The sequence below is a fragment of the Eumetopias jubatus genome, unplaced genomic scaffold (assembly GCF_037043125.1).
Source record: "Eumetopias jubatus isolate StellerSeaLion01/CBP00866 unplaced genomic scaffold, mEumJub1_p1.0 scaffold_5, whole genome shotgun sequence".
NCBI classification, from domain to species: domain Eukaryota; kingdom Metazoa; phylum Chordata; class Mammalia; order Carnivora; family Otariidae; genus Eumetopias; species Eumetopias jubatus.
In genome coordinates, this window is record NW_028274811.1 from 29,391,536 (window position 1) to 29,461,747 (window position 70,212).

Consider the following 70,212-nt stretch of genomic DNA (forward strand, 5'->3'; position numbering starts at 1 on the left):
AGAACTGCACCCAGTCTCTACATGTTCAGAGTTAAGATGTTATCTTTATTCTGCCCCAGAGCTCAGAAGCAGGAGGTGCCATCCTGACATGCCTTCTCAATTTCTTCTCTGTGGAAAGGAATAGAAATCTTATAGGTCAACAAGTTTGGGGTAGATTCCAATTTGTGAAACTTTTATAGATGACCTCATTTATTTATATACATGGAGAAGAGTTTCCAAAAGGCAGGAAGGAGCAGTAAAATATATACATGAACGATCCACCATACTGTTGAGAAATACAACTGAATGCCTGTGTTATTCCAATGTTACATTTCCCTGGCCTCTCTTTGTTTCCTTCCTTTGATCTATTCCGGACATCCCCATTGACCAAACCCAACCAGAAGCTAGAGGGCAAGAGAGTCTGGGCAATGTGGCTTATAGAGGTTATAGATCTGGGATCACAGCCCAAAGTAGAGAAAAGTAGAGAATGGATCCCATGGCGAACAGGGGCTCAGAGAATAGCTAGGTTAAATAATAGAAGAAAATTAAAAATCCTTCAAAAGTCCACCAACCCGGGGGGCACTTCGGCGGCTCAGTCAGTTAACTGTGCCTCTGGCTCAGGTCGTGATCTCAGGGTCCTGGGATTGAGCCCTATGTTGGGCTCCCCGCTCAGCCGGGAGCCTGCTTCTCCCTCTCCCTCTGCCTCTCCCCCTGCCCATTCTCTCTCTCTCTCTTTCTTCTTTCAAATAAATAAATAAATAAAATCTTTTTAAAAAATCCACCATCCAGAGGTAACCTTGATTAACACTTTGGTAAGTTTGCAATGACTTTGTAATATGCATGACTTTTATACAGTTGAGATCTACTACATAGTTGTTTTTTAAAGCATAGTTAACCAGGGAACAGTTAGAGGTCCAAATCAAAAACTATTTAGGGAAAGGTTTGATGACAGATAATCATTGCATTTGAGTGGTTTTTTTAACTCTACTAGTATATACACACACACAGACATACATACATATACAAAATGACCCAAGTCATTAAATGGGAGAATTTTTTTTCCCAGTTTGTTTTTCAAATGCAGAAAACTATTGCTCAGGCTTATTGAAATTCAAATGCTCTTTTTTCTTATACTGTGCAACTATTCTTTTGTGGGCAAAATTAAGATTTTTTTCATTAATTTTTAAATCACAGTATCCTGAGTATGTGATCAGGGATGGCAAAGAGTGACACATTTATCCCTGTGTTCCATTTTGTTTCCCCAAGACCAGCATTCCTCATTGATCCCTCCTTCTTTCCCATGGAGTGCCCATGTGGCTCAGGATGCTACCCAACACAGCAATCCTTAGTACAGTAAGTCTCATAAACTGGGGCCTATTGATGTCCTTTAAGTTTAGCAATCATTAAGACTAGCAGTATACTGCCTGATAGTTTCTGTGGCCATCAACCAGAGCAGAAGTTTCCTCCTAAAAATTAAAGTGAGGGAGATGACACCAAAAAATTCATTTCTTGGTCTCAGCAGAACTGCAGAGGCAGGAAAACACTAGGGGAAAATATGAAGAGGTGAGGCAAAAGTTGCAGAATTCTCTGGTAGAGCAACCCAACAACTGGATTATGAGGTTGGGATCTCCATAAAAGAAAAAGTGCATATCCAGAATTCCCTCTTCTCACATTCCTGGAGTTTATGATCTCAGTCAATAGTGGAAGTCTATTTTGCATGCTTGCATACCTAAGAATGTCTGTCTATTGCCCTTACTCTGAAGGCTGCAAAATTATTGGGTCCCAACTCTTTCCCTTCAAAATCCTCTGAAGGCTGCTCCACAGAGAATGGTGAAGGGAGTCTGAAGCCAGCCAATTTTTATATTCTTTGTAAGAAGTTGTGGTTTTCTTCCTTGATGCTTATCATGTAAAAGTAAATTATTCTTAAAATTCAAATATTTTATTAGAATGCATTTTAAGTGAAGCCCCTCTGTGAGGGGTCCTGAAGGCCATCTGTCACTAGGTTTGGAAATTCACCAAAATGACTCACAAAACTCTACATGAAGTGTCCTCATGGGTAAGATTCATTACAGCAAAGTCATGGAAATATGCCACTAGCTTATAAGGGAAAAAGCACAAGCGAGTCTGGCAGAATACAGGTGCAGGCTTCTTTTTACTCTCTCCCTCCTGTGAGGGGTCACACAGAGCTCACGCTTCCCGTGGCAAGGAAAACAGAACAACATATGTGTGATGTGTCTGCCCAGGGAAGCCTATTAGAGACTCCATTCTCAAGTTTTTATTGGTGTCTGATCATATAGGCATTCTACTTAGCGTGGACCAAAATTCCAGACTCCCAGAAGGAGAGCAGGTGTTCAGCATAAACCACAGTATTTATAAAAAAAACAATTTAGGCACCGTGAGCCACTCCTACCAGTTAGGCAAAGTTTTCTGTCAGGTGTAGGGAAGTATTGACCAGCCAAATTCCCAGACACCAGCCGGCAAGGCTCCCTAAGGGTTGCACTTTCAGGCCTGCTTTATGAACTCTCTTCTGCACAGCCCTCTTTAAGTTTATTTTTCCTTCAAATGTGATGAGCCCCTTCAAGTTGCATACTAAGTAAAGTTTTCTTCAATTATATCTTTCATTGCTTTCATTCCGGTTGTGTAAGTTTCTTCCTTAGGATGTTCTAGAATTTTTTTTTTAAGATTTATTTATTTATTTTAGAGATGGGGGAGAGAGTGTGTGTGCAAGCTGGAGGAGGGGTAGAGGGAGAGGGAGAGTCCTCAAGCAGACTGTGCTGAGCTTGGATCCCGACATGGGGCTCAATCCCAAGACTCTGAGATCACGACCGCAGCCAAAATCAGGAGTCAGACACTTAACCAATTGAGCCACCCAGGTGCCCCATTGGTTGTTTCATACTTCTTGGATTTGGTAAAATAGTGAAGGCGACACAAGCTCTCCTCTTCTTCCTTGTCATTTCCATCAATTTGCCCTTCTCCTCTGAGTTTCATGCTTGTCCTCCATGTTATTCATTCACTTTAGTATGGCATCAGCCCTGCTTCTTGTGCACTGAATGAGGGTTGACTGGTTGTTGTTTTTTTTTTTTTTTTTTCTGCTCTTACATTAGAAACATTTAAGCTGCAAACCTGGGTGCCTTTTTTCAAATGTTCTTTTCTTATCATTGTTTCTCCCCCTCTGCTCATCCTCCACAGTGATAGGTCTGTCTAGATCAATTATTTCCATGAGAGAAGTTCATGGCGGCTTATGCTTATTGCTGCCTCTGTCATCGTGGGGTGTCTGTCAAAAGCCCTGTCCGGTAGTCGAGTCATAGATTGTGGTTCCTAGTGACCAGCAGGTTTGCCTTGATTGAACATCCATTAACTGAAATCCTTCTTCTCCTACCCCACTGGAGAGCTATCTGACACTGGGAAGAAATGGGGATCGTGGAAAGAACGGTGCCCTGGCATGCCTGCCTCCAGGTTGTGTCATCTGTAGGCTGTGACTTTTGTGTCATGTCTGTGATGACTCCCCTCCTGGCTACTGTGGAGCCTCGTTCCTCTCCATCCACATTTCCCAGGACACGAGGAGAGGGGTGCCCGTGGATGCAGAGAACACTCTGGACAGTGTCCTGATGTTTTGGATAGGTCAGCCCTGTGGTTCTGGTTTTTAGGGACTGACTCCCTGGCTCACAGAATGGGAGGTCCTGAAATGGCATTTTTTTAAAAGAAGATTTTATTTATTTATTTGACAGAGAGAGAGCACAAGCAAGGGGAGCAGCAGAGGGAGTGGGGCTCGATCCAGGACTCTGGGATCATGACTTGAGCCAAAGGCAGATGCTTAACCGACTGAGCCACTCAGGCACCCCTGAAATGGCATTTTTAATCCAGTTTCTTGCCTGGCATTTGGTTGAATATTGACCCTAATTCACACAATGATGTTTTTACTGTTTCCAGTGTCATCTTAGGTATTTTCATGAGAAGCTGGGAAGGGATCAGGAGGGAGCTATTAACCGAGAATCATTTAAAAACTCAAGTTCTAAGGAACCTTCTAATTAAGGGGCTATCGGGGCTCACAAAGAATAAAGCACTGTAAGTAGCCAGTGGAGATTAGAGTCTCATGAAGGAGCTAGAACAGATACACATGGAAAATCAGCCACAACCCAGACGGTGTGTTTTGACGGGTGCACTGGGAGTGCAGTGAGCCAGGGCTCAGGCACTCTGGCTTCTGGGTGCCACCTCCAGCCCGGATGTGCTGTGTGACCTCAGACAAGGCAGGGTACCCTTCTGGAACTCTCTTGTCTTGTTTACAGATGAGGGGATTGGTCTAGAGAGTTTCCAATATGCCTCCAGCTCCAATGTTCATCCTCTTTTTCAGCTGCTGTGATTCAGTGGGCATTCTGTAGAAAGGAGGGATGGGCTGTCCTTGGGCTGATGGACCACCTCTAAGGGCCAAAGAAGCAGAAGCTACAGACATCTTCTGGAGTCCAGCCCCCATGCTGGGAGTGCCCCGCAGCCCACCAGGAGTGTTCAGCTCTAGCCTCTCCTGCTTGTCTCCTTGTCTGCTAGATTTCCTTACACAAAAATGGCCCGTAAATGATATGAGTGTGCAGTTTACAAAGATCTTGTCTATTTGAATCATCCTGCCTGTGTGCATGTGTGTGTTCAGTGTAGCAGAAAATGGATGTCAGGCCACTTTTGAAAAGTGAGCAGTCCATTCTCCCTTTTATGACCAATCCATAATTAGCCATCAAGAGTTGGGCATTGCTTCATTCTGACAGTGAGCCATGACCCTTTTGTCAGGCCGTGTTTAGACAAGGGATCTCAGGCTCAAGTGAGTAACCTCTGATACATTAGGGTGTGCAAAGACCTCAGGACCTGTCCTGGAGCCTCCTCTGCTCCAGGTAGATTTCCTTCCTGTAGTCAGAATTCTGTATTCTCTATGAGTGTCTGACAGGCTGAGGTGAATCAGCACCCATGGTAAGGAGCGGGGGGCTGGGGAGCCTATTGTCTGAGGAGGCTGGTCTTAGGGGTGACCCCCCCGCCACCACGTTGGGACAGTGGGATGAAGACCTGGGGCCTCAGGGACTGTCCTCCCCATGGGGACATTGCTGGCTGGCTGTCCCCTGAGCAGGAGGCCCAGGTTCTCTCCACCATGTCTCCTGTGAGATCTCCTTAGCCCCAGCCAGGAATGGAGGGGCCATTAACTAATTTAGCAGATTAGAAAACACCACCAAAACCAGATATTCAGGTTAACGTGAAATTTACTTGTGGGGCATAAATAATAAAATTGGTTGTTGACATGCAAACAGAACAGATAATAAGAAGCTGTCCTAGTATTTGTTGTATTTCTTCGAGGACTAACAGCTCACACTGGTACCTCTCACCTATACCCATATTTGAGGGAGAGACAAGAGTGGGGAGAATTGTTCTTATAATTCATAGCCTCAAGATGTTGCAAGAGAGGGAAATGCATACATCCCAAAGGCTGGCTCCTTCTCTGTGGCTTTCCCTGACTTGGCTGCCTGAAGGGCTTGCACCCAACGGAAAGATCGTGGCCTTCTCTTTGTTTCCACAGCTGAATCACAGCATTTTTCATACTGTCTCGTGTTTGTCCGTGGGTCTGTCTATCTGTCCATCAGTCTGTGCTCCTGCAGGTTGAGAACCGTATGCACTTCTCATCTCAGACGGAACCTATGCAGAGTGAGTGCTCAGCAGTGACTGGCGAAGCCGAATAAATAAATCAGCTCCAGACTTCGCTAAGGAGCTGAGAGGACAACATTCCTAGGAAGACAAGCTGTGTCTGTCCACCCAACCAGCCTGTGTGCATTCAGTTTCTGTAACCGATTCATATTTACTGAGCATCTACTATGTGCCAGGTAGATCCCGAGGATATAGCAGTGAACAAGACAAATAAGATTCCTGCCCACAAGGGGTTTAACTATAATGAGGAGACAGATAATAAACAATCAACAAAACAAATCAAATAGCAGCAGTAGTTAAAGGAATGAAAATAGGATGACAGAGAGTGCTAGGGGTCAGGGAAGATTTGTGTCCTTTAAAGTGAGATCTGAAGACAAAGAGAAGTAAGGCAGAGGAAAAAGCATTCCAGAGGGAGGAGACAGCTAGTGCAAAGGCCCTGAGGCAAAACTAAACTGGGCATGTTAAAGAAACAGGAAGAAGTCCAGATGGCTGAGGAGTGCAGTGTGGAAGTGGGGAGTGGGTGGCGTGGGATTAAAGAAACGAGTGGGCTGGGGCCAGATGGCACGGATCAGTCTGCGTGCATTGTGAAGCCGCTAGGTGCTTGGAGCTGGGAGGAGGAGGGTGGCACAAATCTGTTCATGGAGGTATTTTGAGAACACCTCGTGATAAAACCAGGGTCTCATCCTTCCATGGGGATGACCCTTCACGCTCTCATGCTTCTTTTAAAGGGAGGGAGATGACTTCCGCTGCACTTTTGCTCTAACTTTGCTTGCTTTACCCCTCCGGTGCATGTTGGGACCTGTAGAGGAAGTGGACTGGCTCCCCTGAGGATGGAAACCACAACTTCGGGCTTGAAAGCGCTGAAGGCCTCTTTTAGTTGTAAATGACAGAGACACCATGCGAAGTAGCTAAAGTCAGAAAGGGAATTTGTTGACTGCCAAGACTGAGAAGCATAGTGGTTGAACTCACCTGAAGGGCTCAGCGTCAGCAGGACTGTCTTTGTCGCTTGGCTTTCCTCACTCTGTTTCTTTGTATTGACTTTATTTTCTCTTACTCTAGCAGAGCTTCCTCCCAAATGCCCTTAGTCCTGCAAAGTGGAGTCTCTGTCCTGGGCCCATGCCTCAGGGGGCCCCATGCTTTGGAGTAACTTCCTTGAAATTACTGGAGCTGGAGGGATCAGTCCCATCTGTATGAGCTCTGGTCCTCTTTTCTTCCCTTTAGGGCCTCTGAGCCTCTTTCACCTACATGGAGTCCATCAGATGCTCTGAGGAACTCGAGGACTCACATCCATGGGGTTATCCTGGGGCCCTATGGACAGGGTCCAATTCCAGGATGATGGTCTGATGAGTAGGAGTCCACTCTCCCAGAGCAGCCTGGTGTTTCTTTCACAGGATCTCACAAAATGGCCACCAGAATGGCACTGACCTGCTGATTTGGGATGACTTTGACTCTCCTGTGACATGGGATGGGTTCAGATCTCCAGGCTCCCCAGACTCTGGGGCTGTGCCCACCTGTGAAGGCCTGAGCATCAGTCTGTCCTGTTCATCTCCTAGCTGCAGTGAGCCTATAGTGTGTGACACCCAAGGGCAGCAGGCTGGTGGCAGGCATCCTTTACCCTGTTCCCTGCTACTGCACCACCCACACCACACCTGCATGTCAGGCTCTCTGCCACATGGCCATGCCCATCTCCCGCAAGGGATTTGAGACCACCGCTCCACAACCCCAGTGCGCTATCAAACCGAAGCTCTCTCTTGCGGCTGACCGACGTGCTGACTTTGTGGCCTCCTGTGTGGGTTGGGACCCAGGCCAGACAAGGGACAGGACTTTTTTGTGCAGATCAAGATAAAAATACAGCTCTGGCTTCTGCCCTCAACCTCCCGCATCTTTCTACCCTACATTTTCCTTTACCTCTCTTCCATTTATGATTGGATATGAAACCTTGATAAAGCCAGGACCAATAGTCCGGTTTCAAGAAAGAGACTATCTATCCAAATGAATCTCAAAGCTGCTCAAGTTTTTTCATTTTTACTTTTTGAAAATTCTGAAGGGGATCTAAGTACATGCTTCATGGCAGTTCTGTTCATTTACACCTGACAGTTCACAGCTGCTCCAGCACAGATTTCTTCAAAATCCTTACCCTTGCCAAAGCGCCTAACCCCCCACAGCCCATGTGGCCTTTCTTCTTTACTTTTACTCCGCCTCTTCGTATTTCATTACCAGATCTGCGCTGTCCAGCATGGTGGCCGCTGTCCACGTGTGGCCATTACGCACCTAGAGTATGGCTGGGCTGAATGGAGATGGGCAATAGGTGTAAAATACACACTGGATTTCAAAAACATAGTATGAAATTAAAAAAGGAAATTTAGGGGCACCTGGGTGGCTCATTTGGTTAAGCATCTGGTTCTTGATCTCAGCTCAGGTCTTGATCTCGAGGTTGTGAGTTCAAGCCCCGCACTGGGCTCCACATTGGGCATGGAGCCTACTTAAAAAAGGAAAAAATAAGGAAATTTAAAATATCTGACTGATTTTTTATATTCATTATATGTTGAAATAATGTTTTAAATATATTGGGTTAAATAAAACATGTACTTAAAATTAATGTTACTTGTTTACTTTTGCTCTTTTAATATGGCTACTAGAAAATTTAAAATGACATATGTAACTCATGTTATATTTCTGGTGCACAGTGCTGAGTCAGATCAACAAAGACTTCGCAATTTTCTCCTCCTCCTGCTTCTTCCTCATTCCTTCCTGGTTCTTTCTTCCTTGCCCTGATATCCTGATTTGAAAACACAAAATTTCCAGGAAGTGGTCCGGCAGAAACGAAGCTCTCCTCAGATGGGGATATCAGAGGGCAAAGGCTCTAGATATAAATACGTCAATCATTTCTGTCTCCTTCCACATATGTTAAATCATGTTTGCATTCAAATAGACATTTTAGGAAATCACTGACTTCACTGTCTATTGAAATTGCCATCATAAAGTTTACCACACAGAAAACAACATTGAATGGAGGAAAGACATGAAACACAAGTCCACATTTTACCCTAGAGCTTAAATTATTTCATTCGCAACGGAACTCCTCGCTAGTGTCTGTTCTTCCCAGGCCCTGCCACGATTCCCTACTTCTTAGTGACACATTCATATAAGACAATTAGCTCTTTTTATTTAAAATTGGCAGGCAACACTTTCCTATTTTGTTTTCCTTCACTTGGATAAATGTCTCATTTCCAGTCCATCATCACCAATAACTTCAGAACCAATTTAGTCTTCACTGCAGGAGTCTGTCCCGAACCATGGAAAGTCATGCCACTGTGACTCATACCTCACATAAAATAGGTCTGAGTGTTTGGGGAAAGAGCCAAAAGTATTGCTTGATCTAATCTTATAATAAGAGATAGAAAGGAGTTATGAACACAATAAGAAGATTAGTTCTAAGCTTTGAAATATTTTTTATTCGATAATCTTTTAAATCTTTTTTTTTTTAAGTGAAAAGCAGTGCACGATGACAGCTAACAGGAAATGTCTCCTAATGTCTAAGTGTTCACATATGTGAGAACATTGAATGTGGGCTGAATACATGCATTTGAAACAAATCATGGCTGAAGAACAAGAGAAGATCTTTCACCTGATGATTATTCTCCCTAGGTGAATAAGGGCATCATTTACTCTCTCTGGTTACAGCCAACAATTTAAAAGCTAACTATTTATTGTTATCGGCCTGTGGTTTTGTAACTCAAGAGACGAACTTGGAAAATGATTTCCTGGAGTCTCCCAAGGACCTGGGGGCAGGAATCCCGCCAAAGATATGCTTATCTTTGCCCGTGAAGAGCACACACATATAATTTTAGGATTTACTAGTTAGTATTCACTCTGGTTTTGTCTATTTAATATTTCAGACAATTGCTTGTTCATGTTCACTGAGGAAGAGGAAGAACATGTTGCGTAATTAAACGGAATCTGGAGAATTAATGCTGATATTTGGTAAGCCGTTTCCTCTTCTTACTACAAGTGTCTAATTCATGCTTTTCCCAGTAACTAGCAAAATTGCAGTTCTCATCAGAAATTCTGAGGTCGAAATAGAAATCTCTGAGGGCGAAATAGAAATCTCTGAGGGCTTGGTTGACTTTGAGGTGGCATTTTTCTCAAAGAGTTTTTGGAAGCGAGGGGCCGTTTAGAATTTAGAGCTTCGACGGTGGTGCTGTTATCTGTGACGAGACGAATGTACAGGCAGGTGCAAAAGAAAGCCTGTCGGTGTTTGGCGCAGAGAGCTCAAGTGTTTCCTACCCTGGGCTGCAGTTTCTGTGTGAGAGTGAGGCCTTGCAGTGGGGCGTGCTGGAAACATCCATGGAGATACGGACACTTAACCTTGTCAGTACAAATGCTGATCTCAGAGGAGAAATGAACTTTGAATGTGATCCACACTGATGCTTATCAGAACCCTGTCTAAAAAATAGGCTGGCAGAGCCTTACAGAAAGTAGGTACCAAATCACAAACTTGAAAATATACCGACACCCCCGTGTTCATTACAGCATTATTTATAATAGCCAAGATATGGAAGCAGCCTAATGTGCCATTGATGGATGAGTGGATAAAGGAAAAGGGGAGGTGTACACACACACACACACACACACACACACACACACACACACACAATGGAATATTAGAAAAAAATTGTCAGAAAAAAAGAAGGAAATCCTGCCATTTGTCAGAACATGGATGGACCTTGACGGTGTTATGCAAAATGAAACAAGTTGACAGAGGAAGACAAATACTGTATGATTTCATCTATATGTGGAATCCTAAAAAAAACAGATTGGTGGTTGCCAGACTGGGGGCGGGGGAGTGGAAGATAGGTGTAGTGGGCAAAATGGGTAAAGGGGGTAGAAAGTTACAAACCTCCCCTTAGAAAGTCCTGAGGGTGTAAGTACAACATTGTGACTACAGTTAATACTGAATTGCAAATTGGAAGGTTGCTAAGAGAGTAGATCTTAAAAGTTCTCATCAGAAGAGAAAAATAACTGTAAACTATGTATGGTGATGCATGTTGACTAGACTTACTAGGGTAATCATTTTCGGAGATGTATCAAATCATTATGTTGTACAAATAAAACTAATGCAAGGTTATATGTCAATTATACCTCAATTTAAAAAAAAAAAAAGCTGGGTGGGTGCCTGACAAGGGCAAAAGGTGAAAGTGAAGAAGGCTTCCCAACACTAAAGGAGCTTGGGCCTCAGGTCCCTGGGGAGGAAGACACAGGTCAGCCCTGCTTAAAGGCACCTGATGGTGGGGGGAGCCCTCCTCCCTGCATTTTGTTTCTAGACATTAAGTATCTGGTTCATTGCCTGAGCAAATCACTGAATGATTTTCATAGCATGAAGGGAAAACAGAGAAGGAGTCCAAGCCTAAATGCTAGTGCACGGATCTGCATTAAAAAACAACATTTATTATGGATTTGAACTGAGGCCAGGCTCAGGCTGCTAGAGGGAGCTGGAAGGAGAGATTGGAGAATGCGTCCTTTGAAGTTGGTGGTCAGGTTTCTGCTGGCGGTGGTAGTGAACCTATCTTATCCCACCAAAGAGTAAGGCTATTATTTAGAAGGGAGGGGGCCCACATTTGAAGTTCTGTATTAACATTACTACAAATGATAGAAGACTTTGTATTTCCAGACAGCTTTTATGTTGCAGAGACCAAAGCAACTTGCCTGATGTGGGTTTTGCCCACTCCCCTTAGAGGAATAATTTTAAAAGAGCTTTAATTTAATGAAACAAATTGCCATGCCAAATAGTCCCCAGTGGGGGTGGAGACGGTCTGCAGGACTGAAGGGTTCTCAGGCCCTGCCTGAATTTTCCAGCCCTTGATTGGGCTCAGGTCATGATCTCGGGGTCGTGAGATCGAGCCCCGTGTCCAGCTCGGCACTGAGTGTGGAGCCTGCTTGGGATTCTCTCCTTCTCCCTTGCCCCTCCCTGCTCATGCTCTAAATAAATAAATAAATAATATAAAATAAATATAAATAAATAAATAATACATAAATAAATAATAAATAAATAAATAATGAAGCACACATACCCCCAGGGCTAGAGGAAGACCTCCCAGGGGTTGTGTGGGCATGCACAGGTTTTACCAGATTCTGTTTGCTCAGCTTCCCAAGTGTGCTCTCCCACAACAGATCTGCCTGAGTTTACCCTCCTCCATGCAGACCTGCCTAGCCCTCCTCCCTCTCCCTCCCAGTCTCTTCCCTCACACTTTGCAAAGGCAAGATTTCCCTCTCATCGGGCTTGCCATGGGGCATTGAGGCCGGATACAAAGTCCCCCCGGATACCTACCGAAGGGCAACTAGAAAATGCAGGTTCTCAAGATTAAAGCAAGAAGTAGTGAAGATACTGTGCATGGCTTCATGGACACAGAGCCTTCTCTGTCTCTGCTAGACTCAGAACCTGTAAAGGAGATGGTTCTCAGAAGGGCCCGTAGCAATGTGTTTATTTGAATTAAAAAAGTGAAATCAGGGGAGCCTGGGTGGCTTAGTCCATTAAGTGTCTGCCTTCGGCTCAGGTCATGGTCTCAGGGTCCTGGGATGGAGCCCAGCATCGGGCCCCCTGCTCGGCGGGGAGTCCGCTTCTCCCTCTCCCTCTGCTCCTCCCCCACCTCAGGTGCATGCTCTCTCTTTAAAAAAAAAAAATGAAATGACACTTTTCTGTCCAAAAGTAAGCCAACTTTGATTAATATTGACAATGAGGGCTGACTTTGCAATTAGATCATATAAAAATTTTAAATAATAGTAATAACAATAGCAAACACTTGTTTAACAGTATGGACCAGTGCTTATTCCAAACACCTTATTACGTGAGTTAGCTTATTTTCATTCTCCCAACAGCCCTATAATTAGGTACTACTTTTATTCCCAATTTATAGAGAGTCCTGACTTAGAAGAGGTTAAGTAACTAGCCCGAGGTCACATGGCTGGTAAGGGGTAGAGTTGATAGGAAGCAGACATTTTTTATAAATTGCATGAACTAAATCTATAGTTCCAATCTTTTGACAAAAATATAATGGGATGTCCATATTCAAAATACGGTACTCTGGCATCTTTGGCAGTTGTTTAAATATACAATTAAAATCTTTAAATATCACCTTTAAAATTTGGCTCAGTGGCCATGCAGCATTGGCCCCATCCCACCTTTGTGAGGTTCAGTCCCTCATCTGCAAAAACGGAACAGCCGTCTCTGCTCAGCAGGGTTGTTGAAAGAGCAAATGAGAGAGCCCAAGAAGTGGCCCGGCCTGCAGCCAGTTCTGGATGAATGGCAGATATTATTAACATGGCTGGCATCTGGAAAACCATCTTGGCATGTGGTGGGAGCTCCCTGAATATAAGCGCCCTTCCGCCTTATTAATGATTCCCAGATTTTACTCCCATGGAACAGAACACCCCGTGGGGGTGGTAGCCTGATGCAGTGAGGTTCCGTGCCTCCTGTTGTCTTCCCTGTCCCAGCTTCCTCAAAGAAGACATCACAGTGCACCTCCTCCACCATGCCTCCTCTGAGTAAAGAAGCCACACAATGACGTCTCTTTTCTTTGATCATTTGACTGGCTCACACCAGGTCTCCATGAAGAGATCTGTGAATCGGTGAACGAATTCTGGGAATAGGGTAGTGAGTGAGGCAGGCACTTCTTTGCCTTCACCAAACTTGCAGTCTAGATATCACCAGACAATTGCAACACTGAAATATGCCATTGTAGGAGAAGAAATAGGAGCCAGTGCAAGCCCAGAGAAGGGACATTAAGGAAGGGAAGGCTTCCAGGAGGAAGTATCATCTAAGCTAAAATCAAATGGACAAGTAGAAGCCAGATGGCAGGAGCAGTGTGTCCATTGTCCTGGAGGTAAGGAAGAGTGTGCTGAGCTTTGAGAATAGGAAAGACTTGGTAAACTTGACCACAGAGATGAGGATTTCCCAGTCCTAAGCTTGATTTGCCTTTTGTTGGCCCTCCCAGATCATGGTATGCTTCTAGAAAACACAAAGAATTTTCTACATCTTTTGTATTTACCCCCATATTTGCTCATTTCTTGCCTCTTGGAGCTCATCTCATGCATCCCTGGGTCTGGGCAGCACTGCATGGAACCCAGTTGAGCCAGGGCCAGGAAAGGGGCTAACAGAACCCCATCTGCTGGCCCCTAAGACATGAGTCCCCAGGAAGCCATGCTCTAAAATATTTTATGCATTGTTCCCAAATCTGGATTATGTAAGGAGCTTTTCACCTGCAAGTGGCATACACACCCAGTAGCCCTGGGACTGGGGCTTTGGGCCTGTAGGATGGAGGAAATGTGTGGCTTGTCTCAGCCTGCCTTTCCATTCCAAGACCAGAGAAGGGCACAGAGTCAGCCGCAGGGGCGGGAGAGCAGGATTGTCCATTTACGCTCTCGCTCTGTGACCAAAGGTCAGATCCTGTCACCAGCAGACAGACGCAGCCTTGTTGCTTCCCCAAACTGGCCCTGGCCACCCCCTCGCCCTCACACTTTCTGCGGCTTTCTGTTCCAGTTTGCAAAATGAACTCCTGCAAATGAAACAAGAAGCAAGCTCTGCTCCCTGCAAGGCAAAACCAACTGAGATCAGATGTCCTTTGAGGCATGAAAGCAAAGATTTTCTGTGATTTTTCAGAGCATTCCCAGTTGCGAGATTTTCTTGGAAATCCACAAGTAAAGTGCTACTTGTATTCTAGAAACAATGAAATTCATTCTTACGGTTGGCTCTGGGGTGGTCAATGATATGACCACACAGGCAAATAGACTCCCTAGCTGTCTGCTAGAGAAGGCCACATTGATGTCCAACTAATTTATATGTTTCCAGTTTGAAAAATTCAGAGTTTATTTTCCCGGTGATTGTGATGAGCAGGTTGGCTGGCAAATAAAAATCAGTAGAAGGAGACTTCCCCAAAAGTCAGAAGAAGACTGAAGCAGAATGAGAGAGCCCTCGGCTCTGCTGGCCTGGCCTCTGGGCCTTGGGCCCCTGGCAGCCTGACTGCTCTATTGACCAAGGTCTGAAGTTGAGGGCGAAGTTCCCCCACGCACGGAGACTGGCCACTTGAACCACGCTAGAGCCTGCCATCTTCTAGGAGCTCCCTTCTTCTTGCTCCCAAAAGTAGCCCTGGCTGTCCTTTATGAGATCTTGAATGTGCATGTATTCCAGGACATCTCTCCTGACAAATCTCCTCTGGCCAGGGTCACTCCTTTGGTTTGGCTTCATGGGTGGGTGTGTGTGCCCCATCTCAGGCAGTAAGCCCTCAGAAGTCGGGAGTGCAGCATCTCCTGACTATCCTCTTGGCGGCTCCAGGGGAAGCATTTCATCAATGGTAAAGACGGGGTCCCGTGCTACCAAGCACGCGTGTGCCATTTCTTTACTGCTGGGATGCAGGACCCCAAATCCAGGCCCTGTCTCTCTCCATGGTCCAGGACTACTCTTCTAAGTATGGGGTTTTCCCCAGCCACCTTTTTCAGGAGACACCTTGCACCACGGTGCTTGTGTTTGGCCGCAGGCAAGCCCATGGCCCGTGCCAGGGACACACTCAACAGGGGCCATGCTTCCAGCCAAGGGAGTCCCTCTGAAATGCAAACACAAACAGGCCATCCTGCCGGGACTGGTAGCCGCCTGCTGTTAGTTGGGGGGTGGGGGGGGGGACTTTCATTCCTTCTTGTCACTGAGCTGACACGGCCCCAATCCCCACATCTGGAAACAGTTATGAAGAAAGAAGAGGCATGAAAGCCCGGGACTCATGACCCTGCCGTCTTCCTTTCTGCTGCTTTATTTATTAATTTACTGGCATGGAGTGATCCACTCAGGTCCCCAGCGTAAATTATAGGCACCAAAGTTAAAAAGAGGCCACGACAGTCACAATATGCTCTGAAAACAGGCCAAGATCTTATTTATGGGGTCTTGGAGGAACTTTACGTCTAAATAAACATGTTTTGAAGTTGCATAGTGTGTTGGACTTTACTCAGCAAGCCAAGACTTTCTAAGCTCTGCCTCGAGCTTCGCGCTCCTCCCCAGCTTGGCCGCACCCGGCCACATCTGTCTCCGGGGCTCGCTAGGATTTGTGCTCATCGGATTTAGACACACAGATAGAATCTGCTGTTTGCACATCACACAGACACACACAGTCCCACACAGGGACACGCTTGTTGCCTCCCCCGCGTGCCTCCTTTAAACTGTAAGTAAAATGTTGAAAAGGCAACTGACCTGTGTTTGCATGAACCCAGCGCATTGTGCCATTAGTTGTGGATGGGGCCCTGAAGACCAAATAGTCCCCAAGGCCCAGGGGCCCATTCCAGAGTGCTGATTGGTTGTGAAGTTTGGAAAGCGCCCATACAGAAGATGGGTTTTTTGAAAAGGACCAGAAAAATCAAGCCTTAGTATATTTAGTAGATTTCTATATAGTGGAGGAGGGGGGGAGGATGATTTTAAATAGAATAATCAAGAAAGCCTTTTCCTTGGCCATTAAGAATGGATGCATGGAAAAGCAACTCTTCCAGGCTCCTGTATGTCCTGGGAACTGTAGAGCCCTAATGAGAACCAGAAACCCAGACTAGCAATATGTAGTTCTCTGGTACTAACCCTGTCTCTGGTTTTTGGTTTGATGAGTTGCAGTCTACCTTGCTGGCTTGGCTTTCCTCCCAACAAAATGATGAATCACCTCTTCTGGGAAAAGTCCCAACCCCCCACCCCATACTCCCCTCACCCTCGACTAGCCACACCCCCCCCCCCCGCACCCCGTGTGGTTGGGTACTTTCCTTTGGAGCTCCTTTCCATGGAGCCATGTATTAAGCACTTATTTCATTGTATATGCGCCTGGCTCCCCCACCAGACTGAGTGCCTCATGGACAGAGAATGACTGAGTCATTTCTGGAACTGCCACACGCAGCCTGTTGCTGAACTTGTAGCCTGAGTTCTGTAAGTGTTTGGAGAATCAATCCCAAAACATTTTCTGGAGCAAGATGGTTGTCCGTACACTGATGGTAGCATTTTTTGTAAATGAGGTAGAATGACGGGACTTTCTCAAACTGTGATTCAACTGTGACTTCAGAAAAGTGCTCATTAATCTAGACAAATCTTTTCTACAGACTCCAGGGTCATTTTAATTCTTTTGTTGTCCTGGGATTTTGTTGTATTAAATGTTAATTCAAGGGACTGTGCCATTAGTCTGAAGAATTCTCAGGCACGGATAATTGGTGTTTGAGCAGTAATTTAAAAAGGTATCAAAGGAAAGGTTGGGTTTTTTTTTTTTCCAGTGAGCCTGGCTGAAGTGCTGTCACATGGGGGGTTGTGCCGAGAACCCCCCAAAATTACCTTTCACTTCTTATTTTACACACTTCAACAGTGCTTTAAGAGAAACAATGACTGCTCAGTATACACAGTCCATCCCCAGTGTAAAATTTATTAGGAAAGAAAATGATCCGTCTTGCCAACCAAAGAGTCAGGCAGAGGTCATTGCCGAAGTACGGAAGGCTGCAAAGAGGGGTCTGGATAATTAAAGTGGAATGGTGAGGCCTTGCCAGTGCTTGCTGCAGTATGTTTAAGAATCCACATGAGCTGAGGCCCTAAGTTGTCACTGGGAGCCTAGAGGATACCCAACTGGGGTACGGTTGGAGAATGTTCCATCAGGGAGGTTCCAGGCCACGGGCGGCCCAATGTCAGTGCTGCAGACAGGTCTAGACCCTGGGGAAAAGATGGGGATGTGCTCATTTAGATTCACCCAGCAGTAAATACAGATGGTTCTTTCTGTAGGCTGGGAGTGCCCTAACGGGAAGGTTGTTGAGGATGGCTATTCTAGCCAATCCACTCAAAGGGACACTGATGTCATGGTGAAAGTAAATGGTAGCACCAGCATCTCAGGCCCCCGCGTCTCTGTGGCAGGAGGGGAAATGGCCGGGGGTCACCACTCTCCTCACCAAAACAGCCTCATTCACCAGAAAGTCTGCAGGGGACTTGCAGGGGTTTGCTCAATGAACATCTGTGCAAGGGAGAGAAAGTTCTAGGGCTCTCAGAAAGTGTGCACCCACCCTGCCTGCCGAGGGGCAGCATACAGTGGTGTAGGCAGGGCAGGGCTGGTGCTCGGAACTGGGCGCCTCTGCTCAAATGCTGACTGGGTCCGTCACTTCTCCTGCAAGTTCCTTCACATCTCCCAGGCTTGCCTTCCTCCTCGGTAAACAGGAAAAATACCCAACCTGTAGGGTTATTTTAAGGATGAAATGACTTCATGCGTGGAAAGTAATTACAGCAGTACTTGCCCTCGGTAAGCTGTAAGTGTTCCTCAGTGGGCTAGTGTTCTGTGTGTGCACATGCGTGCACAGATCGGCTTTCCTCCTCGGACTGCCTCCCTGTCACTCGGAAGTTCACGGCCTTTCCCAGACGCAGCCTCATCTGGAGGAACCCCGGACTCATCCCTGCTTTTGCTGTCTTTAGAAGCGGCAATCCAAGCCCCTTTCCGTGGCTCCTCTTATCACAGCATTTAGGCCAGCCCATCCCAGGGAAAGGTCAGGGGGCCCCAGGGTGGAAGGCTGAGGAGGAAATGCTGGGGGAAGGCTGGGGGGTAGGGGGGCAGTCAGCCGCAGAGAGGGATGGCTCGGGCTGACAGGTGCGACTGCTGCATGAAGGGGAGTGGAGGGTCCAGGGAAGTCAGGGTGTGTATGGTGGGGGGAAATTTTGCCCTTTCATGCCAGGGCAAAGGTGCTGATCTAGAGAATGGGCATGATCCAAATTGTGCAAACCAGCAGGCCGAATGTTGTGTCTCTCATCTCTCAAGCTGTCTGGCCTGCACACATCACCCTGTATACCACAGATTCAAAGGTCCAGAGTCATTTTCAGTGAGGCAGGGTGGTATCAGGATCAGAGCATTTCTTGGGCACTTTTAACATGTTCTCAGAATGGCTGCTGTGGAGACACGTCCCTCGTCCTCCATGGCTCTAGCCTCTTCCCCTTTCTGTTCTCTGACACTTGCACAGCATGGGGCTGAGGAAGTGGAGGCTTTCTTTGCACTTAGCGGGGAGGTGGGAGTGGGGGGCGGGGGGGGGGAGCAGTCAGAGAATCAGGATGTGATGTTGGGAGCACCCAGCCCCAGAGAAGCGGGCTTCTTCCTGTGGGGACTGAACACTTCCACAAGGGAAGATGGGGAGGGGAGCCAGGACCACAGTTCTGTAAGCCCCTTGGGTCTCTGCCTGACCCAGAGGGCCACAGAAGGCAGGGAGTCCTAGGTGTGGGGTGGAGCAGCCACCTGAAGCCCTGTCAGTCTCTGCCTCCCCCAGACCAGCCCCTGCAGTGGGTGGGAAGTGCACCGGAGGGGATTCAGGCTGGACTTTCCCAAACACAGACAGCAGTCAATTAATGAATCTGTAAATGTTAACCGTGCTGAGTTCTTATGAAGTTCTAAAAGAAGCACGTGTGTCAACACTTGGGCTAACAACTGTCACGGCAGACCCAAGGGCTAATGGCCAGTGGACGTGGGAAAGGAGAGCCTCCCTCAAGTGGGAAGGCCAAGGAAGGAAGACCGGATGATCACACAGCAGCTCAGAAAGGTTAAGGAATTTGCCTGAGGGCACACAGCTTCTTAGTCACAATGCTGTTCTTTCCTTTTTCTTTAATTTAATTTAATTTTATTATGTTATGTTAGTCACCATACATCATTAGTTTTTGATGTAGTGATCCATGATTCATTGTTTTCCTATAACACCCAGTGCTCCATGCAGAATGTGCCCTCTTTAATACCCATCACCAGGCTAACCCATCCCCCCACCCCCTCCCCTCTAGAACCCTCAGTTTGTTTCTCAGAGTCCATCCTCTCTCATGGTTCGTCTCCCCCTCCGATTGCCCCCTTCCTTTTTCCCTTCCTTCTCCTAATGTCCTCCATGCTATTCCTCATGTTCTACAAATAAGTGAAACCATACGATAATTGGCTTTCTCTGCTTGACTTATTTCACTTACCATAATCTCCAGTCGCATCCATGTTGATGCAAAAGTTGGGTATTAATCCTTTCTGATGGCTGAGTCATATTCCATTGTATATATGGACCACATCTTCCTTTTTTTTCTTTTTTTATTATTATCTTATGTTAATCACCATACATCATTAGTTTTTGATGTAGTGTTCCATGATTCATTGTTTGCGCACAACACCCAGTGCTCCACGCGGAACGGGCCCTCCTTAATACCCATCACCAGGCTAACCCATCCCCCCAACCCCCCTTCTCTCTAGGACCCTCAGTTTGTTTCTCAGAGTCCATCATCTCTCATGGACATTTTCCCCTCATGGTTCATTTTCCCCTCCAATTTCTCCCCCTTCATTCTTCCCCTCCTGCTATCTTCTTCTTTTTCTTTTTTCTTAAAATATGTTGCGTTATTTGTTTCAGAAGGGCAGATCTGTGATTCAACAGTCTTGCACACTTCACAGCGCTCACCATAGCACATACCCTCCCCAATGTCTATCACCCAGCCACCCCATCCCTCCCACCCCCCACCACTCCAGCAACCCTCAGTTTGTTTCCTGAGATTAAGAATTCCTCATGGACCACATCTTCTTTATCCATTCGTCTGTTGAATGGCATCTCAGCTCTTTCCACAGTTTGGCAATTGCAATGCTGTTCTTAGAGGGAGAGGAGTATAGGTACTGCTGCAGGTACTGGAAAGTGGGGGCCAGGAAGAGCCCAGTGCTCTGCCTAGGGAAAGCAGACGTGGGGCTGTGTGGGCTGCGTGCCCCGCAGGAGCCAGGGCTCACACCGAGACGGCTGGGAAAGCAGGTGAGGCCCAGCAAAAGAAATTCTATAGAGGTCTGTAGAGGCCAGGCACAGTAGAAGAAGGGCAATGCATGGAAAGTCTCTTCCGGTGTGGAGATTATGGATGGATCCGTTTTATTCTATGACCTAGCCTTTTCAGTATTTTCCAAGCTTTGTATCATCTGCATGCATTCTTTTTTTAACCAGAAAAAAAAAGGGCCATTAAAATGAAAGAAAAAAATGCCCATTAAAATGAAAGAGAACAGGCAGAGAAGTCTGGAGTTTCTCTCATAAACACTAGAAGCCATTGGGAGTGTCCTAGGAGAGCAGTGTTTTGGGAGAAGGGGCGTTTGGGGAAGATAAGACAGGCAGTGTTGGGAAAGACGATGGCTGGGGTGGCTGGCTGGGGGCTGCTGCTGGTGGGAGGTGAGGCAGTGGGGTATTTGAGTGCTAAATGGAGCGGGGGGCAGAACAGAAACACCTGGGAGAGGTGTGGAAGGAGGGCTCAGAGGGTCTTGGGGACTGTTTGCACGTGGAGTGGCAGGATGGGGAGAGAGGCAGAGCCGGCTGCGGGGCTTCCAGCCCGGAGCAGTGCCCTTGGCAAGGGTATAGTAGTGAAGAGAAGCCGGAGTCCTTGGGGCTCGCTGGAGTTTGGAATGCATCGCCACTGGGTGGTGTCTGTTTCTTTGAGGTCTTTGCCCTCCAAGCAGAAAAACTTGAGGGAAGCAGAGGAAAGGCGTGAGTCCGCTTTGTGTCTCAAGTTCGCTACTGTGGGCATCACTCCTTAAAAGTATTTTGGGTCAGGTGATGGGAGCAACCTCACAAGTGCCTGTGGATTATTCTTCTAGGACATTTTATCTGAGCCAAATCAGTGCAACTCTCTTGTGAAGAATCCATTTCCCTGGAAAATGAAGTTGGGTTCTAAGCAACAAGTAGCGTTTGGCAAGCCCTGATGAAGAAAGCCAGTGTTTGGAGAAGTTGTGAAAACAGCAAGTCGTTTAGGAAAGTAAACACCGGGGGGGGGGGGGGTGCGGCTCATGCCAGTTTAGGGCTGTGACAGCTCTTCTGTCCCCATCAAATGTAGAGCCTGACACTGCAGGTTTGTTTTCAGTGTTGGCTGTTGCAAACCCGTGGACCACCCAGTCCCCCTGTGCAGGCTCTGAAAGGCGAGAAGGATTGAAAGTGACCCCAACTGAACCCAGTTTCCTTTCCCTGTTCAGTGTGTGGAAGATACTGAATGTCCAACCACTGGATGGAGGTGGGGGGGCACACCTGCTAGTCACCAAGGCATCTTGACTCTCATTCACAAAGCCAGCTGGGCCTCCGTGCAGCCGCTGACCACATTTCCCATGGGCTCGTGTCACTGGTAAGCATTTTCAGGTGTCTTTCTATGTACTTCTTGAAAAGCTTTCCATACATTGAAGTGTAGTTGAAACTCATCTGAGCTTTCCCTATTTCAACTAAAACCCTGTAGGCCTGTGCTTCTCAGACTTGGCTGTGCACACAAATGACCTGGTGATCTTGTTAAAATGCAGAGTCTGATGGTGGGGGGGGTGGGGAGAGGTTGTCTAAGATCCTGCTATACCAACAAGCTGCACACATTTTCAGAGGCAAGGTTATGGAAGACCCTTGGCAACCCAAATCCGAATTCCCTAAATGGCACTATAGTCACCCCTTCACATTCATCAGCAGGGCTGTTTTGTGCATTTGTTTGTTAGGGGGATGGATAATTGCCGTGTGTGAAGTACTGTTCTAAAGGCTGAGTATTGTACAAAGAATGGAAACTTTCCTCAAACTGATCCATGTACTCTTTTAAGTGAGATACCTCATGCTAAAACCCATCCTTTTTTCTCCCCAGCAAGTCTGAGGGTACTGAATTTTTTAAGATTTTTTTTTTTTTTTTATTAGAGAGGGAGAGTACAAGCAGGGGGAGCGGCAGGTAGAGGGAGAGTGAGAAGCAGGCTCCCCGCTCAGCAGGGAGCCCGACGTGGGGCTTGATCCCAGGACCCTGGAGTCATGACCTGGGCCGAAGGCAGCCACTTAACCGACTGAGCCACCCAGGCACTCCTTCTGAGGGTCCTGAATTTTAAGAGCTAATTTGCTGCATGGTGGCAGGTGAGAAAGGCCGAGTGCCCTCTGCAAATTATGTTGACCATTTCGTCTATCCTCACTGATGCACAGACATCTCCAGGGACTCTGGGAAGGATGGCAAGAGGGAGGCATGGAGTTGGCTGGGCCGCAAATGCCAGCTTTCCTACCAGTAGACCCCAGACCAGTTTCTGTCGGTTTCCTTTGTGGAGAACTTGTTGGAACCACGAATTCATCCTGATGTTTAAGGCCTGTTGTCAAGCACAACATGGTGATTTTCAAAAACTGAACTGTTTTGGGGGATTTTACATGAGCCACAGAATGTGAAAGTAGTCATTTTTATAAAGTGCCTGAAAAAGTCTAGTAATTATTGTTCCAAACAAGTCGCTCTTTCTCTTCAGTTTGTCTGACATGGAAAGAAAAAGAAAATCCTTTCCAAGTGAGCGGTCTCTTAGTGAGCTGTGCCAGCCCTGGCTGGCTCCAGGTCAGTGGGGATGGAGGACCCCTGCTTTTTCCACCAGCTGCATCTTGTCCCGAAGAACAAAAACGCCCCTCAGAACAGCTATCTCTGGTGGGAGAACATGTTTACATTCGCCGGGCTCTGTGTTTTATGGTTTTCGAGAGGGGACTGTGGTGGGCATGAAGGTGAATTTTTTTTTTCTTACATCTAAACAGTAAATGAAATATCGCTGTAATCTCTTACTGAGCTCATGGAAAAACTCAAGTCATTGAATGTTAGCTTTACAGATGAGGGAAGTTTTACAGAGAGATTACCTGACTTGCTCCAAAGCCCATAAATCTTGCTACAGGGAGAGCTGGGCCGGGAAGGCGGGGCTCCCGGGGCTCTGACACACAAGAGGCATCTTCCCTACAGTTGAGATGCATCCAGTGCTCTGGCCCCAGGGGAAAATTTCAAGCCTGAGCTTGGATCTCTCTGAGGGCTTTCTCATGTCCTCGGCCAAGCAGTCATGTTGAAACAGAGAAATGTTCTGCTTGAAATTAATTAAATGATCATTTTCACATGATTGCTTCTGTTCTTGCTAATCAGTGACTTCTATTATATAGAACCATTACCGGGGAGAAGCAAGCAATTCATACTTATTGCCCGCTTTACTTGAGTTACATAATGTAATCTACCCTAAAGTCCTGTGAGGTAGGTTTCATTAGCATGTCTATGAGATAAGTAGCAACGGAAGTTCAGAGGAGTTGAACAACTTGCCCAAGGCCACACAGCTTATAAGTAGGAGGACTGGGATTTAAACTCAGGCCACCTGCCTCCAGCACCTGGACTCCACAGCTCTGCTCTACCAATGCCGTTACTTAGGCAAGGCTGGCTATCTACCGGGTGGTCCCTGGTGTGGGCACTCCCTCGATAAAGGTGAACCATCAAGCAAAATCGCCAAGGGCCACTTCCCGCCTTTCCTTCCCAGAAACTTCCTATTGTTTCTTACCCTACCGTTGTTGTCAAAACCACCCCACATTTATAAAGGAGTTATTTTAAAGCAGCTCAGGCTCAGATGCCTGTCCCTGGAGGCTGCTGTGTGCTCAGACCTCAGTCCAGCCAATGCAGCCTTCCCAGCTGGTGATCTGAGCAGCCATCCAGACTGACTCACTGAGTGGGGTCATTGCCAAAGACACCTCACTCTTTGTGTGACCCTGGCTGAGCAGAAAGTCAACGGATAGGATTTTTTGGTGTGGAAATCATCAAAATCATTCTTCCTATCCTGTTCTCTGGATTTTCTCCCAGAGGCTCCAGAAAAAAAGGAAATGATAATAAACCCCACAATGAGGAAAAGAATTCACAGAACAAGTGGAGCTAAATCCCAGACACTCGAACCCAGAACCCGAGGCAGCAGGAGAGACATTCTCCTCTCTCGGAAAGTTGTTTTTGAGAAAGTTCATTTATTCCAGGCTGAGGTATGTGCTTGATAGTGCTCACCAGCGGGCGGAATGAACCCTATCTGGATAGAGACAGGCAAAGGGAATAGTTTCCCCAAAGTGGCAGAGGCCCCCACAGCTCTCCAGGAGAGTGAATGTCCCACCCCTTCCTTCTGGGGAGTTGGGGGGTGGGGAGATAGGGAGGCCATCAGGGAAGGACCTGGCTCTCCCCAAGGTCAAGGCCATCCCACATTATCCCCTAGTCTTCAACGCAGAAGATACAAGCCGGGGTTCCAGAAAACTCTCTACAGCCTTCTGGTCTTTGGTTTCCCAGGTGCCAACCAGAGGCTAGCACCCACTCAGTGATAGGATCCAGCTGGAACTCTCGGCCCCACCTGGCAATGGTGGTGGCTCACTGAAATCCTCCTCTCCATTGGCTTCTCTGCAGGGTTCCTTCTCTGCCTGCCCCTCAGCCTCTCAGATGGATCCTCCCCAGGGCTTGGACCTGCTTCCTCTTCCCCCTTCTCCTTGCTTTTCCTCCTTCTCTTTTCCAACAGAGGTGCCCCAGAGACCTTGTCTAGTCCACCACACATGCTAGTGTGGTGACTCAACTCTGTATCTCCAGTCCTCATGCCTCCCCTGGACTCCAGCTCTGTAAAGGCAGCTCCTTCCAGGACCTCTCCACCTGGAAATGCAGGTGGCTCAGCAGGCAATGATGTGAACACACCCGGAGTCCCACCTCAGCCCCCACTGGCACCCCAATGTGCGCCTTCCCAGTGTGCTCATCACGCATCCAGTCATCCCAGCTGCAAGCCTTGGTTGTCTCTTACCACCTGCCTCACTCCCTTACTCTCCAATGCCCACGGGATTCCCAAGTCTAGTCAAGGCTACCTTGCAATCTCCCTAAAACCTGTCCTCTCCTCCCTACTCCCTCTGTTCCCCCAACTCAGGCCCCCAATAGCTTCTACTGCCCTATAAATAGGAGGTGCCCCTGCCCCCATCCCCTCAACTGCTCTGCTCCATGACTCTCCCTGTACCCCCCACTCTGATTATCCCTCTTTTTCTTCTTTTCCATCAGCGTTCTAACATGTCCAAGCCTCTCTTGATTTTGTCTTCCCCTGACTTTCCCCTTCCCCTTCCCTTCCCAGACAAGATTCTTGAAAGAATCGTCTATACTCTGTACTTGTGTCTCCACCCTACCCACTCTCTGTCAAACCACCGCAGTCTGGCTTCAGCCATCCTGCTGCCCACAGCCAAGTCCCCAGGGGCTCTCTGTTTGCAACACAGCAGGCTCTTTGGGTCTGTCACGTGGGCAACATAACTGCGAACAGCCCCTCCTTATGGGCCCCCCCTCCCCAGTGACAGCTGCACACTCCCCACCTCCTTCTCTCCCCTGTCAGCTCCGTCACCTGCTTTGTGGCTGCTCTGTGCCCTGCGTCCTCACCATCACAGCCGTCACCCATCTCCTGCTCTGTCTGTCCTCCCCAAGAGTTCATGCACTCCCACAGCTTTGGCTTCACGTGTGCCCAGGGTGACTCCCACATGTGAATCTCCACCGCCTCCCTCCTGGAGAGCCACATCCTACGTCCAGCTGTCTGTGGGACACTCCACCTGGATGAATCACAAGCATGTCAAACTCTGTGTCCAAAACTACTTAACCCTCTCCTGGCAAACCCGCAACCCCATTCGTGTCCCTTATTGTAAAAATGGTATGGCCACCCACCAAGATGCCCATGCCAAGAGCACCTTAGTCACTGTGCCTTCTCCCCTCCTTCTTACAGCCTCCAAGTCCTGCTGAGTCTGTTACCTCCTACACACTCCTCGAGTTTGCCCACCTCTCTGCCTGCCCACCTCCACCACTGATGGTCCCGCTCTCATGTGGCCGCTCTCCTAGTCACCTGACCTTCCTGCCTCCAGTCTGGCCCTGCTTTATCTGAGAGTCTCTTAGCCTGTTCCTGACACTGATCATGTCACTTTCCTGCTTTTCCATCACCAGCACAACTCTTAGCTTGGGTCTGGGCCCTGCGATACACCTTCTAGCCTCCCCATGCTTCAGCCAACAGGACAACTCGGGTTCCCTGAACACATGCCTCATTTTGCTAATCAACTCTTTCTCACCCTCAGGCCTAAGAGCGGGTGTCACTTCCATAGGGCCAGGTGCCTCCTTAGGGCTCCCAAGGCCCCAGCTGTCCCTCTCCATGGCATATTGTTGGCTGGTGGCTGTCCGAACTGTGAGCTTTTTCAGAAAGAGCCTAGATGTCATTCACCAAGCCATCATTGTCTCCCCAGGGCTAACAGCCTCGGGAACCTGGTAGGTGATTAATAGGTGCTTGGGCGAATACTGACGGCCCTTCCCATGTGAGGATTTGCAGAGGTGCTCAGAGCTCCTCCAGGGCAGAAATCTTGCCCCTTCCTTCTCTTTGCAGCATCTGTCAGGCACAGAGTATTGCAGAGAGGTTTACCGAAAGACGATGAGTGTGCACCAAGGTGAGCGACCCCACCCGTCTCCGGGGGTTCCGAGGGTAGCTTAGCGTCCAACAAAACCTGCCGCACATATTTTTGGCTTCGGTCAATCCTAAGGTTTACCCCTTACCTAACTTTCAGTTAGCAAGCCAGGGGTGAGGGCTGTTCCCGAAACGCAGAGGCAAGTGTGAAAGGAGTGCGGTGGGCATCGCCAGTGCCCCTCTCCCCCAGAGTTTTGTAGCCAGAGGCCAGGGAGGGATCTCTGGGCTGGGGCGCTGCAGGCCTGGAGGAGAGAGAGGTGTGAGGAGCCCAGCCCCGCCGCCCCCCACCCGCTGCCAGCAACCCCCCCTTCCCCACCGGAGGGCCCGTGGCCCCTGGGGAGGCGCCGCGGGGGGAAGCGCGGGCCGGGAGCTGTGGGAGCCGCGCGCGGGTGCCGCGCAGCTGGGGCGCGGGGGGGGCGGCCGGCGGGGCCGGAGGCGGGGGCGGCGGGCGCCCGGCTTCCCCGCCCCGCGTGGCCGCTCCCTCCCGCTCGCCGCCTACTTAACCTGGCCCGCGGCGGTGGCGCTCTCACTTCCCGAGGTCCGCGGCGTCTCGGTCCATGGCGCTCCTCGTGCAGCTGCTGCCCCTCGCCCTGGCGCTGGCCCTGGGCCCCGCCGCCACCCTGGCGGGCCCCGCCAAGTCGCCCTACCAGCTGGTGCTGCAGCACAGCCGGCTCCGGGGCCGCCAGCACGGGTAAGCCGGCCGCCGCGCTGGGGGGTGGCCGCGGGCCGGGCTGGCGGAGCGCGCGGGACAAAGCGCAAACGCAAAGCAGGCAGCACGGGCGCCCGGAGGGACCGGCCCCGCACGGGGTGGACCAGGGGGTGGTGGGGGGACCGGGAGGGCATGTCCGCAGGGGAGGCTTTGTAAAGGAAGGGATGGGACAGCTGACCAGCAACACTCCCCATCCGGCCAAGAGCGCTGGATGGCCAGGGCTTTCAGCTTCCTCTCCCAGGAGGAGGAAGGGGGAGTTGGCGGCTCTGCCCAGAATAACTGTGGAAAGGTGGCCAGGGCAGAGGGGAAGCCCACCCAGCAGGGCACATATTCCAGTGGGGCCAGGGCCCTGTCCGGAGAGTGTCTCCACAGGTGGCACTGGGCCACACAAGCTGGCAGCATTCAAAGCCCATAGGATCCTATTCACCTGGCCAGGCTCTGCACCCACCACCACGCACCTCATCTCCTCTCCTGCCAGATGAAGAGCAGAATTCTGTGCCCCCCCCCCCCCCACCGCGGTACAGACTGGGAAACTGAGTCCGGAGAGGACATATCACTTTCCTACAGTCCTGCAGCCAAGATTGGAATCTGCCTTAAAACAATAGCTGGGATTATAAATGTGGGACATTATCATTGTGGATATTCCTCTGAGACACTGACAATGTGTTGGCTTTAGGTGGTAAACCCAGGCAGAGGGTCTGGCCCGGTAAAGAGCCTGGCCCAGATCCAGACAGGGATGGCTAGTACTTCTACATCCCAAACGAAGCCATTGTGCCTCACACTTAACCAGGCTTGGCCATAGCTTCCAGCAGACCTGGTTGCACCAACTCTTTTTTCACAACGAGGTAAAACTGTATGTGGATAACGTCACGTGGTAGCCCACATGCCCCTGGGCCTTAGCAGGAGCTCAGATGCCATTGGGTCTGGCATTGGAACCCAACAGTGCCCAGACTGCCACACGACTGGACCGATGTGTACTCAAGTCAAACTCACTGTTAGGGGTGACTAGAGTTGACTTCAGAGGCCTTACAAAGCCTTGGCTCCCCACCCTGAGGAGGACCCTGGGAGTGGGTGCAGACTGCCCCTCATCGGGAGTAGTTGTCCTTGTGCCCTCTGCCTGTGACCTTACATACGGGCTTCCTTGGCCCGTCAGGTGTAGGGGGCTGCAGGGAGGGGGATTTCTCCTGAGTGGAATGAAGGCAGGGTGAGCCGCAGCCTCAGTGCCCTCCTGGAAAGAGTAGAACTACGGCATGCCCAGGGGTCTTTAGGGCAGGGGGAGAATCCCCTTGGACTTAGGCTGTGTGTGCAGAAGGGTGAGGGGCCAGCTCAGAAAGGTGAGGGGCCTATGAGGCATAAAAGTCCAAATGTGTGCCACTGGTTTTCTCATTGTCTGTGCCCAGCTCACCTTTGTCCTCCTGCCTTTCTTGCCAAAGAAGCATATTTTGCTCAGGTGCCACGGTCTGCCTGGGAGGTTTCTTTCTTTTTTTTTTTTTTAAAGATTTTATTTATCTATTTGAGAGAGAGAGAACGAGAGATAGAGAGCATGAGAGGGAAGAGGGTCAGAGGGAGAAGCAGACTCCCTGCCGAGCAGGGAGCCCGATGCGGGACTCGATGCGGGACTCGATGCGGGACTCGATGCGGGACTCCAGGATCATGACCTGAGCCGAAGGCAGTCGCTTAACCAACTGAGCCACCCAGGCGCCCCTGCCTGGGAGGTTTCTATTCCCTCTGTATCTTAGCCACTAAGTCAGGAGAAGATCCGGATAGTGTGCCCTGCTGTCCTGTCACCCAGAATGGTGTCTCTGTGCACACCACAGTGAAGCTTCCCCAAAGGGGTTGCTGGGCTTCCACCAAGAATCATCTCTACAGAAAACCTCCTTCCCTTGGGAGCCCAGAAGAGACACTGACCACCTGGAAAATACTGCTTTTTTAAATTTAATTTAATTTTTTTTTTTTGCAAAGCAAGTGCTCTTTATTATGAATTTCAGATATTAGATCAACTTCCTCTGTACCCCTCCTCCCCATGCCTCTGTAGGCTGATCCTGTTGTGGCGCTTCTTGGGGTGCCGTAGGAAAGGCCTGTAGAGATCTGTGATGAGCAGAATGGTCTGAGAAATCACGCCTGCACCCCCTCCCCAGTAAAGTGTGGGTGCGCGGGCAGATGAACTGTGACAAAATGGTTGTAGGCATGGTTGCATTTTACTGTGACCTCAGTGTCCCCAAAAGTACCACGGGACTGCCCGGCCTTGCACATGGGTGTAGTGCCCTGTGCAAAAGGCATGACCTTGTTCAAGCTCCAACCCTCCATTCACAGTGAGAAGTGGTGAACAGGGAAGAAAAATCTCTGCTGTTTTAAGGCCATGCAGTGTGCTCCAAGACCTGAGGCAGAGCCAGTAAGTGTGCCTTGCCCATGCACGTGCGCACGGCGCTCCATGACCCCACACCCCGTTTGCTTGTGTCTTCACCACCACCTGGGAGATCTGCTGTTCGTGTCCCCATTTTACAGATGGAGAAACCTCAGCTTAGGGGGATGGAGTGACTTAGTTCCAGTGCAGAGAGCTGTTGGGAGAGTAGAGACTGTGATGTGCTCTCCCGACTCCCGGCTGCACCCGTGTTGCTCTAGAGAGGGGAAAAAAGTACTGACAGAGAAATAAAAATGCATTTGCACTTCTGACTATCTATCTGCCTCCCAAACTGGACTGGATTTCCTGAAGCGCTTGATTCTCAAATCCAAGTTGAACAGCAGAGCTGTTGTGCTGGAGGCAGAAGGCCCAGAAATGGCTAGGTCATCTCCATTAAACTTCAGCCCAGATTTCCTGTGCCTACAGCCCGCCCCTCCCACCCCTGCTGTGAGAACGAGCCCCCCACCCCCACCCCTGCCCCCAGCCTTTGCTCCTGTCTCAAAGGGCCAAAGCAGTGGAAACACTCCACAGAGGAATGTTGGAGCCACATCCACAAGAGACTCACTGAAGATTCGCCAACCGCCTACGGAAAGTTGCAGGGAATTCATCGACAGTAATTGTTTCCTGCTTGGTCTCATAGAAGAGCTTCTGAGATTGTACAGCAACAAACAGTACCTAGGGCTGGAGTGTGGCCAGTGGGGACTCACCGGGGTTATTTGGGGACGGCTGTAATCTGTGAATCCCAGGCAGCCAACAGAGGAGCAAAGGAGCTTCCGTTAGCATCCTCTGGAGGCTGTGGGCATCTGGTCAGACCCAGCTAGGGCTAAGGGGACATGGGGCTTACCCCTAACTTCCCTTGCCCTCCGCTTCCTACACCGACTCACTGATACGTAGTGTGCCTCCTTGGGCCACTCATCTGTGCCTCCTGAGCCACCAACTGGGCAAGAGGTGACATCCATGTGGGAGAAGAGAGAGGGCAGAGAAGCGAAGTGTCAGTGCACCCTCCTACCCAATAACCCGACTCTGAGTATTTGAGAATTGTGCACGTTCCCACAGCCAGCAGGCTGGGGATGGTGGGCACAGCTCTTTCTGAAGTAGCCCTGTCTTCCTGGCAGCCAGTGATGGCTACAGAGTGCATTTTTAAAGTAGCAGAGGAGCGGAGATGTAAAATTCAGTGACACCTGAATTTCTCAGGACACAGAGGTTTTGTGTGTGCTCTTTGCTTTGCTTTCCTCTGACTTGTGTTTCGGCCAATGAACTTCCTGCCTCAGGTCAGGAAGACCCCCTTCCAGTGTCGCCACACAGCCACAGCTAGCTCCTTTCCCCACGGGCTCCTAAGGGCGATCCTGCCGCCGCACGGCCTTAGTGTGGTCTGGATCATGACTTGGTACATTGATTAAAAAACAAAGAAACAAACCCCCATGGCTGTGGGAAGGAAGGCTTCTCAGCAGAACCGTGGGATTGCAGTCGGCTTTTCCAGAGTTCCCGAGAACTCCTCTGAGTGGGTGGTCCTGGGAGCAGTATTTTCAGCAAGGTCATTCCAAACTCTTTCTTCACCCCGACCCAGTGCTAGGCCCCATCTGGGACATAAAAGAAAGAACAAGCGGGGAACCTTGTTCTTTGGAGGGTCATCGGAGAGAAGAGAGATACGTCCTCTGATCAGTGTTAGATCCTGTTTGGTACCAAGCATCAAACGAGAGCCATATTCCAGGTCAGAGGTGCACGGAAGAGTGTCACCTGGGGCCCTGAAGGAAGGCTTTCTGGGGACAGTGGACTCAGGCTGGGGTCTAAATAGTGAATAACGGAGAGTCCAGGGGGAGAGCATCTCCTAACGAGGTCCTGACCACAGTCAGCATGGCTGTGTTCAGAGCCAAGCTCCTGGCCTGGGGATGCAGAGTATGTCTGTGTGAACCTGCCTGGGAGGTGCCAGGTCCAGACGTTGGCCTCCCCTCATGACAGTGGGGCTGGCTCTGTGCCCCGGGAGGCTGGGTTAGAGCCTGTGGACCTGTGGACATTTTGGCTCAGTGGGGGCTGGGGGTACAGAGAAAGGCTGGGAGCTTCTCTCAAATCTGCCTTGCTTAGCAAACATACTCCTTGGCTCATTGTCTCAATCTGTAGCATGTGATCTAAACATTTTGAGACACTTTTATCTATGCATACCAAATACCTGTGTTAAAGAAGGATCCTTACGTGAAATGATGTCAGCATGTGAGATACACTTTGACAATATTTAATGTGGTAGGAAACTTGCAGGGGGATAGAAATTGCTAGAGACAGTTTCCACCCCTGAACTACCCCCCTGAAACCATCACTGAAGTGACTGTATAACTTCTCCACGTCTAGAACATTCTCATGACCTGGGAGGGCCCACGTCGGGGCAAGGGCATGGTGGTGGGGTAGCCATGCTGCCCATCTTTCTAACATGGCTGCTTTCATCTCAGGCCCAACGTGTGTGCTGTGCAGAAGCTCATCGGCACCAACAAGAAGTACTTCACCAACTGCAAGCAGTGGTACCAGAGGAAAATCTGTGGCAAATCCACGTGAGTGTCTGTGGCTGCTCGAGACTGCGAGGCCATCCCATGCCTAGGGCAGCCGTGGGGCCCCTGGGCCTGGGCCGGCCTTCTGAAAGGTTAGGCCTTGGCAGGAGTCATGAAGGTGCCTGTGCAGACGTGTCGGGGAGCTGTGTGCTTGGGAGTGGCGTTTTCAGTAAGCCGGCCAGTGTGGGTTTGTATTTTCAAGGCTCCTGACAAGACTTGGATGCATTTTTCAGGGCTGATGTGGGATTATAAGAAGCATGAAATATGGGTGTGTGTGTGTGTGTGTGTGTTTGTGTGTGTGTGCACACACGCTTCTTCATCCTCACTAAGTGGTACCAAGTAAGTGGAGGTGCCCCTGGCCTGTATCTCTAAGAAAAGCCCGTTGGTGACCTTACACACCACTCTGCTCTGCCATCAGAGGGCAAACACCCCCAAAAGACAGAGTGCCTAGAAATAAGCACGTTAGGAGGCGGCAAAGCATCAGCTCAGCCTTCTGATTCCAAGGCTGGCTCTGCCCTTAGCTGGGCAGGTTGCTTCACAGCCGCAACCCTCCCTGCCTCATCTGCCAGATGGGGATGATAAAGGACTTCCTTCCGGGATCCAGGATCATCACGAGGACCGAATGCAGTGACCCAGACATGAGGCCGGATGAGGTGCCCTGCACGTAGTAAGTGCTTAGTAGGTGCTACGTGCTGTTCTTGCAGATCTGGGCCGTGCAGACAGAAGTGAGAGCGCCAATGGTGTGGGGCCCCGGGTGCCTCCTGCAGGCCTCGCTGGTGCCTCTGGCTGCATCCGGGGAGGTGGCATTTGCCCCAGAGGCCCTGCTGCCCAGTGGAAACAGGGTGGCATGTGTGTTCTCACAGAATTCCTGGGCGACCTAGTTCTGTTTTGGCACCAAGAGTCAACCAATGGCTCTCTGCTGTAGAAAGGAAGAAGTGCTATGAGAAACCTCCTGAGCCACTTGGGAGGGCCTGACCCTTCCCCTTGGGTGCAGAATAGGGGGGTTAAGAGTCTCTAAGCCACTGTCTCCAACTCGTTCCCACGTTAGGGATTTTTTAAATGTATTGCCTGGGACATGACTTTTGAGTAGACCTCTCTTCCCACTCCATGACCTGCCGAAGGAAGGGAAAATGCTCTTTCCTGAAAATGGATATAGAAAATAAACAGCCCAACTTGTGACCCTGATTGTCTTGGGCGGTTAGGGATCCTGGCACGAATCAAGAGAAATTGGGGATCATGGGATCAAGCGGCCCCCCGGGAGCTTGTGTCGGGCAGATGCGTGACTGCTGGCTCCCGCTTGACCATGCCCAACCTCAAAGGTGAGGGCTGAGTGAGCTAACACGACACACCTTTTGGGTTCAGTAATAATTTTTGCTGAACCAGCAGTAATTTTTCCACCAGCAGTAATTTTTGTTGCTGTGGACAAAAAGAGATTATGCAAATTCTATACCATGCATTCTTCCTTGGTGTCCGCAGTTAAACAAACAAAAAAACAGTTTCTAGTACTGTTTGATTTTTTCCCCTGTGTGTATATTATCTACTCAAACAGTTAACTAATTACTTAATGAAACATAGGCCGCACCTAATTGCTTCTCGGAAGGTAACCAAAGACCTGTGCCAAGCAAACGGCTCTTCTCCATCTCAGAGTCCTGGGTTTCGAGAGTTGCACGTTTTTGTTACTCCTGGTTTCCCTAAAAATGAGACCTGCTTGTGACGTCGAGGTGGCATTGGCTATGGCATTTTGGGTGGCCTTGTGTGGAAGCATTTGCCTGACCGGTTAACAGTAGCTTGCTAACATTCCTCGGCAGTTCCCCCGGCTGAGACCGCTGTCAGTGATGAGTCATCTTGGCTTCCTGGCTCTCAGTACCTAAACCCTTCTCCATCTGTGTGTCAGGACGGGGCACAGGCCACATAGCTGTGTGTTGGCAAATGTTCTTGATGACCCATTCTTCCCTCTAGGCAGGCTTGGCTTTGAGAGAGTGCTGATGTGGTGGGGGGGGCAGCCTCACACGAGTGAGAGCAGGGGGAGCCCGGGAGAGAAGTGAGCAGGTGGGTGGGCTGTGGGTGGGGAGTAGAGGGGTAGTGTGGGGTCAGGTAGCTCCCAGAGCCTAGTCGCAGCCTCTGAGCTGGTCTGAGAAAGCCTCAGGGGCATAGTGTGCACATTCAACTCTTCGTGTGGCCATTGCTTTGGGCAACTTCAAAAAAAGAGGAAATGAGGCTAGGAAAGCATGAGTGGATAGAAAACTTCATGATGCAGGACAAGAGGGTCCCTTCCTGGAACATCACATGCAATATTGGGAAGGTGGAGCTGACTTGGAAGGGGTCCAGAGGACTCAGGGAGGGAAAGGGGAACCCATCCTCATTGTTGAACTGAGATGGAGCAGCCTTGCACTTCACTCGTGGACAGGGCCCAAGGCCCATTGAGAGAGCTGAGATCTGTCCCCCAGAAATTCAGTGCCATAGATGGTCAGGAAGGGAGTGTGTGTGGGGGGGCTGTGTTGGCTGGAGTTGACATCACCCTCATGAAAATGGGTCCCGAGGTGCATTTATTGGGGTGAAGACCAGACTGGGAAATGGGGAGCATAGTTCTGGTTGAAGCAAACAGGACCATCTCTTCATGGGGCCAACTGAGCAGTGAGAACTTTCTCAACAACTCTAGGGAAGAGGCTGGAGCAGAGGTGTGTGTTGGGGTGCAAGGAAGCAAAGTGTCATAGGGCAGGAGACAGCACAGGTCCCCTAAGGGCCCAGGTCTGGAGGAAGAATTTAAATTTGAAAGCAGACAAGTGGCACCAAGCCCAGGGCCACGGGGGGAAGACTTTGCAGTGTCCAGTCCCACAGAGACCCAGGGTCCTGGACCCATTTGTCTGCTTCTGTGAGGCCCTGGATTCCCAACTCCATGGAGGAAGGGAGGGGACTGGCCACACCCTGCACTTTGGTCCGAGGACACTACATTGTCCTTAGACAGTGGCTTTTCTGCAGTTCCAAAGAGAGAAGAACCAGAATCTTTGGTGCTACTTGTCAAGGCTGCCATATAGATTTTATTACAGGAAGTGGTTACCAGTGGGCCCCTCTTTAGCGACTCGAGTGAATTTTATTACTTGGAAATACACACTGGCTTTTATTCCAGATCCTAAAGAGCACCAGAGTGATACAAGAGCTAATCAAGCAAAGATGGCCTGGCGGGAGATTGCATCCCACTCTGTGATTCCAGGCCCCAGTCTGATCCGTCACCATAAAAACTTTATGTGCAGCAGCTTGAGCGACAGGGCAGGAAATTGTGGTCAGGAAGCCTTGCTGCCTCCTGACAGGCCTCCTTTGTGTGAGCCCCACGAGAGGGAAGCCTGCTTCACAGCCAAGTCAGGTCGGAGTTGACATCACGGGAAGGTAATAGTCATAGCTGGAGCTCAGACATCATAACGTGGCAGACGAGCGAGCAGGTAGGGGTGGTAGCTGTCCATTCCGGAAGTTTTGGGGTTATTTCATGAGCAGCAACAGAAACATGAGCCCTGTAGCCATTCTGCGAAGCCAAGATGAGCTGGTAGCACACACCCCTTTCTCTAGGAGCCAGCCTTGCTCTGCCCAAGGGCTGAGATATTAATACTTCTTCAGCCCCGCGTTAGAGCTTGGAGATTCAACTTTTAGCGAAGGCAGCTGGGGTATGGCTGAACCTGTCCCTCAGCCGGCACAGCTCTTTCCAGTGTCTCATGCAGGCAGGGCACCCAGGGACATCTGCTGTGAAGCTGTCCCCTCTCCCACAACCTTGGTCCCACAAGGAGGGTGAGAAGCCAGCCAGGGATGCCACCTGGAGCAGCACTTCCTTCCCTGTTTCATATTCCTTGTGCAGCCGCCTGGGACCCCATGAATAATGTGTTTCAAAATAACTGAGATTTGGCATAGCCTGATCGCCAGGTTTTGTGGTACAGGATTTCCTGAAGGTTCTGTCCCACTCTGTAACTTCCAAGGAGGCAGCTTAGCTGACAGGGGATTTTGTTCTGGTGAGTATTTCCATGGATCCCTGTAGCATCTAGGGTCCTGCCCTGTGGTGAGCAAAATAACAGCTCCCTAAAGATATCCACATCCTAATCCCTGAACCTGTAACTAAAGGAAAACGAGCCTTTGCTGATATGATGAGGTTAAGGATCTTGGGACGGGAAGATTATCCCGGGTTATCTGGTGAGCTCTGTGTCATCCTGAGGGTCCTTATAAGAGGGAGGCGGGCAGGTCAGAGTCAGAGAAGGAGATGAAGTTGGAGTGATGTGACCACAGGCCAAGAAGTTCACACAAGCCTCCAGAAGCTGGAAGAGACAATGGATACATTCTCCCCTAGAGCCTCTAAAAGGAACGCAGCCTTTCATTTTAGCCTTATAAGGCTGCTTTCTGGCTCTGACATCCAGAGTTTTAAGGTGATAACTTTGTGCTGTTTTAAGCCACTAACTCTGGGATTATTTGTTATTGCAGCAGTGGGAAACCGATGCAGGCCCTGTCTGTTGCATTCTGTAGGTTGCATTTTATGGGGGATTCGTTTATCACACTGTGACTTGATCAGTTGTCTCATGCAGGACGTTGCTTTCAATGAAGTTATTTACCTAACTACAATTTTCAACTTTATACCTGAAGTTTAGAAAAAAAAAAAAAAAAGCCCAACAACTGAGCACTTAGTAAGTATCAAGCATTTGTGAAGTTCTTTTCATATGTGAGCCCATAGACTTCCCATAGTCACCCTATAAGAACAGTATGATTATTAGCCCATTTACAGATGGGGAGACTGAGGTTCAGAAAGCCTAATCAGTGTGTTCAAAGTCGGCTGATGGGAAAGGGGGACAGGTCTAGCTACTCTGCTGTGCTTCCTCTAGGGAGAGTTAAACCCAGCAGCTAATGTCAGTCATGTGGGAAGACCCACAAGTGGGCAGCCCTGTAGGGCCTGAGTAACCTGCCCCACATTGCTCTCTACAGCCCTCAAATCTCTGCCTGAAGGTCCCAGAGACCAAGGCTGAGGGGCAGCAGAGGCTCTTTGGCCCAGAGTCACCAGCCTTCTTCTGGTTGCTCACCCCCGGGCTGGTGATCATTTTGCTCCCCTGCTGTAAGGGGACTCCCTGGTCAGATAAAGGGCATGGGAACTGAAGAGACACAGTCGGTGTCCGGGAGCCCCCACACTGCCCTCACCCACTGCACACACACAGATTGTCACCAAACACATACGTACATTTTTTTAAAGGCTCTGTCCTCCTCACGAACCAAGCCGGACCCTGGTTAGTGATGGGGCCTTTCTCAGTGGCCATTAGGTCCAAGTGAGCCCTTTTTCATCAGGGAGCTCAAGATTTTGATTTTCTGCTGGAGGCTCAGGAAAGCTCAGCTGGGTTTCCCAGGCCAGGAGAGCAGAAATGGAGCCACTCCAGGCGAGCAGTCCGTGGGGGATGGCTTCATGTCTAGACGATATCGGGCTGTATTTGCTCTGTGATTCTGCTTGGAAATCATGACATGCCGAGTGGTTTACCTTCTGTCGCGGGAAACTGGCGCTCACACTGCATTCCTCACCCCACCTACTTCCAGAGGCTGGTTAGTCCCTGGCCATTTATAGCCATGACAACCAGCTAGAACTTTGAAGTGCACTTGGAGAGAGTGATTGTTTTAACTTATTATATTAACTTCTTGGAAAATCATTTTGGGGAAAGAACTAGCAATGCTTCTGTCTGTATCTGATCATGAGTAACACTCTGGAGGGGAATGGTGGAGAGCCTCCCAACCACCTCTATCCTTAGACCTTGGATAGACGCTGTCTCTGCCCGCCTCCTTTAAATGCCCTTCTTGTTTGGGCACCTTCCCTCACCTTCCTCAAATGGTTCTTCTGACCAGGGAAACTGGAACAAGAATATTCATGTCTCATCATTCTAGAGATATTCTTTTTCTGACTGAGGTTTTTACTTATTGGACTATGTTAGGTCAAGGAGAAGCCGGGAGCCTCTCATTAGAGCAGCTTTCCCTGATGAGATGTGATTCAGAGACCAGTAGATTGATCCTCTCTGCACAGGGAGGCCAAGGAACTGGGGAGACACAGATGGAAGCTCCTGTGGTTTCCATCCTTCCTGCCTTCATCCTAGAGAGAAGGTATCAGACCCACAACCCTCTGATGGCCCCCAGCCCCATCTCCTCAGGGCCAAAGCCCAAGGGCAATGGCGTACTGGGCTGAGAACAGGCACTGCTAGTCCAGAAAGGTTTGATCAAGATTGTCTCATTGGGCTGTCTTCTCAGTCTGCCATTTCCAGCTGCCTCTGCTTCTCTGGGGCCACGCAGACCAGTTCTGAGCAGAGCTGGTATTGTGGGGAGAGTTGGGAATAGGGAAACTGCCAGCTGAGGAAGCATCTCAGCCAGGCTGGGGGTGAGAGGCATGGCTCACAGCTGCGCACCTAGGGAGTGCCAAGGATGCCAGACTATGGCAGCAGGAAGGCAGAAGAGGGAGAGGCCAGCAGGGCAGGAGGACAAGGAGAAAGCCTCCTGGCAGAGCCACTTGGTTAACCAGGAAAAAGCCCTCGGCTGGCAGACTGACCTCTGCTGGCGGCACTGTGCCCCCCATGTCCAGCCACTGTTGGGACACGGGTGCAGAGCCCACACGGAAAGGGGGCTGACGAGGTGGGTGCTGACGAAGTGGGGGCTCTGTCCACATTGAAGAGTGCACCTGCGTCCTCTCAGCATCAGATCAGTCTGCTTGCCACCAGTCTGTATGTTGCCAAGAGCAATGGAAAAGGGATGAGACTTGATGAAATCCCAGGGGGGTCCTAGATCTGCCCCTACCCAGCTGTGATCTTAAGAAACCCTTCTGCCCCTGAGAGCCCTTGCAGCTTTCTAATTCCATCCCAGATATTCTTCTCTACAGTGAGACTTGTCTGCTTAGGTCTGTTCTCTCCTCCCAACCCCTCAGCCCCTTTTCTCCCCACACCACCACCCCCCCCCCCCCGCCCCACTACACACACACACACATATACATGCAGCCACAGAACTGCGAAGTTCACACTTGGCGAGTTGGCTTTCTCTGTCCTCAGTGAAATTCTGGTGAGGCCGCATGAGCTGTGGAGCGCTCTCGTGTCCAGCCAACAACCTGGAAGAAGAATTGTTGGCCAGAACAGCTGGAGGTCCCAAGGCGTGGAGTGTGCAGCACCCATATGCATGGGGGGGGCCCTGGGATGAGGAGAGCTTTGAGGAGAAGACCCTTCCTCCAACTGTGCTTCTCCAGTTCCATGGAGTGTCACCCAAGCACTTTTAGAAAGAAGCTAAGCTTTGGCGGGCTGGATCTTAATTTCACCTCTCTAACCCTAGCCACAGAGCCGTGGTGTTTATCAGAGAAGCCCTGGGATCCCGTGCATGGGTGTCCCCTGGATCTATGGGCCTAAGGCCTGGAGCTCTCCCTAGATTTAGCTGAGAGAAGCCGGCAGACACTCTCCTTTTGAAAGACAGCTTCTCTGCCCCCTAGGAATAATCCCAGTGACTAGAACCATGAGTGTGAAATTGGAACAAACCTTGGGGACCATCCAGTTTAACCTCACCTCGTTTCATAGATGAGGCAACGGAGACCCTGAGAGAAAAGCGGACCTTCAAGGTCACCCTGCTAGTTACCGATGGGTGATGAGCCAGGTCCCTTAATTCTTGTACTGTTCCTATAACACCACGCTGCCTTTGAAAGGTTGCATATCAGTCAAATCTTATTTCATTGCAGAAGATGACTTTAGTTTCTGAAAATAAAATTGTGGGTCAGTCAAGGCAAGTCTTGAGTCTGTTTAGCTCATATAAATAGAGCCCTTAAGGGTGTGGGGCTGAAAGGTTAGAAAGGAGCAGCATAGGGGGAAGGCTGGCCAGAAGGAGGTTGAGGCAGGTGGGAGCAGGGAGGGAGCAGGGCAAAGAGGGAGGTGCTCTTGCCTCCTGGAAGGACAAGGGGGTGGTTGAGGGACAAGGTTAGATGGGGCACACTCTGCTCTATGATCCTTTGTACATTTTCGATTTGAAACCATACCCGTGTTGTTACTAAGATTTGGGTTTCAATTTAAACAAATGGGAAAAAAAAACAAAGGAGCTTTGTTTTAATTTTAAAAGTTTTACAGTTTGATTGTAAAGACAGAAAAACTTGATGAGCATCTCTACGCTGTGCTTCTTAGTTATTAAATCAGAGAGCTAGATGAGCATGAGAGATTTAGTCCGATGACCATTGCAGGATACACACACACAGGTTTTACAGAGCGGGGGACGGAGACCCAGGGAGGAGACAGGACTGGCAGCAGAGGTCCCAGGCGGTTAGCGGCAGAGTCAGCCAGAACAGGTCCAGGGCACCCCCCCTTCCTCCCCCTCTGCCTCTCGAGAATGCTAACCATGGGGTTCGCCATGAGTGACGCTAGAGACAAATTCCTGGTGGGTGTGTTTTCTAACCCCCCTATGGAACGTGCTGCCGCGGTCCCAGCAGGATTGCTGTAGGGGTGGCAACCCTTGGGAACATTCTCCAAACCTGAGGAGGAGTGACAAGCTCCTTGCTCCAAAACGCACTGATACACTGTTACGGCTGAGTGAAAGGTCTCCTCCGAGAGCAGGATGTTTTACCGGCCCTTCCTTTCTTCTGTCTGTGGAGGCCCCTCTTGCGACGACAGCCAGGAGGGGGGAAGCCCCGCGTCGCTCACACATGTGTCTGTCTCACTGCAGGGTCATCAGCTATGAGTGCTGTCCTGGATACGAAAAGGTGCCAGGCGAGAAGGGCTGTCCTGCAGGTGGGTAACCTGGCACGTTGGTGCTGGGATGGAGAGGGAGACCGGGAGGGAGGAGCCCCCACGTAACAAGCAGCAGAGTCCAAGCGCGGGGGCGGGGGAGGGGGAGCGATTCTGAGCGACAGGGCGGCATGGACATCCTCTCCGCATGCTCTCTGGCTCCAGGCGGGGCCAGAGTGTGGAAGCTGGGAGCAGGGAGCTTCCTGCCCTGCTCTTTCCTTTGCAAGCTGACCTCCTTACCAGGCTGGTGCAACAGACTCCAACTCCAACCCGCCCCTGCTTGCATCCCAGACCTGGGCTGCTGGCCTTGTTATCTCCGGCTGGGAGGGATTCTAACCACACCCAACATTTCTGATTGGCTCAGCTGGAGAGCCAGGCTGGAGCACTAAGCCACCTCCTCCTCCCTCTGCTGGAACTTGGTCCTTTGGGGTCCATTGGGAGGAAGGTGGCAGACCAGGAAGGCTCACCTTAGAACCAGCACAGGGAACCATGCCTGGCCACAGGGGCCGAAGACTGGCACCTGAGAGTTTTATCAGAGGCCCTCCTTCAAGCATACCCCCAGGGACTGTGCAGAGGGGGGAGTTTTAACTTTCAAATATTTGCCATTTATTCCTTGAGAATGTGGGATGGACTTAAAAGGAAGGGGCAGTTTGGTGCCAAGGTCGCAAGGGGGTGTGGTTGGCATGGGGGCGGGGGGCTTAGGTGGAAGGGCAAGTGGGAATTGGGCAGTGGGGAGAGGAGAACGGCTTAGCAGGGCGGCTCAAGCCCTTTGGGAGGGGAAGGCCTCCTAAGCTTCAGGCCTCTTTTGGGCTTTTAGGAAATAACATTTTATTGCTTGTAAATAGACAAAGAACCTGGAAGATTTGTAATGTTCTTTCATTCCAGTAGAGGCCATTAGGAAACCAGTTTCAACAACTAGATAAATCTGAAAGCCCAGTTCGTAACGAGGATATCTATTTTGGGTGTATATTCCTACTGCTATTATGTAAATGTCTATGAGCCGGGGCGCCTGGGTGGCTCAGTCGGTTAAGCATCTGACTCTTGATTTCAGCTCGGGTCATGATCTCAGGGCCCTGAGAGCGAGCGTTGAGCGCTCAGGGGAGTCTGCTTGGGATCCTCTCTGCCCCTCCCCCTGCTTGCACTCTCTCTTTCTCTCTTTCTCAGATAAATAAACAAATGTTTAAATGTGAACAGAAGCTTCATTTTCCTGTGGCTAAAATGATGAAAAATGACCAGTTAATAGAATCTGAGCAAGGAGGTGTTGGACCTCCAGAGCTGCTTTAAGGAGTATGTGACAAGGGCGCCTGGGTGGCTCAGTCAGTTGGGCGTCTGCCTTCGGCTCAGGTCATGGTCTCATGGTCCTGGGATCGAGTCCCGCATTGGGCTCCCTGCTCGGCAGGGAGCCTGCTTCTCCCTCTCTCTCTGCTGCTCCCCCTGCTTGTGCTTGGTCTCTCCCTGTCAAATAAATAAATAAAATATTTAAAAAAAAAAAAATTAAGGAGTAGGCTTTAGGCTGGCCCGTGGTGGCCGTCCCTGTGCTTTCCCACATCCCTGTCCTGCAGAGGTACCGCAGTCTCTGCAGACCAGGGAAGATGTGGTCTGGTTGCGGTGGGCCCCACGGGTCCGTCCCTCCTCTGCCCTCTGCCCCTGCAGCCCTGCCTCTCTCAAACCTTTACGAGACCCTGGGTGTCGTTGGGTCCACCACTACTCAGCTGTACACGGACCGCACGGAGAAGCTGAGACCCGAGATGGAAGGGCCCGGCAGCTTCACCATCTTCGCTCCGAGCAACGAGGCTTGGGCTTCCTTGCCAGCCGTGAGATGACCTTACTTCCCTGAGGGGTGGCTGGTGGGCAGCCTCTGGTGACTTCCCACTGTCGCAGGAAACTTTCCTTGAGCCCTCAGATGAAGTCGGGGAGCTTGAGTTAAAATATACCCCACTAGACGGCTTCCGGTGCGGGCCCCACCCTGTCCAACTGAGCAGACAGACTTTGGTGGTCATGGAGGAGGCATCCTTGGTTTCCAGAGCACCTTCCCCAGGGTAGCAAGAAGCCACCTCTTGCCCTTTGTGGTCTGCAGCCCCCTAACTGCTGCTCTGGCCTTCTTTCTAGGAAGTGCTGGACTCCCTGGTGAGCAATGTCAACATCGAGCTGCTCAATGCCCTTCGCTACCACATGGTCAACAGACGGGTCCTGACAGATGAGCTGAAACACGGCATGGCCCTCACCTCCATGTACCAGAATTCGGGCATCCAAATCCACCACTATCCCAACGGGGTAGGGAGTCCCCAGTGACACAGCACTACCCTGTGTCCACCCTGAGCCCACGCCCGGGCTGCACATGGAGCTGGTCTCTGGGGTTTCGTTCTGCGGGTTAGGTATGCTGGAGGTCACCCCCGCCTCTGGCACTGCTTCTCCCTAGACCCTTTGGTTCCACAGCTGTGGAACCCAGGTGCTGCACTGTTTTCCTTTGCTGGGGCTTCGAGCCTGCGCCTCTGGTAGGTGAACCGCTCATCTGCCTTTCTTCTCTGGACAGATCGTGACCGTGAACTGCGCTCGGCTGCTGAAAGCCGACCACCACGCCACCAACGGTGTGGTGCACCTCATTGATAAGGTCATCTCCACCGTCACCAACAACATCCAGCAGATCATCGAGATCGAAGACACCTTCGAGACCCTTCGGGTGAGGGACTGCCGTGGGGGGGGGGGGGGCGGCTGGCCTGGGGACACACCCCCTCTCAAAAGGGCCTTCTTCTGCAGCAGAAGCTAAATGCTTCATGGGCATTTAGTGGGTGTAGAGCAAGTTCTTCTAAGAGCCCATGAACGTGGAGGGTCCACTCATCAGACACTGAGCTTGACCACATTGAAACATCCTAATTCTCTGCTGGGAAATTCCCTCTACCCGTCCTCTCCTTTGTAAAGCTGTCCTTTTGTGACTCCCCTGGAAAGTTCAGTAGTCTGCAGCTGCAGCACGGTGGGTCCCTTGGAGCCCTGGGCTGCCTGGGCCTGCACCGTGGACCCCAGAGGTGAGAGGGCCCTTCCCCCCGGGGGCCAGTTCCCATATACGGGACTAGAATAATGTCAGGCTTCACCATCTTCTGGACCGCATGTCTCTGCCAGGGGCCCCCTGCTTCAGCCATCCCCATGTTTCCTTGGAGCCCAGACCAGCAGAGAGGCCACGGAAGTCCGGGTTTGACTTCTGCCCAGGCTTCTGCCTGCTCCATGGCCGCAGAATACCATTCCTTCGGCCCTGCCCCGCAGGCGTTTGTCTTTGAACTGGAGCAGCAAGCAGGCATTGCTCTTGGCAGGGGCTGCTCAGAGGAAGTGAACACAGGCTGCGCCGTCAGGGTTTTCGCCCTGATTCAAGGAGAACTTCCTGACCACAAAGGGTACCAAAGGGGTGTGGGATGGTTCCTCCCCTGGAGATCCCCAACACAGAGCGACAGACACCCTTGGGCTGGACTGGCACGGAGGTGGCCTCAGGAAGTGGCTCTGCGGGGGACCCTCCTCTCTAAGCTCTTCCCCTGCTTTCCTTCTGGGTCACCTTGTGGTCCGGGGTCTGCGAAGGAATGATGTCCCCACAAAGTTGGTGGCACCTCTTGATTAACAGCAGTTGACCCACACTGAGCGACCCGCTCTTACTGTGTGGGCTTGACAAACGCTCCCTCGTCTCCTCCCCCCCTTTGGGTCTCCCTAAACACCCGTCTTTCCTTCCGCTAATACATACGTACTAACACCTGCTCCCTACCAGGTATTGTTCTACGTGCCGGGGGTATAGAGGTGAACGAGACAGACAAATTTCTGTCCTCCGTGGCACTTCTGTTCTTCCTGGGAAGACAGACCAGATGCACACGAGGTAGCCGTGGACAGGGCTGGGCATCGTGAAGTCAGGGAGTGGTGAGCCGAGGGGGCCAGTTGGCACCAGGTGGTCAGGGAAGGTCTCTCTGGAAGAGGTGACTTTGGATCTGAGGACTGAAGGATGAAAATGGCCAGCTACATGAAATGCAGGGGTCAGAGCACAGCAGGCTGAGGGGAGAGCAAGAGCGAAGGCTCAGGAGTAAGAACAGCAAGAGGGAGGTGGGCAGGACCAGAATGAAGACCTGCACAGCTAGAGTGTGAGGTGGGGGCGGCCCCTGCGGGGCCGCAGACTGGGCAGGGGGGTGTGTCCCTGTCCCTGGGGCAGCAGGAGCCCCTTTCTGCTTTTAGAAGACCCTCGGGGGCTGCTCTATAGAAACGGGTGATGCGATCCTTCCGCTCCTGGAGCTCACACAGGTAGCATTGGCAGGAGCTATTTAAGTATAACACGAGGAGGACGCAAGCTGTGAAAATACAGTACAACAGACTCATTTTCATCTGGCGGGCAGTGGCAGGTGGGAGGGGTGGTCACGGGGGCAACACCACGTTGTCTACTTAGAGAAGCGACACTGTAGTCAAGTCCCAGTGAAGGGACAGGAGTGAGAGAAGCAAAGGAAGGAGGAAGGGCAGAGGGAATGGTGCAGCCTGGGGGCGGGAAGGCCAAAGGCACGGGAAGTAATTGAGAGATGACCAGAGTGGTGGGCGCTCAGGCCTGGCAAGGTCCCCGGAGACCAAGGTGGGAGGTGAGCTTTGGTTTCTTGTCCTCTCATCCTGGGTTCTACAAGAGTCTGGAGCCTTTGGGGGAGGCCTGGCGAGGCCGTCTGCAGAGCATCCCAGAGCCTTCAGGGAACCCTTCATTCTCTTCCCCCCGCTGCAGGCTGCCGTGGCCGCATCCGGGCTCAACACCGTGCTTGAAGGTGACGGCCAGTTCACGCTCTTGGCCCCTACCAATGAGGCCTTCGAGAAGATCCCCGCTGAAACCCTGAACAGGATCCTGGGTGACCCAGAAGCCCTGAGAGGTGAGTACCCCTCAGCTCCTGCTGCTGCCTCACCGGAGCAGCCAGACTGAGCCCGAGGCCTGCTCTTGTACGAGACAGACATGCCGCCTGCCGTCCTGTCTCATCGCCTCACCTGGCCGTGGCCCTGCAGAGGCCAGAGCAGAGCCCTGGTCAGAGGGGCAAGGAGAGCACGCAGCAGCCTTTGTCTAGCAGCAGCTGTGCTGAGGAGCAAGGCAGGGCCGGAGGTCCAGAGCAGGTGCCGGCCAGATGCAGGAGGAGCTAAAGATGCTCCCCAAGCCAGAGCAAGGCTGCCAAGCAGGCAGCAGCTTGGAGGAGTGGCGAGGAGATGGCAGGGCCTGGCGTCCCTGGAATGGGGCCAGCGTGCTGACCCTTGAACTCTTCCCGTCTGGCCAGGGACCTCATGGATAACCCAAAGTTACAGTTAATAACCGGTTACAGTCGACCCTTGACCCTTCATAGCTGGGTCCTTCCATGCCTCCTCAATGAGCTGCTTGGTTAGGGGTGCATTGATTATTGCTGGAGGAGAGGGAAGGACCCAGCATGTATGAGAGGGGAAGGGAGCAAAGGCCGGGCTTGGCCACTGACCCCTGAGTCTCCTGCAGAGAGGAGTAGCCCCCTGGTCCCCTGTGGACCCCAAACATACTTATTCCTCCCAAATACAATCCAGGGATGACTTCATTTCTTTGGAGGCTATTAAACCCACCTTCATAATGTACGATCTGGAATACCTACTGCATTTCAGATGCCTGATAAATGTAAAATGTTCTCCCTGCAGCCACGCAGGGCTGGCAAGGGCACATTTCTGAAAGCACAGATGGGGATCTCTTGTGTCCAGATGTTGCAGCGCCTCTGTGCCTGGCCTGTGGCAGGAACCGAGGCTCCAAAAGGGAACATGGTACAGACTTGTCTTCAAGGAAGCTTAAGCCTGGTTGGGATTAAAAATAGGTCATGGGATCTGAAGTGGTGAGCACTATGACACAGATGCCCCTACGGTGGTGGGCATGGGGGTGGGGCTGGGGCACATGCAGCCAAAGGGGTCCCGAGGCTTCCTGAAGGAGCTGAGGCTTGGGCGCATGTCAGCATACTGAACTTTCTTTTTAGAGCTGTATTCTCCCTAAAACCAGTTTGTTTGTTTGGTTTTTAAGATTTTATTTATTTATTTATTAGAGAGAGAGACAGTGAGAGAGAGAGAGAGCACATGAAGGGGGAAGGTCAGAGGGAGAAGCAGGCTTCCCACCGAGCAGGGAGCCCAATGTGGGACTTGATCCTGGGACTCCAGGATCATAACCTGAGCCAAAGGCAGATGCTTAACCAACTGAGCCACCCAGGCGCCCTAAAACCAGTTTTGCACAGAGCACATTCTCATCTTTGAAGATATCAGAAGTCTTGATGTAAGAAAAAGATAGCCCTAATTTATTCCTTGTGCACATCGGCCTTTTCCTGCCTGGTAGCCCGTGTGCTGGAAGCACAGGCCCTCAGTGCCGGGCTGTAGCTGGCTGGCTCAAAGGCAGAGAGACAGGAGGCCAGCCTGAGAGGCTCAGCCGTTTCTAGTGGCTTGGCAGACAGGCAAGCAGCAGCCTTAGGCTGGCTTGCCTTATTTGAAGACTGGCTTCCAGCCCTGGCCTTGCTCTCCCTCCCCATGGCCCTAGCAGGTTACCCTTTCCCCACCCAGCCTTCACTTTCCTTCCCTTAGAAGCTAAATCCCCGAGACCTCGTTCCCATGGCAGCCTGGCTGTCCTTTCTCTTCCTGCCAGCTGAATGGCTTTCAAGTCCCCTGAGACCCCTGCGGGAGCCCCGTGCCTCTGCAGGCCCTCCAAGCTTCCTCCTGTCCGTGACAGTGCAGTTTGGGTTCCCACACTCTGCACAGATTGAAACTTGCCCCTGCGGTGAGGCTGTAGGACAAAGGGCCCTGGTGACCTTGGGGAGCGGCCATCCGGGAACCTGCCCTGCCTGGCTGGGGTCACATCCCCCCCTGCTGCTCCTTGCAGCTTCTTCAGGACCCCCAACCTCTGCCCTGTCCCTGAAGGCCACTTGGACAAGGAAATAAATGATTCTATTTATGATTTACGGGTGGGGTGAAGGGAGTAGCAAAGACCATGTCTTATTGATTACCCTTCCCCAGCCCGAAGAAAGATCCTGGCAGCTAGTGGACCCTTGGGTAAAATGAACAAAAACAGGTAAAATGTGCAAACAATCTAGAACTCTCATTTGCTGTAGTTTCTGTCTTTCCCTCCTACATTTTATACTTTTCTAGAAGGTCAGTAGATAAAAAATCCCAGGGTAAACTCATTTTGAGGTTCAGGTACTCGTAAGAGAATTCAATCTCAAGTTGAGGTGCTAATAAGCTAGTCACTAATATTTGTTGGGCGTTTACCCTGTTGTCGGGCACTGTGCTGGGTGCTTAACATTCTGAGCTTCATGTTCTCCTTACACCATCCCCAGGAGATGAATGCTAGGCTTATCTCTGCCTGAGGAGGAAGCTGAGGCTCCCAGAGGCCCCATGCCTTGCCCAGGGTCCCACAGCGTGTAGGAGGCTGAGCTGGGATTCAGACTCAGGTAGTCTGCCTGCTGAGCGTGGCCCATGTCAGGGGGCAGCAGCAGGAGGAAAGGAGGCCCCGGGGTGCACGGTGCCCCAGCCTCATCTGAAGGTCAGCGTCAGAGAGAATAGAATCCTCACGGCCCTGGAGGCTGCGAGCTGGCCTCTGAGATCAGCCTTGACCTGTGTCCTCTTCGACCCCAGACCTGCTCAACAACCACATCTTGAAGTCGGCCATGTGTGCAGAAGCCATCGTGGCAGGGATGTCCATGGAGACCCTGGAGGGCACTACGCTGGAGGTGGGCTGCAGTGGGGACATGCTCACCATCAACGGGAAGGCCATCATCTCCAATAAAGACATCCTGGCCACCAATGGTGTGATCCACTTCATCGATGAGCTGCTCATCCCAGACTCAGGTGAGCCAGGCCTCTGGGGCCATGATCCTGCCAGGCCTGCTGGCCCCTCTGCCATCCATGGTGGGGGCCCTTGGGGAATTCAGGGACCTTGGGGGCCATTTCCTTGCCTGCACCCAGCTCACAGCCTCTCCGGAGAGGGGGCCTGGGCCCCTGGCAGGTTGCAGCCAGACTGTGAAGAATCTTGAGCTGCAGGCCTGGGAGTCTACGCATCACTTTGGAGGCAGTGGAGAGCTGTTGAGGGGGGCTGGGGAGGGAGCGACTCAGTCGCAGAAGCCATTCAGGAGATCTGCCTGCTCTGGTTGGGGACAGAGGGCCATTTGCTGACCTCTGAGCATCTGCCTTCTAGATGGTGCCCAAGCATCGCAGGGACCCTGGGAGAAGTGACTGAGTAGGCTTTGGCTTGGGCTTCATTCAGCAGGCTAGCCTCATTCTGGAATTCCAAGGAGGTCACTTGCGCAGGAGTGAAGCAGTTTCACAGGAGAAAACCAGACCGGAAGACAAGTTTCTGTGGGTGTGGTTGCTGGCATTACCTGCTCCTCAAGCCACCACGCAGATGGCGCTGCCTTGCCACAGGCCTTAGAAGGCGCCCTGACCGGGGGCGGGGACAGAGGCCAACCTCTGCCTCCGGAGCCTCACCTCTCTCCCCTGCCCAGGGAGGCCTGGGGGCCTGGTGGCCCGATGACACGAGCCCGGCGTGCCCCAGCGGGGCTGAGAGGGCCGTTGACTCATGAGATGACATTCGTGCTGGTGTGCGTCATGCTGTGGGGTGGACGGAGGATAAATGAAAACAGCACTTGTAACTTTTGAACCTGCATTCTCTTTCCTTGCAGCCAAGACGCTGTTTGAGTTGGCTGCAGAGTCTGATGTTTCCACAGCCGTTGACCTTTTCAGACAGGCTGGCCTCGGCACTCATCTCTCCGGAAAGGAGCGGTTGACCCTCTTGGCCCCCCTGAATTCCGTATTCAAAGGTAACGTGGTGAAGGCAGCCCCCTGGGAGCCGGTCACCTCCACGGCACCCTCCCTGATGGACAGCACCCCGTGGAACATTAGCACTTCCACCCGGCTCAACCAAAACCCCAGGGGCTCTGCTGTATCCTTTGGCAGAGCAGAGAATGCATTCGGGGGTCTGGTCCTCAGAACTCAAGAGTTTGCCCCTGGCCGGAGAGCAGAGCGCTCTCTTGCCTTTTTATTTGCAGAATCAACTGCTCATGTGGTAGACAGGAGGTCAGAGTGAGGGTACAGCTGAGCCTTGGCTGCAGGGAAGGTGGAGGAGGGGGCCGAGTGGTGTCCGTGACTCCCTCCCTCCACGGGCAAAACTCCAGATGCCCTCGGTTATCTAGACCTTCTTTTGTTTGGTTGATTTGCAGAAGATGCCAGATGTTAAGGAATATTGGCAGCCTCACTGGATTTCTCAATCCCCCATTTCCAAACGCATTTGTCTCTCATTGTCTTTCTTTCTGGAGCGGGCCTCTGGACCTGACCACACCTTCTCTTGCAGATGGAACCCCTAACATTGATGCATATACAAAGAATTTGCTTCTGAATCACATGGTTAAAGACCAGCTAGCCTCCAAGTATCTGTATCATGGGCAGACCCTGGACACTCTGGGTGGCAAAAAACTGAGAGTTTTTGTTTATCGCAATGTAAGTTCTGGCTCCTAAATCATGCTCTTTCTTTGTCTCAGCTCTAAGAATTGGAAACTGTATTAGTGAAATCTATAGATAGATAGATAGATAGATAGATAGCTAGCTATTATGTATATCTTTATATCTTTATATCTTATATATAAATCTTCAATAAGCAGAAGCTTGCCTGAGAACTGGTTTCTAGTAAGAAAGGAAGGGATTTCTGGAAATCTGATTTGAAATGGGATCCTGCAGAGGGATTAGAATCTCCTTTGCTGGAGGCCTTTGGGAATATACCACACAGCTTTTTGAGCCGGTAGGTAGGCAGCGATCCACGTCGAGCTCAGCGTGATTAACAGGGCAGAAGGGATGGAGATTTTGAATCCTTACCTTATGCAAAGACAAGTCCTCTGAACTGAAGCACAGCTCTCCCTGGTCCAAAAGGTTCTCTTCTCTCTTCTCCTGTCCTTTTCTGTCTTCAAACCTAATAGTTACTCTGGAATATCAACCAGAAAGCACAATACAACACAGCCATTCCTTGGGACCAGCCAGTACTATTAACTAAAGATGGTTGTCATCTGTTAAACAAATAAGCCAGTAGAGTTGATCTATTGATTTGATCATTGTCGATGAACCTCGCATGTAATGGGATAGTCTCATCATGGGGCCTCTCTCTAACTCTAGTGGGGCCCAATGGCCCTTTCTCCTTAGGGAACACTATTTTTATTTTTCCTTTCCTGGAGAAAACACAACATTTTATCCTAGTTGTAATGACCCACTCCAGTGTATAGTCACTGATCTTTGTGGATGAAGACACCAGTGTGTGCCCTGAGCGGATCAGGAGGCCCGCCTACAGGTAGGTGACCTGTCCTGTGTCTGCCCCTCTTTGGCACAGAGCCTGTGCATCGAGAACAGCTGCATTGCCGCCCATGACAAGAGGGGGAGGTATGGGACACTCTTTACCATGGACCGAATGCTCACCCCCCCAATGGGGACTGTCATGGACATCCTGAAGGGGGACAATCGCTTCAGGTAACCAGCCTCATCCCAGGGAAGATTTCTGCCAAGTGGTCCCGCCGGGTCAGGATGCTGGGTCTCAGCTGTCTGTCAAGCTCCCCGCTTCCTCAGGGGTCCAGTTAACACTGGCAGTGCCCTGGTGACCTTCCATGCTGGGGATCTGGGGTGGGGGTCATGCTGGAAGCTTATGTTGAGAAGAAGGGTTATTTCTGGGACTGTAATCCCCACATCCTTGGGAACAGGGAGGGGGCTGCATTTTCATATGAAGTGCAAGAAAGATACCACGCTGTCATCTTAAAGTCCATGTAAGCCGAGAGCACCTGGTTTTGAGTGTGGGATGAGTCTCAGTCTGCACAATATCTCCTTAGGGCCCCTGAAGACTCCTTGCTGCTCCTTCTCGGGCTCCCTGTGTCACTTTGTTGTCTTGCCCCTCTCTCTCCATTTCTGACTTCTCGCTCATCCCTGGGAGACCCCCCACATTCTGCACTCCCCTGAATCACATCCCCGGGGTCTGATGGCTTGGCCCCTTCCTTCCTCCTTCCCCCTGTGGCCTCTGACCTCTGGCTATTTGACAGAGCTGAGCATTTATGGAGAGAAGATGCAGACTGGAATCTTCCCTCTTTGTGCATGATCAGGGGGTGAAAACCAGCAAGGGGTGTGAATTCTAGCTCTGGGCTCCACCTACCCGCAGTGGGGAGGTATTTGGGAAGGTGGGCACCCTCTCCCCGCCACAGGCAGGTGACATTTTCTCTGTGCATCTCCCCAGCATGCTGGTGGCCGCCATCCAGTCTGCCGGGCTGACGGAGGTGCTCAACAGGGAAGGGGTCTACACAGTCTTTGCTCCTACGAATGAGGCCTTCCAAGCCATGCCACAGGAAGAGCTGAACAAACTCTTGGGTAAAGACCAAGCGAAGTCTATTTTGCATGGTTTCTAACGTGACTAGAGCGGTCAGGGGACCAGCAGGAAAGGGGGGGGCATGTTACCCAGGGTTTGACTGAAAGGAACTTAACGAGGAGACTGTTTCTAGAAGTGTGGGCAGGAGTAAGGGACCAGCAAAGGATGATGGCACCCGGGGAAAAGTATTTCCCACCACAGGCCAGGGGATGGGGAGGCCGTGCTGAGAAGTGGACAGGGAGAACCGGAGCTCGGAGGAGGGGCCAGAGCCTCAGGCGCCTGCTGGCAGAACCAAGGCCAGGGGGCCAGGCCTCCCTTAGCCTCACTGTCCTCGCACAGGCCCATTGCGTGGGCCCCCTGTCAGCTATGAGACGGGGGCAAAGGAGGCCGGGTGATGTGCTTCACAGTGGTCAGTCTCCCCGGGTACTACACAAGGCTGAGAAGAGTAGAGAGGCATGGAGTGCGGAACAACCAGCCCCGTCCCTGAGCCATGTCTTCCCCATGAGGACCTATGAGGACAGCGACAATGAAGCCATTTTACCTGTGTGAAATGTCTCTCAGGGCAAAAGCTTTACCGAGGAGCTATTCCTGGCCCTGAGAAATTTAGCGGAGGATGTTTGAGAGAGAATCCCAGTGGTTAAGGGCTTGGACTCCTGGATGACCTAAAAGCAGTTTCAGTTCTTGGCTCTGGCGTTCACCGGCTGAGTGACCTCTAGCAAGTTGTTTAACCTCTCTGAGCCTCAGTGTTCCCCTTAGAAAAATGAGAGTGCCTTGCTGTGTGTTGTGTGGAGTAAGTGAGGTGTTGCTTGCAGTGCCGGGCACACATCCTCCCCCAGTTTTGGCTGCCGTGATGGGGAGTGGGGGCGGGGGTGCAGCGTTGAGCTCTGGTGCTCGCCTGTGACCCACACTTCCATGCTCACAAAAAGGTGGGCCTGAGGAGGAGGAGGGGCAGGGAAGAGAAAATAGGGGAGGAGGAAGGACCTTGGCCACACCTTGGGGCCCGCATCATCTACACCTTCCTTCCCGCTCCAGAGCAGGAAGGAATTTTCTATTCAGAAAGTTCAGGCTGCAGGCAGCTGTGGGCTGAATTTGTGTCTTGTTGAATATTCTTTATAGCCAAGCGAATGCTGTGTCTTTGATGCTGACGTATGTTCATTCTGAACATAAACTTTCCATTTCCCCCCCCCCCCCCCCGCCCCATCCAGCAGGAGTGGAATATTCCCCAGATGGCCTTGAGCCTTCTCAGTTTCCCTCTCGTTTTCAGTTGTACAGGTCGGGGGAGGCTTGGGCCAAGTCTCCCAAACGCACCCTCGGCCAGGCCTGCAGGCAGGAGTAGCCCCCAGCGCTCCTGGGAGATGGGGGGCTGGCCAGGTGTAAGAGGTCAATCCGGGTATTAGACGTCTTGGCAGAGGGAGCCCTCTGGCACCCTGGGGGCTGGCGTGGCTCAGCACTTCCAGGCAGGATTTCTGTGGAATGGGAATTCCCATCCTCCAAGTTGTGGATGTTTGGAAACTACTTGGTACCTGGTGGCTCCATCCCGTGGCACTAATGTGGATTTGTCTGTACCCAAGTGAACTCTCCAGAAAGCTTTAAAACTTCCTCCATTCTCCGTGTCGAAAGGCTAGAAATAGTCATCCAGAAGCCCTGGGGCTATCTAGCCGCTTGACTGGGAATGTGAGCACAGGGCGGGGTGGAGGGCGCATGACGGATGAGAGCACGGCCGGTGGCTTTAAGAATCGCCTCCCACACTCCATTTGGAAAATGCCTGGGCACCTTTATGAGCAATCGGATGCTCTCCCCAGTCGGTGGAGAAGCTGGTGTGGGCTGGAAGGAATGCCCAGACGTGACGAGCGGGATGCTGCGGAGGGAGTGCCCCCCTCAGCCCTGACCTCATCGGCTGCCCAACCCCCCCCCCCAGATGGCAGCTGTTGACTCTTTTAAGCTCTCCCTGCAGGAAACGGCCGCCCCAGAATATGCATTTGAGGGCAGAACGTGTAAATATTTCACTACTGTGTTATAACCATCAGGAGCCACGCTGCTGATGAAATGTCCCAGATGCTGGTGCTGGAAAGGTTCCTGGCTTTCCAAGCAAATATTTAGCTCATGGAAAAATGAGTCATGCTCACAGAGGAGTATGGATTAACTCCTTCTCGGCAGCACAGAGAGCTCTTGCTTAACCTAGCAGTCCCCCGACTGTAGAGGCAGACACGGGCCTCCATCCCCTGAGCCTCTCCTGCAGGCTCCAGGTCAGAGGGCTGAGCGCACCTGCTGTGTGCTGCTCACCTGGTCGGCGGGGGGCAGGGGGGGGGGTTCTCCGTCTCAGGCATCACCACTTGCATCCCCGTCTCGGCCCTTCTCGACCATGCCAGTTACCAGCCTTGCGATGAACTCTGCTCTCCTTTCTTTGCCACAAACCTGCAGGCAATGCCAAAGAGCTGGCCAACATCCTGAAATACCACATTGGCGATGAGATCCTGGTCAGCGGGGGCATCGGGGCCCTGGTGCGGCTGAAGTCTCTCCAGGGGGACAAGCTGGAAGTCAGCTCAGTGAGTGTGCCTAAGAACTAAAAGGCCAGCCATGTACTGCCACTGGGGTTCCAGGGCACCTCTCAGCCTCCGGGCCAGTGTTAGACACTCACACACAGTCTTGAAGATGCACCTTGCATCTCTGAGTGCATTCTGTCCAAAGACAGAAAAGAGGAAAGGGTCTTGGGGAAATGAGGCGAGATTGTGGTTAGACACGAATAAGAACTTCCAGATTTGCTGGGGAATCAAGCATCTGACTGGTGTGGGGGAGAGGCCGTTAGATCTTCCTTCCCTTAAGGAGATGATAGGCAATTACTCATGCAGCTTGAGGGATCGATCCCCAGTCCCCTTCCTACCCCATCCCTTCAAATCTGGGGCTCACCGAGCTCCACCATGAGCCAGACCATCCCACGAGGCTTTTTCTGCAGAGGCGTGGTCTGTGAGCCTTCCCTTGCTCTGCACCTTGAGGACACACATTCCGCTTTGAAGCTGCCTCGGGGGATTCCCTCACTGAAGAGAGAGAACAGACAGGCAACTGAGCTCAGTGAAGCTGCCGTGGCCTCCTGGCTGCACTGGCCAGGCTCCCGGGGCTCCCCTGTGGAGCCACCACTCTTCCAGAATGTGGCTGGCTCAGCCTCTGCTCGGGGCTCCTCTCTCCTGACCTTCAGCCATCCCTTTGCATATCGCTTTCCTTCTGGAGCCTGAGGAAGCACGGAGGGAGCCAGAATGTGATGACTTGTTGACTTCTAGTTTTGGGTGTTGGGGTCCCATCACAGGCGTCCGTCCCCCCTTCCCCCTTGGGTCTGATCCATGAGCCGTTCGGGAAGGACTGAGGTAGACGCCTGGGTGCACTTCCTGTGAGAAAGGCGGGCCGCTGAGGACAAGTGGAAGGAGCCCTACACCCGGGGCTGGAAGCCTGGCTTCTGTTCCCCGCCATCCCACCCACTAAAGGAGGCACCGGGCCTGTCCTGGGTCTCGGTTTCCTCTTCTGCTAAGTGGGGCAATGACACCGCCTCTTTAGCACACACTGCTGTAAGGACGAAGTGAGAGGTGCGCGAGGCTCTTCCGTAGATGACACCGCACTGAGCCACCCGCCGGCGTTAGAAGGCGTCCACCGGGCTAAAGGCGTGTGGCTGGCGGGGGCCGTTCCGTTCCCCAGCGTTTCCCTCACACCTAACCCAGTATCTGGCCTCTGGAAGTGCTCAGTAAACACTTACTGAGTGAGTAAGATACATATGGTCTATATCGTCTCTTTTTCTCCCAGAAAAACAACGTAGTGAATGTCAATAAGGAGCTGGTTGCGGAAGCTGACATCATGGCCACCAATGGGGTGGTCTATGCCATCTCCAGTGTCCTGCAGCCTCCAGGTAAGGCCCTAAAGTATCCCAGCCCCGCTCAGCCTGCAGCTGACCCTTCTCCATGCACAGCAGTCGGTGCTTGATGGGAAAACTGTTCGATGCAAAGATAAGAATAGTGCGCAACATGCCATCTGAGCCTTTATGGACAGCGTCGCTGTGGCCGATTGAAAAGTGAATTAGGAACTGTTGGTTTTAAATGCGCTACACCAGAAACTCAAGGACACATTTCTTTTTGCTGAATTGCCTGTCTAAGCCCCACTCAGACATGGCCCACTTACTTGTCACACGTGGATGCGGTGAACGTGGCTCCGAGCACACATCTGACAGCATCGCGCCTCATGGGAGTTCTCTTTACCTCCAGCAGGGTTGAACTTGAGTCCAGCCGCTGCCTGCACTGTGCATTCACCTTTTTTTGCCTTCTTTCCCCATGGGCCAAATTCCACCGTGAGTTAGGAAAAGTTACGAAGGAAAAATTCATGGGAGAATGTGAGCCAGCAGGCACAACAGTGCCCCTCGGTCGTGCTTGCTGTGAATGCCATGCTAGGAATTTCGCTCTCACCAATGTTGCATTTTCTTTCGTCTCCAGCCAACAGACCTCAGGAGCGAGGGGATGAACTTGCAGACTCTGCCCTTGAAATCTTCAAACAGGCGTCAGCATATTCCAGGGTAAGATGCTGCTAGGTTTGCCCGTGGCCTGAGCAGCCTTGGGTCCTCTGCCTGGGCCCAGTCTTCCTTGGCAGCACTCCCAGGGCTCCCGTGAAACTTTCCCCACTGCCATGCAGCTATCCTCAGTGCCAGCCTGAGTGGAGTTCTGGGGAAAGAACCCAGGCAGCCCCCACTTCCTTTGTGAGCAAAAACCCAGGCCTTTAAACCAAGGCCTCTGAGCCTCATTCCATGAGGAAGCCACTGCTGGTGAGGACAGATAAAGCTCTGGAATCCATCTGTCCAAGGAAGGCAGCGCATCCCAAATTTGCCTTACTGTGGCCTTGCCGGGCCTGAGCCTGGGCCTCTAAGTCACCCTCTGTTTTTCATGACATGGCCCGTCTTGGGGAATGCTGGGGCTCTTCAAGGCAGTGGTGTGGGTCCTGGATACAGGGCAGGTGTGGGGGCGGGGGGGCATCTCTCCCTTCCTCGCCTCTGCTCTGCTTTCCCCTTAGAACCTCTCTGATTCTTCCTGCACTTCTCTTCCTGCTCCCCGGCTTGCCCCGGGGCCTAGAAGCCCCACTCAGGCTCCTTTGCTGCTTCGCATGAGGTGGAGCCTCTTGGGAACCTGGGCACCTTATAGAAAGTTTGCGTTTGAAGAGAAGAGGCTGCTGGAGGTAGTTCTTACCCAGAGTCTTGGAGCTGGAGTATGTCCTTTACTTTTGGATAGAGGGGTTTCCTTTGTGCCCCTTGAGGAGGGTTCTTGGCCTTGAGCTCCTACACTTGAGGGCCACCTGCTGTGCCGTCCCAGCTCCCCAAGCTCTAGGCTGTGGACTCAGTGGAAGCCTGACTCTGGGGTCTCCCAGGAATATCTACCCCAGACTCCACTTGGTTGGGGCTTACACTTCGCTTGGGGCTGCCATGACCAACTGAGGGGCTCCCTAGGACCCAGCAGTTACATGTCCCCCTTCTTCTTCCTCACCCCCAGCATTTTTTTCTGGGGTGGCCGTGGGCAAAGCCACTGCCGTGAGCAGGGGCAGGTACAACTTTCACTAGAAACCTGACACTTGGTGTTTTCTTTCAGGCCGCCCAGACCTCTGTGAAACTAGGTGAGTCTGGCCTGGGTTTAAAGCCCTTTGTATGTGTGCTTGGGCCCTTCCCCCAGGCAGGCCCAAACCTGCCCTCTGCTGTATATAGATCACAACATCATGGTGCAATAAAACAAGCATGGCCTTTGGGGTCAGACACAGAATACCCAATTCCCTTCGCTATAAGGTGGAGATAGTAAGAGTACCAACCTTTTAAGGTTGCTGTGAGTTTGGGGCTTTGGGAACCTGGGAATATTGCACGGTGACTTGGCAGAAGCATACAGTGGCTTGGTTCGAAGCTGGTGGATGGAGGAAATCCCAGTTCCTGTTACATCATGGAGTGAGACATCATGATCTTTGTTGTATCATTAAGACAGGAAGTCTCCCAAACCAAAAAGCACCTGTAGGGGGCAGGGGAGTGGTGGGAGGGGGCCGCGGGCCCTGCCCTCGTGACTCTGATGGTGTCCTAGACAGATACAGGGTGGCCCGATTCCTCTTCACCTTGAAACCTCTCTCTTCCAGCCCCCGTGTATCAGCGGTTACTAGAGAGGATGAAGCATTAGCGCAGAGGATGCGGGAAGAACGCACTTCGGCAGCTCACCACCACTTTCTCTGAGTTTACCAAAGAGACTGAATGTTTTTGAAACCAAATGTCACACTTCAGTGTGCTTGGGCTGCACCGGAATGAGATCTGAGCCCTGGGTGGGTGGAGGGAGGAGGGAAGGAGATGTCCTTTTATTTGGTTTCCCCCCCAAACATGGCTGTTAACCCACTGCATGCGGAGACCTGGATATCACTGCCTGATAGTCGCTCCTAAAAAGGACCTGTCCCGAACATGGAATTTCCCACCCATGCCAAGTGCTCTGGAAAGGGGGGCTGAAGTTTTGTGGCACTCACCAAACACGAATCGGGCAGTCTAGCATGATGGGGGCGGGGATTCTGACACAGTTCTTGTAAAGCTCTTTTACAACTGGAGAAATGGCATCATTATAAGCTATGGGTTGAACTGCTCTGTGCCTGCGTGTGGCTTGGACGCTTCTTGGTGGCCCTGTCCGGGTAGAAAAGGGAGGGTAGGTAGAGCATGCCGAGCCCAGGATTTCCCAGGTGTGGCAGAGCCATCGTGTGTTTGTAATAATAAAACCAAAGAAATGTATGCCTGTGTGGACGGGAACTGCGTGATGGCCTGGCCTGGGTATTCGCAGGGGGCGCTGGCGGTGGGGGGATGCTGTCTGTTTCTTGGGGCTGTGCTGGTCCTTCCTACCGAGACTGCAGCCAGGAGCAGCATGGCAAGGAGCCCCGAGGGGACCATCTGTGGGACATGCTCCGTCTTTGTTGAACTCACTTTCCTTTCAGCCTCCATGGGCCCTGGGGGCTGGAGTCCTCTGTGCTCCCTGGACTCCTCTTATTGGCCAGAAGTGCCCATCTCCCTTCCAGCCTCGTGACCCCCCTGCCTTTTTTTGGACTTTAGAATGCTCGGCACTACCCTGTGAAGAGGGTCCTGCACGGTCCCATTATACAGATGAGGAGACTGAGGGTTTCCTCAGGAGAGGGAGAGCCCCCTGGCAGCACAGCAGATAGCTGAGCCGGGACTGGCACGCAAGCCTCCTGCCTCCCAGGGACCCCCATTCAGCATGGGAGCCAGTCCGGGTTTTCCAGGCCCATAGCCCCTGTGCCAACCTGCACGCAAATCCTTTCCCTGGCTCCTTCTGTCTTCTCCATTTTGAAATGTCCTCGGCACTGACAGGGTAGTGCAGCCGGGGCATCACTGCTCCCAGGCGCAGGCAGTATGGCCTTGAACTCTGAGGCCCTGTTCCCTCAACTGTACCAGGGGGCTGCCCAGAGCATCTCTGTCCTAGGTCCGTCCGGCGGAAGAAACGAGATGATCCTCATAAGATGCCTAGCACGGCATTAGGTAGCCTGATTCCTATCCTGCTATCTGGGATTGCTCAGGATCAGTGCAGCTGAGAGCCCTCTTCGGTGCCTCGGCCAGAGGCCGCCCCCTTACCTGGAGACAGCGCCCCCTTACCTGCCGCCTCCAGCAGGTGGCGCTCATTCCACCTACAGGACCCAGAGACCCTTGGAACTCAGAGCCACTGCTGGGAGTAGAGCCAGTGGAGGCACAGAGGGGGCCCCTCCCGCCCAGTCTAGGGAAGACAGACACTACCTGTCATGCCTACAGTCCCTCATCCACTGCTCCACGGCACTCATCGATCGCTCCACAGATAACTGGGTGAGGCCGCGATTTCGGGATGCTTCCGCGCCCATGGGGCAGGGAACTGGGAATCCGTTCGTGGCACTACCGCCCTCGCTTCGGCGCGACAGATGAGGAAGAATCTGAGGAAGGAGGGGCAGAGGAAGGGATGCAGGGACCTCTCAGAAGTGGGAGGAGGGAGATGAGAGCAGGTGCAGGAGCTCACCTGGAGGTGAAGGGCTCACAGGAGGGTGTCCTGAGAGGTGACACAGCCTTCGGCAGCCCGTGCCGGCTAGTTCTTGCTGGATATGCTGCAGCTCTGCTTCATTTAAGCACCCGAAATGCACAGCCCTGGCTTTCCAAGAAAACGTGGGAACCCTAAGAAGTGGTTAGTTTCACTTTTAGAGATCCCTTCATTTAAAATAAAAACCAACACAAATTCCTTAAAAATGCCAAAACCCCTCCCTCTGTGCCTGCGATCCCTGCCCTGCCTCCATCCCAGCCTCCCCAACAAGGGGGCTCTGCTCTTTCAGCTGGACCGTTCTCCTTGTAGACTGAGCACCACACACAGCCTGCCTGGCCCTGCCTTCCCTTCCCAGCCAAAAAGGATCGAGCTCTCGTCTTTGGGGTCCTGATTACCCCTCACCCCCGCCTGTGTTTTTCTTGGGAGACCCCGGGCTGAGCATTAGGGGTTCCTATCTGGGAATGGATGTCCAGGGCCTGGATATTTGGGGGGGGGGCTCCTGGAGGGAGGTGTGTGCCTGTCCTGTGTCCCCCTCCAACAGAAGGCCAGAGGGCAGCCCAAGCCAGGAGGTTGTGCAGGCCCGGGCCCACCCCCGCCCGCCGAGCGCCAGCGAGGCAAAGCAAGGAGAGGGAGAAGGGCCAGGTGTTCTGCTGGTTCCCTTCCGTCTCTGCTGCCACTCGGCTGCCAGGCCTTTGGGGTAGAGAGCACCGCGAAGACCCTGAGCACAGGGGCCCCGGCTCCTGTGGGGCTGGGCTGGGCCTCTCCCAGCAGAGGCCGAGGCTTTCTGGACCTGGCCTTACTGGCCCGCCCACAGGCCAGTCGGGTTCTGGGGCCAGAGGAGGGGCCACTGCCTTGGGCTATGCTCCGAAATGCACCGTCTTTCCTTTTCCTTACAGTCCTCTTTAATAGGTAGGTGTGAATAGATTTCATTTTACTGCTGTGGAAGCTTCAAGAGGTAGTTTGCCAGGCCACAGAAGAAACAGGCAGACGCTGGCACGGAAGCCGGGCCCATGGGACTCCAGACCCCACACTCTTAAGCGTTCCACTCCTTCTGCCCCACGCCCAGCAGCGTGCCTGGGCAATCGGACTCGGGCACCAGGGCGGCCAGAAAGGGCATGAGACCCCCGCCGCTTCTGAGAAGCCCCGGCAGGCCTGGTCTCTGTGTGCACTGCCTAGGCCATAACTTGTTTACGTGCCGCTGGTGGCCGGGAGGGGATCAGCGACAGCCTCGGATGTCCCGGCCACATGGACGTCAGGATAGGAGAGAGGAAGGGGATTTCTCAAGCGGCGGAAAATGCCTCTGTGCTTGAAGCCATAATTCAGTGTCACGGTCTGAGAAGAGCTGCCCGGAATGCTGTGCTCAGAAATCTTTCCAAAGCCAGGAGAGAAGGCCATGGAATGAAGGATGGGCCCAGTGCCCTCTCCCAAGAAGTCAAATGAGGCCACTTCTGGCCAGGCCTGCTTGGCAAGGAAAGAAACACGTCCGTTCTGTGAGATCCCGTGGCCAAATCTTGGGCCGAGGTGGTTCAGGGAAGTACACACACACACAAGGGCTCACACACTCACATGCACACACTCTCACACAGTCACACATTCACACGCACACCCCCTGCTCCCACACACACCCCTGTGCAGGCCTAAAGGGCCCCAGACAGAGCCTCAGGTGTAGGTAACTTCTGGTGGGGAGAGGACTCTGAGTCCTGGAGGAGGAAGGTAGGGCCACGGTTGCTCCCTAGGAACCGTCTGGCTGTGGCCTCAGGCTTGTTGGAGGCAGGCCACACGGGCCATCCAGGGCAGGAGGCTGTGACTGTGCTGCCCCTGCCATCCCAGAGCTGGTCATCGGTGAGAGAGGTGGTGGAGGGAGCACCCCGAGACCTGAAGAATGCGGGGGGCTGGGGAGGGGGTTCTGGGCTGAAAGAAGGGTGTGCGTGAAGTCTCTGAGGCACGTGCTAGAGTCCTGTACCTGCGGTGGGAGAGCAGAGAAAATTCCTCCGGCGAGGGAGATTCTGGGAGCCAGCCCACCTGGCCTCGGAGGCCGTGGTGAGACGTTGAGGCGTTATCCCCAGGACAAGAAGCCACTGGAGGGTTTACCCGAGGGATAGGGGTGAGGAGAGGTGTACCCTGATCAGATTTTCATTGCGGCAAAACACACATAGCATGGAATTTACCTTTGTGATCATTTTTTAAAGATTATTTATTTGAGAGAGAGAGAGAGAGAGCAAGCGTACATGAGTGGGGGGAGGGGCAGAGGGGAGACTCTCAAGCAGACTCTGCGCTGAGTGGGGAGCCCCATGCAGGGCTCGATCCCATGACCCATGAGATCACGACCTGAGCTGAAACCAAGAGCCGGGCCCTCAAGTGACTGAGCCACCCAGGCACCCCTTTTCAACCATTTTTAAAAGTGTAGAGTTCAGTGGCATTAAGTACATTCACATTGTTGTGCAATCGTCTCCGGGATTCTTTTCATCTCATTGGGCAACACCGAAATCCACCAAGCACAAGCTCCGTGTTCTCATTCCTCCTGCTCTACGGGGCCTTGGTCACCACTGTTCGACCTTCTGTCCCTATGAACTTGACCACTCCAGGTACCTCATATAAATGAAATCGTACAGTATTTGTTCTTTGGTGACTGGCTTTTTTCATTAGGATGCCTTCTGGGTTCATCCATGTGATAGCATGCGTCAGAATGTCCTTCTTTTTCAAGGCTGAGGAATATTCCTTTGCACCTATGCCACATTTTGTTCATGGATTTCTCCATCGATGGAGGATGGGTTGCTCCCACTTTCAGGCTATTGTGAATAATGCTGCTATGAACGTGGGTGTACGAATATTTGAGTCCATTTTGGGTATACACACAAAAATGGAATTGCTTGATCATAAGGTAATCCTATCTTTAACTTTTTGAGGAAATGGGGCGCCTGGGTGGCTCAGTCGGTTGAGCACCTGACTCTTGATTCGGGCTCAGGTCGTGATCTCAGGGTCCTGGGATGGAGCCCCCGCGCGTTGGACTCTGCGCTCAGCAGGGAGTCTGCTTGTCCCTCTCCCTCTGCCGCTCCTCCTCCTCCCGCGCACTCTCTCTCTCAAATAAATAACTAAAGTCCTTAAGGTTTTGAGGAACTGCTACCCCCCGCTTCCACAGCGGTTGTGCTATTTTATTTCCCACCAACTGTGCACAAGGGTCCGGTTTCTCCATGTCATCCTTGCCCTGCTGTTTTGTTTTTATAACAACCATTCTTTTTTTTTTAATTTTTTTATTGTTATGTTAATCACCATATATTACATAATTTGTTTTGGTGTACTGTTCCATGATTCATTGTTTGTGCATAACACCCAGTGCTCTATGCAGAACGTGCCCTCTTTAATACCCATCACCAGGCTAACCCATCCCCCTACCCTCCTCCCCTCCAGAAACCTCAGTTTGTTTTTCAGAGTCCATCATCTCTCCCGGTTCGTCTCCCCCTCTGACTTACTCCCCTTCATTCTTCCTCTCCTGCTATCTTCTTTTTCTTTTTTCTTAAAATATGTTGCGTTATTTGTTTCAGAAGTACAGATCTGTGATTCAACAGTCTTACACAATTCACAGCGCTCACCGTAGCACATATCTTCCCCAATGTCCATCACCCAGCCACCCCATCCCTCCCACCCCCGACCACTCCAGCAACCCTGTTTGTTCCTGAGATTAAGAATTCCTCATATCAGTGAGGTCATATGATACATGTCTTTCTCTGATTGACTTATTTCACTCAGCATAACACCCTCCAGTTCCATCCACGTCGTTGCAAATGGCAAGATCTCCTTCCTTTTGATGGCTGCATAATATTCCATTGTGTATATATACCACATCTTCCTTATCCATTCATCTGTCGATGGACATCTTGGCTCTTTCCACAGTTTGGCTATTGTGGACATTGCTGCTATAAACATTGGGGTGGACGTACCCCTTCGGGTCCCTACATTTGTATCTTTGGGGTAAATACCCAGTAGTGCAATTGCTGGATCGAATGGTAGCTCTAATTTCAGCTGTTTGAGGAACCTCCATACTGTTTTCCAGAGTGGTTGCACCAGCTTGCATTCCCACCAACAGTGTAGGAGGGTTCCCCTTTCTCCACATCCCCGCCAACATCTGTCGTGCCCTGACTTGTTAATTTTAGCCATTCTGACGGGTGTGAGGTGGTATCTCATTGAGGTTTTGATTTGGATTTCCCTGATGCCGAGCGATGTTGAGCACTTTTTCATGTGCCTGTTGGCCATTTGGATGTCTTCTTTGGAAAAATGTCTGTTCATGCCTTCTGCCCATTTCTTGATTGGATTATTTGTTCTTTGGGTGTTGAGTTTGATAAGTTCTTTATAGATTTTGGATACTAGGCCTTTATCTGATATGTCATTTGCAACTATTTTCTCCCATTCTGTCGGTTGTCTTTTTGTTTTGTGGACTGTTTCTTTTGCTGTGCAAAAGCTTTTTATCTTGATGAAATCCCAATAGTTCATTTTTGCCCTGACTTCCTGTGCCTTTGGTGATGTTTCTAGGAAGAAGTTGCTGCGGCTGAGGTCGAAGAGGTTGCTACCTGTGTTCTCCTTTAGGATTTGGATGGACTCCTGTCTCACGTTTAGGTCTTTCAACCATTTGGAGTCTATTTTTGTGTGTGGTGTAAGGAAATGGTCCAGTTTCATTCTTCTGCATGTGGCTGTCCAATTTTCCCAACACCATTTGTTGAAGAGACTGTCTTTTTTCCACTGGACATTCTTTCCTGCTTTGTCAAAGATAAGTTGACCATAGAGTTGAGGGTCCATTTCTGGGCTCTCGATTCTGTTCCATTGATCTGTGTGTCTGTTTTTGTGCCAGTACCATACTGTCTTGATGATGACAGCTTTGTAATAGAGCTGGAAGTCCGGAATTGTGATGCCGCCAGCTTTGCTTTTCTTTTTCAATATTCCTCTGGCTATTCGGGGTCTCTTCTGGTTCCATACAAATTTTAGGATTATTTGTTCCATTTCTTTGAAAAAAGGTGGATGGTATTTTGATGGAGATTGCATTGAATGTGTAGATTGCTCTAGGTAGCATTGACATCTTCACAATGTTGGTTCTTCCAATCCATGAGCATGGAACGTTTTTCCATTTCTTTGTGTCTTCTTCAATTTCTTTCCTGAGTATTTTATAGTTTTCTGAGTACAGATCCTTTGCCTCTTTGGTTAAATTTATTCCTAGGTATCTTATGGTTTTGGGTGCAATTGTGAATGGGATCGACTCCTTGATTTGTCTCTCTTCTGTCTTGTTGTTGGTGTATAGGAATGCCACTGATTTCTGTGCATTGATTTTATAGCCTGCTACTTGACTGAATTCCTGTATGAGTTCTAGCGGTTTTGGGGTGGAGTCTTTTGGCTTTTCCACATAAAGTATCATATCATCTGCAAAGAGTGAGAGTTTGACTTCCTCTTTGCCAATTTGGATGCCTTTGATTTCTTTTTGTTGTCTGATTGCTGTGGCTAGGACTTCTAATACTATGTTGAATAGCAGTGGTGAGAGTGGACATCCCTGCCGCGTTCCTGACCTTAGGGGAAAAGCTCTCAGCTTTTCCCCATTGAGAATGATATTCGCTGTAGGTTTTTCGTAGATGGCTTTTATGATATTGAGGTATGTACCCTCTATCCCTATACTCTGAAGAGTTTTGATCAAGAAAGGATGCTGTACTTTGTCAAATGCTTTTTGTGCATCTATTGAGAGGGTCATATGATTGTTGTTCTTTCTTTTGTTAATGTATTGTATCACGTTGATTGATTTGCGGATGCTGAACCAGCCTTGCAGCCCAGGGATAAATCCCACTTGGTCGTGGTGAATAATCCTTTTAATGTACTGTTGGATCCTATTGGCTAGTATTTTGGTGAGAATTTTTGCATTCATGTTCATCAAGGATATTGGTCTGTAATTCTCCTTTTTGATGGGATCTTTGTCTGGTTTTGGGATCAAGGTAATGGTGGCCTCATAAAATGAGTTTGGAAGTTTTCCTTCCATTTCTATTTTTTGGAATAGTTTCAGGAGAATAGGTATTAATTCTTCTTGAAATGTCTGATAGAATTCCCCTGGGAAGCCATCTGGCCCTGGGCTTTTGTTTCTTGGGAGATTTTTGATGACTGCTTCAATTTCCTTAGTGGTTATAGGTCTGTTCAGGTTTTCTATTTCTTCCTGGTTCAGTTTTCGTAGTTGATACATCTCTAGGAATGCACCCATTTCTTCCAGGTTATCTAATTTGCTGGCATAGAGTTGCTCATAATATGTTCTTAGAATTGTTTGTATTTCTTTGGTGTTGGTTGTGATCTCTCCTCTTTCATTCATGATTTTGTTGATTTGGGTCATTTCTCTTTTCTTTTTGATCAGTCTGGCCAGGGGTTTATCAATCTTGTTAATTCTTTCAAAGAACCAGCTCCTAGTTTCGTTGATCTGTTCTACTGTTCTTTTGGTTTCCAGTTCATTGATTTCTGCTCTGATCTTTATTATTTCTCTTCTCCTGCTGGGTTTAGGCTTTATTTGCTGTTCTTTCTCCAGCTCCTTTAGGTGTAGGGTTAGATTGTGTATTTGAGACCTTTCTTGTTTCTTGAGAAAGGCTTGTATTGCTATATACTTTCCTCTCAGGACTGCCTTTGCTGTATCCCAAAGATTTTGGACAGTTGTGTTTTCCTTTTCATTGGTTTCCATGAATTTTTTTAATTCTTCTTTAATTTCCTGGTTGACCCATTCATTCTTTAGTAGGATGCTCTTTAGCCTCCATGTATTTGAGTTCTTTCCGACTTTCCTCTTGTGATTGAGTTCTAGTTTCAAAGCATTGTGGTCTGAAAATATGCAGGGAATGATCCCAATCTTTTGGTACCGGCTGAGACCTGATTTGTGACCTAGGATGTGATCAGTTCTGGAGAATGTTCCATGGGCACTAGAGAAGAATGTGTATTCTGTTGCTTTGGGATGGAATGTTCTGAATATGTCTGTGAAGTCCATTTGATCTAGTGTGTCATTTAAAGTCTTTATTTCCTTGTTGATCTTTTGCTTAGATGATCTGTCCATTTCAGTCAGGGGGGTGTTAAAGTCCCCCACTATTATTGTATTGCTGTCAATGTGTTTCTTCGCTTTTGTTATTAATTACCTTATATAATTGGCTGCTCCCACGTTAGGGGCATAGATATTTACAATTGTTAGATCTTCTTGTTGGATAGACCCTTTAAGTAGGATATAGTGTCCTTCCTCATCTCTTATTACAGTCTTTGTTTTAAAATCTAGTTTGTCTGATATAAGGATTGCCACCCCAGCTTTCTTTTGGTGTCCATTAGCATGGTAAATGGTTTTCCACCCCCTCACTTTCAATCTGGGGGTGTCTTTGGGTCTAAAATGACTCTCTTGCAGACAGCATATGGATAGGTCTTGTTTTTTAATCCAATCTGATAGCCTGTGTCTTTTGATTGGGGCATTGAGCCCATTTACATTCAGGGTAACTATTGAAAGGTATGAATTTAGTGCCATTGTATTGCCTGTAAGGTGACTGTTACTGTATGTTGTCTGTGTTCCTTTCTGATCTTTGCTGCTTTTAGGCTCTCTCTTTGCTTAGAGGACCCCTTTCAATATTTCTCGGAGGGCTGGTTTCATGTTTGCAAATTCCTTTTGTTTTTGTTTGTTCTGGAAGCTTTTGAGCTCTCCTTCTATTTTCAATGACAGCCTAGCTGGATATAGTATTCTTGGCTGCATATTTTTCTCGTTTAGTGCTCTGAAGATATCTTGCCAGTCCTTTCTGGCCTGCCAGGTCTCTGTGGATAGGTCTGTTGCCAATCTAATATTTTTATCATTGTAGGTTACATATCTCTTCTCCCGAGCTGCTTTCAGGATTTTCTCTTTGTCTCTGAGACTCGTAAGTTTTACTATTAGATGTCGGGGTTTTGACCTATTTTTATTGATTTTGAGAGGGGTTCTCTGTGCCTCCTGGATTTTGATGCCTGTTTCCTTCCTCACATTAGGGAAGTTCTCTGCTATTATTTGCTCCAATATACCTTCTGCCCCTCTCTCTCTTTCTTCTTCTTCTGGGATCCCAATTATTCTAATGTTGTTTCGTCTTATCGAATCACTTATCTCTCGAATTCTGCCCTCGTGATCCTGTAGTTGTTTCTCCCTCTTTTTCTCAGCCTCTTTACTTTCCATCATTTGGTCTTCTATATCACTCATTCTCTCTTCTGCCTCATTTATCCTAGCAGTTAGTGTCCCCATTTTTTATTGCACCTCATCAATAGCCTTTTTGATTTCGACTTGGTTAGATTTTAGTTCTTTTATTTCTCCAGAAAGGGTTTCTCTAATAACTTCCACGCTTTTTTCAAGCCCAGCTAGTATCTTTAAAGTCATGATTCTGAACTCTAGGTCCGACATCGTACTAATGTCCGTATTGAGTAGGTCCCTGGCTGACGGTACTACCTCTTGTTCTTTTTGCTGAGGTGATTTTTTTCGTCTTGTCATTTTGTCCACAGGAGAATAGATGAATGAGAGAACAAAATGCTAACAGGTTTACAACGTCCCCAGCAAATATACTGTATACAAATCAGAAAAGACCTGAAACCAGGGGAAAAGAAAGGGAAAGAAAGAAAAAAGAAAGAGAAAAAAAAAGAAAAAAAGATAAAAACAAAAACAGAACAATACAAAAAAAGCAGAATGTGATCAAATATGATCAGGCTAGTGCATAGATCAGTGCCACACACTAGATTTTGGGCGTATTTTGGTCTGTTAGAAAAAAGTGCCTCCTAAAATTTTAAAGGAAGAAAGACATATATGTACAAAATAAGGGTTGATACAATGAAGGGATAGAAGATGACTGTAAAGATGAAAATTATAAAAGATTTTATAAAAGGACTTGATAAGATAAGAAGTTGTTTGAAAAAAGAAAGAAAATTTAAAAAAAAAAAAGAAAGAAAAAAGGGAGAGAATGTGATCAGGCAGGAGACTAGAACAGAACCATACACTAGTGATTTAGGGTATATTTTGATCTGTTAGAAGAAACTGTATCTCAAAATTTTAAAGAGAGAACAACTTATATATATATATGCCAAAAATAAGGGTAACTACTATGAAGGAATAAAATATGACTCTAAAAATGAAAAATAAAAAAATTTTTTTTTTTTAAAAAAGATTGATAAGATGTTGGTTGAAAAAGGGAAAAAGAAAAAGAAAAAAAACAGTTAACAAAAATTAACTTTGATGAACTAATGAATCATGGTAAAAAAAAGCCATGAATTCTATGTGCAGTATTCCCCTAGCGCTGGAGTTCTCCCGTTCTCCTTGATCGGTAAACTTGGTCTTGGCTTGCTGGCTGTTCGTGCTGATCTTCTGGGGGAGGGGCCTGTTGCTGTGGTTCCCAAATGTCTTTGCCGGAGGCTGAATTGCCCCGCCCTTGTCGGTCCGGGCTAAGCAAGCTGCTCGGGTTTGCTCTCAGGAGCTTTTGTTCCCTGCAAGCTCTTGGTACAGCTTTGGAGGACCAGGGTGAAAATGGTGGCCTCCCAATCTCCACCC

The 70,212-nt window shown here is 50.6% G+C and overlaps 1 protein-coding gene across 2 annotated transcripts; it reads left to right on the forward strand.

The window, feature by feature from the left end:
• The first annotated feature begins 21,533 nt into the window (after window positions 1-21,533).
• TGFBI (transforming growth factor beta induced) lies at window positions 21,534-59,398 on the forward strand. Of its 2 annotated transcripts, none has more exons than XM_028103717.2 (17): window positions 21,534-21,778; window positions 32,434-32,532; window positions 41,209-41,273; window positions 42,924-43,084; window positions 43,380-43,544; window positions 43,804-43,950; window positions 46,000-46,141; window positions 48,882-49,094; window positions 49,925-50,062; window positions 50,593-50,738; window positions 51,616-51,752; window positions 52,504-52,634; window positions 55,054-55,178; window positions 56,422-56,524; window positions 57,102-57,181; window positions 58,242-58,266; window positions 58,768-59,398. In XM_028103717.2, the coding sequence occupies exons 1-17, from the start codon at window positions 21,762-21,764 to the stop codon at window positions 58,806-58,808; spliced, it is 1,935 nt and encodes a 644-aa protein (XP_027959518.1). In that variant the 5' UTR covers window positions 21,534-21,761; the 3' UTR covers window positions 58,809-59,398. The 2 variants fall into 2 exon arrangements, with proteins under 2 accessions (XP_027959518.1, XP_027959517.1); XM_028103716.2 differs by lacking the exon at window positions 21,534-21,778 and adding an exon at window positions 27,404-27,573.
• The last annotated feature ends 10,814 nt before the right edge of the window (window positions 59,399-70,212 follow it).

Bases quoted from the DNA above. Each gene is read 5' to 3' on its own strand.
- TGFBI (XM_028103716.2), top strand. From the start codon at position 27,440: ATGGCGCTCCTCGTGCAGCTGCTGCCCCTCGCCCTGGCGCTGGCCCTG. The intron at 46,142-48,881 runs GTGAGTACCCCT...CTTCGACCCCAG, and splicing joins TGACCCAGAAGCCCTGAGAG to ACCTGCTCAACAACCACATC. The intron at 51,753-52,503 runs GTAACCAGCCTC...GCATCTCCCCAG, and splicing joins AAGGGGGACAATCGCTTCAG to CATGCTGGTGGCCGCCATCC.